The sequence below is a fragment of the Dama dama genome, chromosome 10 (genome assembly GCF_033118175.1).
Source record: "Dama dama isolate Ldn47 chromosome 10, ASM3311817v1, whole genome shotgun sequence".
NCBI lineage: Eukaryota > Metazoa > Chordata > Mammalia > Artiodactyla > Cervidae > Dama > Dama dama.
Window position 1 is genome coordinate 9,333,136 of NC_083690.1, and position 71,346 is coordinate 9,404,481.

General features: G+C 50.6%; 1 protein-coding gene across 2 annotated transcripts; it reads right to left on the reverse strand.

Moving 5' to 3' along the window:
- Positions 1-2,401: 2,401 nt before the first annotated feature.
- USP7 (ubiquitin specific peptidase 7) lies at positions 2,402-55,668 on the reverse strand. 2 transcript variants are annotated; one of them, XM_061152802.1, is made up of 31 exons: positions 55,514-55,668; positions 30,956-31,060; positions 25,952-26,150; positions 24,351-24,489; positions 23,601-23,689; positions 21,644-21,752; positions 20,700-20,830; positions 20,216-20,270; positions 19,264-19,344; positions 19,074-19,164; positions 16,836-16,918; positions 15,006-15,115; positions 13,509-13,665; positions 12,656-12,800; positions 12,285-12,415; positions 11,507-11,641; positions 11,174-11,275; positions 10,909-11,014; positions 10,076-10,168; positions 9,919-9,986; positions 9,524-9,624; positions 8,494-8,647; positions 7,837-7,904; positions 7,317-7,425; positions 7,146-7,223; positions 6,112-6,212; positions 5,206-5,305; positions 4,465-4,584; positions 4,266-4,337; positions 4,046-4,136; positions 2,402-3,743 (listed from the first exon to the last, which is right to left on the reverse strand). In XM_061152802.1, exons 1-31 carry the CDS (start codon positions 55,596-55,598, stop codon positions 3,637-3,639), a joined length of 3,315 nt encoding a protein of 1,104 aa, XP_061008785.1. In that variant the 5' UTR covers positions 55,599-55,668; the 3' UTR covers positions 2,402-3,636. The 2 variants fall into 2 exon arrangements, with proteins under 2 accessions (XP_061008785.1, XP_061008786.1); XM_061152803.1 differs by lacking the exon at positions 55,514-55,668 and adding an exon at positions 30,045-30,219.
- Positions 55,669-71,346: the final 15,678 nt, after the last annotated feature.

Sequence of the window (71,346 nt, forward strand, 5' to 3'; positions counted from 1 at the left end):
ATCCCGTGTATCCACCGCCTGCCCAGCGCGGGGTGGAACGAACCAGCCCGACAGCAGCCCCAACCCGCGCGGCGCTGGGTCTGAACGGATGAGGGGCCGCCTCTCTGCCGTGGTGCCAGGCTCCACCGGGCTATGAGTGCGGGTTCCCTCCCACAACATCTCATGAACTCTGCATGCGAGCTGACTCGCTTCAGTCGTGTCTGACTCTTTGTGACCCTATGGAGCCCGCCAGGCTCCTCTGTCCACAGGATTCTCCAGGCAAGGATACTGCAGTGGGCACATGTATCAAATTGGCTCCATCTTGCTGTGAACGGGGCTTCCCAGGTGGCATTAGTGGTAAAGAATCCACCTGCCAATGCAGGAGACCTGAGATGCGGGTTCAATCCCTGGGTGGGGAAGATCCCCTGGAGGAGGGCATGGCAACCCATTCCAGTGTTCTTGCCTGGAGAACCCCACAGAGAGAGGCGCCCGGAGGGCTACAGTCCACAGTGTCAGAGTTGGACACAAATGAGAGACTTGGCACACACACACCATCCGGGATCCCTCCACTGATGGTGCCTGCCCACCCCCCTCCAACCCTGGCAGGTCAGCGGCCTCTCAGAGCTCGGCTGAGAAGGGACCCTGCCTCCGAACATGCAGACACCACTCTGATCAGCCCGCTCCCCAAGGTGCCCGGGACCTGGCTTCCCAGAGGGCACGAGGCGCTGAAGGAGGACCTTGGGGAATTGGGCCCTTATTTCTCTTGGTTCCTGCCCTGCCCATGGATGCCCCCATGGCTTCCTCTAATGAGGTCAAGAAAACGCACGCACTAACGAGGGCTTTAATGTACTAACTCAAGACGGCTCGAGGGAACTCATCACTTTACCACCACACAAAGCGAGGACAATCTGGTCGGGACACCTCAAGTCACATGTGGCCATTTATAACTAAACCAGGGACTTCCCTGGTGGTCCAGAGGTCAAGAAACCGCTTTGCAGTACCAGAGACTCCGGCTTGATCGTTCCCTGGTGGCTCAGTGGGTAAAATATCTGCCTGCAATGCAGAAAACCAAGGTTCTATCTCTGGGTCAGGAAGATTCCCTGGAGAATGAAATGGCAACCCACTCCAGCATTCTTGCCTGGAGAATCCCATGCACAGAGGAGCCTGGTGGGCTACCGTCCATGGGGTTGGAAGAGTTGGACACCACTTACTGACTAAACCACCACCACCACCGGGGAAATAAGCCTGCACCACATTGAAAGATCCTGCGTGTCACAGCTAATACCTGACTCAGCCAAATAAATTAAAAAAAAAAAAAAAATCAGTGATGAAAACTCACTCTCTGCTACTTCAGCCACATGTCAGATACTCAGTGGACACCTGGGGTGCATGGCTTTCTTCCTGGGCAGGGACACGGAGCATCCCTCCCCCCGCCCCCTGACATCACTTAGGTCGTTCTATTGAGCAGTGAGTGAGTGGTCAGAACACCAAGGCCTAACCTGGCAGAAATGACAACATGCTCAGTTGCTCAAGTCCTGTCTGACTCTTTGCGACCTCATGGACTGTGGCCCACCAGGCTCCTCTGTCCATAGAATTTTGCAGGCAAGAATCCTGGAGTAGGTTGCCGTTTCCTACTCCAAGAAATGCCAGTATCACCCACCCCACAACAGGGATCTATAGTTCAACCTTGACATTTGAAATGGATGTTTGCAAACAGTCTGCTCCTCTAACCAAGGAGACCCTTTCTCCCATGGTACAGCTTCTGGTAGCAACAGGAACCTCCAGCCTCTCGAGAACGTTACACTGTGGTCCTGGGGTCCCCAGGCGAGGGGTTATTTTCGGGTTCAGCCCCATCCCGGCGGCCCCCATCAGTTTTATGAACTTGGACTCAAGGCTGTGACGGGGAGGGAATGGAAGAGAATCGCATGAAGTATGTGCTGACTGCCCAAACTGTGAAATGGCCTTTGATATAAGCCTTTTAAGAACTTGGGAGTTTCAGTGACCCAAGCCTATAATCTATTGTTGGCCAAAACCTAAAAAAACAAAAAAAACCCAATACTTTAATAAACGTTCAAAGTAGGGCACCCGGGGAGTGACTTTCTGCAGAAAGACAGCGCTGTCTATGGTCACTATGGGGACCCAGGCAGGATGGCCCTGCTCTCCAGGTGGAGAGCAGCCCGCGGACACGCTGCGTCAGGGGGGGACGCAAGGCCACCTCCCCCAGACCACGCCTTCGGCCATTCCCGTATTATGGTCATCTTAATGTACTCGACTCCAGCCTGGAAAACGTTCATCTCTGACGCTTCAACAGGAGGAGAAGGCAAGAACCTCCAAAACCTTGCCATGGAGTGATAAAGGTTCCCCAGGCCTACCTGCAGGGAGAGCTGAATGGCTCCCTCAACTTCCACGTCAACTCACTGAATTATCATTTTTATAGAAAATTTTATTCAACATACAACATTTTCCAGCAAAAAGGCAATATACAGGAAGAGTTGGTGTACACTGCTGCTACAGAAACAAACAAAAAAATACTGGAAAAGGATGAAAACTAAGTGTGATCTGCTGATTCTATTTTACTGCACTCAAAACTAGACACGCGGCTGGCGTCAGCTCCAAAGGAAACGGCCGGACTGAAAGAAAACCACACACGATGAACGTCGACATCAGCGGGGGCCACTCAGTCACCCGACAAAAGCCACCACCTCCTCCCCGTGGTCAATTGTACATGTTCATTCATTAAATATACAATCTCATTTTTCCTTTTTTTTTCTTTGCTCTTTTTTTATTTAACTTTTTTTTTTTTTTTTTTTTTACTTTTTTTTATACAAAGTCAACAGCTTGCAAACACCAGTGGGCATACCCTCTTAGCTAAAAGGCCCTCCTTTCTTGGTTCCGTCTGTCCCATTTGAAGGAGACGAGTCTATTTATAATTTTTTCACCTGCTCGAATGAACTCTTGAGATCATTAGGTTTGCCCAGAGGCAGCATAGTACACCTTAATTGGATTTGAACAGTGTTTTGTTTTTTTTTTTTCAATTGAATAAAAAGACCCCAAAGTGTCTGGTCAAGCCTGTATTCGGTGCATCCGCTCTGCAAACGGGCTGTGGGACGCGGGGGCTGACGGAAGGGAGGCGAGTTTATTGGAAAGACCCAGGCAGCTGGGGAGACCCAGGAAGGGGCGACAGGACACCAGTGAAGGAAAGAGCGCTATTTATTAGGTTGTGAGTTTCTGTTTCGCCTTTACAGATGCACAAAAGGTCATTGAAAGTATAACTGAGGGAAAGACGTCAGACGAGCCTAACAGAAGACTTCCTAGCTGCGGGCTGGCGGCTGGGCCCCGGGGAGGGGGTCAGCCGCGCCCGCCCAGCGCCGCGCCCGCCGGCCGCTCCCCGACACGCTGACAGCGCCTGGCATCGTGGTCACCGTAAAATAACTCTCATTGGCATCCAAGCTTTATAAAAACACCTTCATTTTTCTCAAAAAGGGCAATCAATAGATACAGAGAAGCCAAATTGAACAGCCTCAACAAAATAAAATTAACACCAGCAGCAAATCCTCTTGCTGAAGACGTGGGGTGGTGCTTGTGCACCAGAGTTCTCGGCTGTTGGTAAGGGGCACACCCACCGCGGTCCGCCTCGCCCGCCCGCCGGGGAGGAAGTCAGTTATGGATTTTGATGGCCTTTTCAAGGTATGTGTAGCGACTCCTCTTCGGGGCTTTGTTGAAGTGGTCGAGCCCGAGCCACGGCCGAGGGTGAGACATGTTACCTGGTGGGGAGAGCAGATGGTCAGACCACGGAGCCAGCGCTCGGGCCCTGTGGTCAGGAGAGGCCAAGGGGCCTCCTGGGCAGCCGGGACCCCACACCCCACCAAGGTCACGGACCCCGCGTGGCACCGTCAAGAGCCCCCGCCATCCCTCTCGCCATCGTGTGATGCCCGCCAAGGTCACCGGAGGCAGGCTGCTCTCCCTCCCTGCTCTGCAGAGGACGAGAACGAGACTCACTCCTCGAACCCGGGGCCACCTGCCTCCTGGACCCTGATGACCTGCGTCTCTGCGGGAGGGCTCTTACCAGGCTGAGGTTCAAAGTCTTTCAAGTTTACTTCATACTCATCTTCGTTTATGTACTGATGTCGGCCCATCATCACAATTGCAAATTTAAACTGACAGACAAAAACCGAAAACTCCGTTATTGCGAACAGTGGGGAAACTCACACCTCTGGCAAAAAGCAGTCGGGACTTTAGCCTTCCACCCGACGAACGACTCGCCGACACCCAAGAGGCATATGTACCTTTTCAAACTCCTTTTCCTGGATGTCCAGCAGACTCTGAATCCGCTTCATCACTTCTCTGAAATGCTCGCCCTGCGGGTGACAAGGGGTGCGTGTGCTCACACGGCTCGTGCCCGCCTGCGCGGCCGCCCGGGCCGGAGTCCCTGGCTGAGTGGGGCTGACCCGGAGCACCCGGCTGGCCAGCAGAAGGACGCCTCACCTGGTGTATCCTCAGCAAGAACGGGATCCCGAACGTCCCAAACACCTCCTTGTGGAAATGAGCCACCGTGATGAGCATCTCGTTCTCCTTGTCGATGTCTACCTGGTCCAAAGGTATTTCCTGGGGACGTACGGAGTGGACAGATCTTCAGTTAAGGCCGACACAGCACTGCACGTTTTAATTCCGAACCCTTGACTTGCTCTTCCAGCAAAGAAGTGAGGGCAGATTTTTATGCCACAAGGTCACGTTAGGGGCTTGTGAGAATGAGGATGATTTAAAGTCAGAAGAAAGACCTCAACCTCAACGAAAATGCCAGGTTTTAGGAGACCAAACGATGAACTCCAGCTACTGCGGCAGTCTAAGCCACTTTACAATTAACAGGGCCCAGGTTTCTGAATAGACGCGCTTGGTGATCCCCCTCTGAAATCAATTTCTAAGGGTGCACAAGAGAGGCATTGGGAGTCGGGCGGGGGGGGGCCTGGGGGCAGATGGCCAGCAGTGACCACTGTCCAACATGAATGCACTCCTGTCACCAAATGAAGGGGACACTTCAAACAGTAGCTTTTGGGGCAAGTCTACTGTACCAACATTTACATTTTCAAAACCTGGAAGAATTAACCCCAGGGATGGCAGCACGTTCTGGGAGTCACTGTGCTACCTGAACAAGCTGCGGCCCCCACCTCCCGTCAGGTCACAGCAACCCCGACTCCCCAACCCCGGCCCCAGTCAGAGGACACGCACCTCTATTCGAAACGTTCGACTCGTTGCAGGAGATAAACATTCTAATAGTTCATCTTCTTGATGCACACCAATAATTTTGTAGCTTACAATTTCTAGCAGCCTGTGCAAAGCAAGGAAGAAAATAAACTATACAAACTCATGGGGAAAAAACCAACAAATGGTTTTCTACAAGGGTTTTATTACAAAGTTATGCAGATCTCCTTGTCCTTATGAAGATCTGAAGTGGCAAAAGCAGGTATCCGTGGGGAGCAGACAGAACACTGGCCAGGGGGGTCCCTCGGAAAGCGTGGTAAGGACAGTCTGAAGCGGACCCTCGGGTCAGGGTCGGGGCCAGGGCCGGGGAGGGGCCTGTGCAGACCTTTCCCGCAATGGTTCCAGAATAAGCAGGGTTTGTGACATTCTTCTCACTCATTAGATAATAAAGGCCTCATTCTTCAGTTAATTTTGCAAAGAAAACATTGTGGAGACCAACAGCCTGAAGGACTATTTCATCCTCCATGCTGCCCGGAAGACAAGGTGGTAAGAACAGCACCCAACTCTCGGAAATAAAAAGTGATCATCAAATCTGGTCTTCCTCCTCGGCCCGAACACAAGACAAACGGAGGAAGAGCGACCCGATTTCTCAGACACAAGCGAAGCCCGAGTTTTCCCGTTTCAACTGATCTTTCTGCTTGAGTTCACTCCTCCTCTGCTTGGCTTTTTCTGCCTGAATCTCCCTTTGCATTGCTGCTAATTAGTGTCAAGAGTCAGGGAGGGAAGACGGGCGAAAAGCTGTGAAATATTTTAAAAAACTGCTGCCAAGGACAGACAGCAAAGCTGAGGGAGGGGAGTGGGGGGGTGGCGGGCGGGTAGCGACGGTGGGATCGGGCTGGGGCCGCCCCACCTCCACCTGCGGGAAATACTCGCCTAAGTTTCCCTGATGCCTTCTCGCCGAGCTCCACAGCCTTTTTACATTCCTCTAACAGGTCCCGGACACACCCGTGCTTGTCTGGATATAGTGTTATTTCCTAAGAAATGACAAGATCACGGCTTTAGGGGAACCATAACACAAGCGGGGCCTGTGCACTCAGCGTTGGCACCTCCCCACCGACCTTCACGCAGACCGTCTGCCCAGCCTGGACCCGCCCCGCGCTGCCGTGCGTCCATCAAAGGCCATGCTGAGGCAAAAAGCTCGCGGTTCCCAGAGCAGCTCCTCAGGAATCTCTCCCCTGGAACGGTCACTACGAGCCTGTCCAGCTCTCAACACTGAGACAGAGGACAAGGCCCAGGGTGGACGTTGTCTCCTCCACCCGGCCGCGGCGCACGGGTGACAACTCTGATGGCGTGTGGTCCAGGCTCCTCTCCACCCGGTGGGGACAGAGAGGTGGACAGCTAGGGGTCTGACCTTCCAGAAGAGCCACCTAACACGGGGCGGGGCGCCTGCGAGGTGCCAGAGGAGAGGCTGCCGGCCCCAAGGCCGAGCATCCGAGCCCCCGACGGTGACCACAGTCCCCAACACCGGCACACCATCACTCTGCTGCAGCCCCGGGGTGGGGAGGGCAGAGCTCACCCCAGCTCCCATCCAGTTCTCAGACTCTGGGGCAGGGGCTCTAACACACGCTGCGGCTTATGATCTTTCTTTGGCTGTTTTAGTTGTCAAGGGCTTGTTGTTCAGCCGCTTCAGTCCTGTCCAACTCTCTGTGACCCCACGGACTGTAACCCACCAGGCTTCTCTGTCCATGGGATTCTCCAGGCAAGAAGACTGGAGTGGGTTGCCATTCCCTTCTCCAGGGTATCTTCCCAACCCAGGGATCGAAACCCACGTCTCCTGCTCTGCAGGCAGATTCTTTTCCTGCTGAGCCACCAGGGAAGCCCTTTGACCCTGTTACCAGGAGTTTTTCAAGGCCTGAGAAACAATAAGCCACAATAAAAATAAAATCTCATACCATGAAAATACCTACCTCTTCCCTAAACTGGCTGTTTAACCATATACACTTAAAACTTCGCCTGTTCTCAAAGTCTGTGATTTTCATCTTAAGCTGTTAAAAAAAGAGAAAGGCATTTTAGACCCATCCCAACAGAAACTCAAGTCTTCTCTTTATGACCCACGGTACGTTAACTTGGGCTCATACCTGCTGATAGTACAGTTTCTTAGGTTGTCTAGGCTTGAAGAACTGTAGCAGATCTCTTAAAGTACCTTCATAATTATGTCTAAGAGGATTACCTGGGCCATCCCTGTAACTACACAAGAAAGCAGTACATCAATACAAGGCTTGTTTATTTGCCTAAAACAAACACCCGTGAGTGAGCATCAAAGCAAACCTCTGCCCTGCCCCCTCGCCCTGACATGCGACCCCCATCCCCGAGTCCTGTCCCTGAGCCTGTCATTCATGAATGTCTCTGCACGGTACATGGAGGCCCGGCTGGGACGGACCCAGCCGGACACACGGGAGGGGAGGCGTGTGGTCTCTAGAGTAAGGCAGGCTTTAGACGAGGCTGCCAGCTATCCTGAGCTTGCAGCAGCATGGTCTGAAACCAGGCAAGGCGAGGCGGCCGGCGGTGGGCCACGTCAGTCGGGGTCTCTGACTAACAGACGCGCCAGGGAGAGCACGCGGCCAAGACCCGGCGGCGGCGTCTGCGCGTGCGGCTCACCCTTGAGACTTGAAGAACTGCAGCAGCATCGGGTCGGTGTTGAGCCTCTGAGCGACCGTCTTGGCTACCTGGGGGGAGCAAAGAGTGGGGCTTCCATCCGCGGAGCAGACTGAGCCCGGCCCATGCACTTGGCGCTGACTAACTGTTCAACGTCCTTAAGCAACAGGGCACAAGCTGCCGGAAGTTAAATGCCCCAGAAACTATTAACAGGAATAAACTAGACTTCTTAGTATGTCTCCATGAGAACAGCATATCTGAAGAAGAAAACCTTTAAAAGCACTTTTCACTTTTAATGGGGAGGTCTATAGATTTGTTTTCTTTAAACTATTATTTTAATAGCTCACACTTGGCGTATTATAACTGAAGCAAAGTTGTTGTTAAAATTGTGATCTCTGAAAACACCTTATGCCGGGGGTACAGAGGATCTGGAGGAGGCCGTGGCCCTGGCTGGGGGCGGGGGAGTCAGGGGGAAACTACTCCTGGTCCCCGGCACCTTCAGCACCAACCAGCTGGGAGCAGGAGCTTCCTCAGACGGCGGACGGTAGCCCCTCCCCCAGAACCACACACACCACACAGCCTCACTGGCAAGAGAGTTTTAACTTAAGAACCTGGTCTTCCTGGTGTGGAATCTGAAGGGAAGAGTGTTTGAGCCAATACCTGGAAATAATTCATCCTATTTGACAGTGTCACCACAAATCCAGGATCGTTGGGGATCGTTTTATCACAGAAAATCACATCGACACGGTGGTAGAGGTCCCGGAAGTATTCCTTTGCAGTGGGCAATTCACTATTATCATTTTCGGGGTCATCCCTGGGGAAGGGGAGAAACAGACGATCGAAGTCCAGCCCGAGATTCACTGCTCATTTGTTTTAAAAAGGCATCGTCTCCCACGCCACAGCGGCACGGAGCGCTGCGGATCTGAACTCAGGCCAGCGTTTCCCGAAGCTGGGAGCCTGCCTGGCCACCAGGAAAAAGGGACCGCGGACAGAAGGTGCGCCCTGAGCGGCACAGGGCAGCTGCTTTCCGCTCCTGATCTCACTCCCGAGACAGAACGGTGCCCTCTGGACAAGGGAGAGGACTCGGGCGCACGCTGGGGCCCACCCTGCCGGGTGTGTAGGATCTCCTCCCCCTGACCAGGGCTTGGTGGGCTGGCACTTTCCTTCAAAGGGAGCGGGTCACCACTAAACCTACAATCCTCACTGCCTGGCCCCTAAGGAGAAGTCTGCTGCCCCACTCTTGCCCCCATGTTCGGCGGCCTCCCCGTGGCCAGGGTCCAGTACTGTCCCACCCCACCAGAAGGCCTCAGGAGCCCGGCCGTGTCACCAGGCTGCCTTCAGACCGCACACCTGCTGGGTCTCATGCAGACAGACCCAAGTGATTACCCGAGTAGGTGCAGGCTAAGGGATGTCATGTTTTCAGGAAAAGACAACATTTTTGCTATTCCATAAAGACCTCTGTCCCCCTGCAAATAGTTATCATGCTGTCGCCATCTTTAGAAACTAAAAGCATCCAGTGAGGAAAAAGCTCACCACCCCTGACTCCCAAACTCAAGAAGAGGCCAGCTGTGGTCAACACGCTGCCACCATCAAACAAAACGTGACTCAGGGTCTGGAGGTGATCTGTTTTCTGGTTCCAGGACTTCGGATCTTTGTGCAAAGAGAGAAAAACCCTTCAAAGGGTACGTACTTCTGAAACACTATGATGTCACCATCCATTAGCTCATCGAGGGCTTTGTCAAGAGACACATCATAGTCCTGAATTCTCTCTGTTAAATTCGGTTTAACTTCCTGCAGTGAAAGAAACAGTACGGTTATAACGCAACACCTGTCCAATGTTTAATATGGCCACACACTGTATGTCCTTTCTCTACACCCAATTCCATTAGCTCTACATTTTTAATAATAATCATCATGGACCCCACAGAAGGGAAAATCAGATGAGGACAGAGAGAATCCTGACTTGACACCACCCCACTTGGCTGTGGTCTTCACAATGCAAATTCAGGGGGAGCCACACAGACAGGAGCCGTCCTTCCCAAACCAACACCGACGTGAGGATTACAGAAAAATAAGGATCCAAACCTCATAGAGGATAAGGCTAGTATCCTGGATAAATCCTGCTCTGTCACACATAACCGGGAGCAAGTCACCTGGGTTCAAGAAAAATGAAGAATCCAAGGCTGCGACATGTGGCGACTTGAGCAAAACCCGCTCAGAAGGCGATCGCAGCCGGACTTACGTATTTTACAGGATATTGGTGTGTAGATATGCCCACAGTAATTCAAACTCCGTGTTTTGGGATCGTACATCTTCAAAAATAACATCACATCATCTGCAAGGTTAACAAACAGGCTTTGCTGGGATCTTCCAGTCAGTGCAATGCTAACAAACATCTGCAGTCAGCTTTAGTGACAACCAAAGCGACAGCGTGTAGCACTGACAGTTACTGCGTGCCAGGAGGGTTCTTAGGGCTGAGCCCAGGACTGCAGCGTCATTTCAAACATCAAACCCGCGGAAGCGCTGCATTTGAAGCAGCGAAGACGAGAGTAAGTGCAGAGAACGTAGGAAACCTAGTTTCGAGACCAGATACTCACTAGCTACCAGGGGATACCTGCTCAGGGCTGTGTCTGCGTTTTTGCCAGACAAGTGACCACTTGAAGCAATATAGAAGAGCATGCTCAGACCCACCTGTCTGCAAATAAAGCTGTGCTGCAGCGGGGTTCCCGTGCCCAACCTCTGAGGCCACCTGGCCGCTTCAGTGGCAGGCAGAGGGTCACGGCCCACAAAGAGCCAAGTATTTACTGCTGGCCCTTGACAGCGACCCTGCTCCATCCCGTCTGTCACGTGCAGAGCAGGGAACACGACCCACAGCACGCGGCTGCCACCTTCTCCTCACCCGCCAGCTACAGCCCCGTCAGTCTCACCTGACCTGACCACAGAGATGTTAGCCAGCATTCTGGGGACCAGTGAGATTTCTTTGCGAGAAAACGCTTAGCCCTGTGTTTTAAACAATGGTCCAGGACTCCTAATTCCGCCCCTGGGGGTGCCAGGCTGGGCGAGGGGGGCACTTACGATCTTTATCAAACTTGGGTAGCGTGGCTCCACTAGCAGCTAGCTCCGGATCAACTGTTTCCAGGAATATCGTCCAGGGGTTTTCATTATCACTGAGCTCAATCATCTAATAACAAGAGAGAGGCTGGGTTTAGGAGACTTAAATGGCTGAGGGTGAGAGACTCGAGTAACTGACAAGTCCAACCCCATGCCACCGGACCACAGGCGACACGGCAGGGCACGCGGCGGGCACTGCGCATGCCCAGCCCGGCCTGGTCGCGCTCACCGTCTTGCTGCCGTCGGCCTCATTGTCCAGCATGGCCGGCCGCTTGGTGCCGTTGCTCCTCGCCTGCATGGGCCACAACCGAATCTGATCTTGCGGGAAGCCCTGGAAGTATTCACAGTTCAATTAATCGAAGCACAATCACTTTGTGGTTTAATTTGGGATCGAGGTGACGGTTCTGTGATTAGAAGGGGGAGTGATGCTGACCCCTCTCCCCGTGGGTGTGGGCGGCGGTGCGCAGGTGGCAGGGAGCCGCTGAGGGCAGGAGCGGAAGGGAAGGGGCCCAGCAGCACCTGGCCCACGCCGGGGGTGGAGGAGGGAGAGGACCGCGCTCACCATGGTCTGAGACAGGTTCTGGACAAACTCCGAAAGCGAGGAGTTTTTCAGCACTTTGAACACAGTGTATCTCACTTTTTCTTCGTCATACATATCGTTCCCTTGATGGCCACAAAACTGGTCCTCTGCGACGATCTGCCAAGAGGCGTGGGAACACAGGGCACGGTTTACACCCAAAAGGCAGAACAGAACCAGGCCACGCAGACAGAAGCCAAGGTTCCAACGCTAAGAGCAAGAGCGACTCGTCCTTTGCCTTCTTCAGAAGACCCACACAGAGAAACCCCCAGTGACCAAGCATGAAATCAGATATTCATTTATTTAGGAAAGACCAAACCCTATACTTCCAATGCAGCCATTCTAAACTCATCCACAAGCTTCAACTGCAAGCTCGCCTGGGTGAGAGAATTCCCAATTATAAAGCCAGATGCACATGTACCTTTCAACTTGATACAATTTCCTGTTTTCTAATGGCAACTAAATCAGGAACCAAAATCAGCCCTCGCCCTCCCCTGACAGCACTCTCCCGGCCTGGCCCTCATCCAGGCCCCACTCACCCGCTGTTCTCCAGTCCCCTGCCCGTTTCATGAACGCTCGCACACGGCTGCCCTCTCTGGCAGCTTGAGTACCTCTCCCATCTAAGCTGCGCCCTGAACTGGAAAGAATACTCCCAACGGTCAGGGGACTGGCCCGAGCATCCCCTCGACTGCGTGCTCACGGGGCACCGTGCTCAGGAGGGAGCCCCAGGTCCGCGGAGCGGCCGTGCCAGCTGGGGGCTGACCTGCACTTGCATGTAGAGATGGGCCTCCTGCCGCTCCTTCCGCTTCTGCGCCTCAATCCTCTTCTCCTCCTGCAATCGTTCCACCAACTGCTGAGGGATGTCCTGGTCGGTGACAGCTTGTAAAACCTCACCTGGGGGACAAAGGCACCTGCCTTCACCTCTGGGCGTTACGCCGGCACAAACAAAGCCATCCTTCAGGGCAATGCCGCTCGCCCCCCTTGGTCCACATGCAGACCCACGGGCGCACGCCGGCTGCTCCCAGGGCATGCCGGGAGGGAGGCGGGGCAAGCCGCAGTCTGGACGGGCGGCTGCAGCTCAGGCGCGCGGCTGGGAGGGGAGAGCCCAGTGAGGGCAGGCGCCCGCACACTCACTGAGCTTGGACTCGCGGATGTAGACCAGCATGTAGGCGTTGGTGCAGTGCCGCACGGACAGGTCGTCGTCGTGGCCCCCGTAGTTGTGCTCGATGGCTTCCTCCTTCGTGCATCGGGACACCACGTCGTCGTCAAACTTACACCACTGTGACGGGAACGACAGGGGTAAGGCGCACGGAGGAGGAGGCAGCGTTTCCCTGAAACCTCCTCTGCCGCGGGCGACCCACGGAATCCTGCCAGCGCTCTCGCCTTCCTCGTCCCAAACTCTGGGGGAACTGCCGACATCCAGCCACAGGCAGTTTGTACAAGGCGCTCAGATACCAGCCCGGCTTCAGCTCAGGCTCCATCTCAGTCCACCGGGCAATAATGCCTACGCTGCAGGTTCTGCACCTGGCCATGGGGGCCCCTCCATCAAATCCCCTCCTGCGTGAACTAGCAGGGCTCGACCTGCTCTGTTCCTCGCTGGGCCTGGACACAGACCCCCAGACCCTCATCTGCTCCGCCTGATGAAGGTCACGTGATGGGATCCACGTGAACGAGGCAAAGCCAGAGCATTCATTATGCATGGCACTTGCGGGAACAGGCATCGGTCGCAGCCCCACCCTCGAGGGCCACAGATGATAACGGTCAGACGGAAAGGGATCCTGTCAGGTCCAACGTCCAATACTAAGATGTATATAAAAAGGACGATCACAACTTAAATCCACTTGAAAGCATCAGCAGTTACCACAGATCAGAACGTGCAGACACGTCAGAAGCCAAGAAGGAATCCTTGGCCGCCAAGGCCAAGTCTGAAGCATCACTGAATTCCCACACAGCCTCCCGACCACCCGACCCCCTGACCCATACTTACTTTGCCATCCCCTTTGGGGTTGAGATAAACCACATAATGTCCACCATGATTATCTCCACTATGAACCAGGACTGCATGAAGAATGTAATTTGCAGGGTCTTTAGGATCAGTTTTTTGCAAAAATTCATCAAGTGGTAACTGTTCAGGAAATTCAAACCTATTTAAAAACAAAACAAAACATTTAACGAGAAATCTAGGTTTCACTTCTGGTGAGACACTTCACCTTAAGGTTTTATTTGCTACCAGGCCCTCTTAATTCCCTAGCCCCTTGTTCTGTGGAGAGGGCAGGGCATTTTACATGCAAGGTCCCCAGAACTCCTTCAGGTGACTTGCACATCGACAAAAATCTGAGGCTTGATTTGAGAAAAATGCCTGCAGAGTACTGATACACCTATCGGAGTTCCCCAATTCCAGGGTGTTACAGCAAAATACGCTGCCTTTTCTAGGAGGCGGGTATCTCCGAGAAGACTGTGGTGGGAGGCAGAGCCGGCCCCACACTGCCCTCAGGGACCCAGGGCCGGCACCACACAACGTCCTGCCCGTCAGAGGCCAAGAAGCAGGACTTCCACGTGACAGCTCACGGCGTGAAAAAATGTCGGCAACTGATTCCAATAAAACTAGGACGAAAACCGAGGTGAGGGCCCAACAAAGCTCAGCAGGTTGGATGGGCCTGCAGGCCGCTGGTCTGCGAGCTCCGCCGTCTCAGGGCTCACGGTGAGGGGCAAGGACAGGCTAGCAGGCCCGGCTGCTGCAGGCAATGTGGTCGAGCCGCGCCCTCCCCCGAGTCTGGGGGTGACTGGCCAACGTCCAGGAGGCCGGTTACTGTCAGGCTGTACCCTCTGACCAAGGGGTACAAAGTCACCGCTCCAAGTTCTGTCTGCTGAACCAGACAAAGCAGTGTGGGGTACCAATCTCTTACAGGTGCTTGAAGGGTCTAGAAAACACATGGAGCAGTGGGGGGAGCACACCCACCTACACCAGCACCCCTGACCAGTCTGGCACATTCTGCAAGTCGATACGAACCCAGAGGTAACAAACCACTGGAGAATCCTAGGTAAAGCAATAGAGGGATATCAAGCCCCACTTCTAGAGCAAGCAGAGCACCTGGGCAGCAGAAAGCACCCTCCCCGGGGCGTCATCTGCCTGAGGGTGGACAAAGGGGCTCCCTGAGCAGGAGACAGGGGTTTGCAGCCCCTGAAGCCATCCCTTCAAGAGGGCAGATCAGACTTCCCTGGCGGCCCAGTGGCTGGGACTCCGCACTCCTAATGCAGGGCGCACGGGTTCGCTCCCTGGTTGGGCAAGATCCCACAGGCTGTAAGGCTCGGCCTCCCAGTGCACCGCCCCCCACCCCCCCAGAAAAGTTCTCGGGACACCTCGGTAGAGCAGGAACCTAACAAGAGAGGAGACCGAGGACAGACAGACTTTAACAAGGCACCAAGACTAGCCCCCGCCTGAGGACGCTGGGCACACCCTACGTCTCACAGCCCTCTACATTACCTATCATTGATCTTGATGTTTTGGTCCGTCTGAGGATCATACATAAATCGCATCAGTTGCAGATGTAACACTGGTGGCAATGTCAGGAATTTCACTCCTTTTTCTGCCTCCTAAACGTTGAAAAAGAAATGCAGGTTTAGTTCGCCTCCGGTTACTTCTCCCAGCCACCAAAGCGATAGCATTTCACATCAGGATGGGAACACAGTGGGGACGTCTGCTGGGGAGACAGGTACACGGGCCTTTAAATGCCCTACATGGGAGATCTCCTCTCAGACTGCATCACACTATCTTACTGCCCAGGGACGGGGACGGGGAAGGCAACCGAGGCTCAGTCACTTGCTGCCCTAGCAACACAGTCAGTAGACACTGAAATTCTGGAGAAGTGTGAGAAAATCAAATGGAAGAGAAGGGCGTGGTCGGGGCTCAGGAGAACAGCCTGCGAGCGCCGCCCTTCCTCAGGGTGGTCAGTGCCGACCGGTTCACTCCCACTTCTGAACACACCCCCTCTTGCTAACAAGCAAGGTCCCCTGCCTGCTGGCATGGCCTCTGCCCAGCCCCCGCCTCACTCCCCCGTCTCCGCTCCGCCTTAGCCAGCTCTTTCCTCACTCAAAGCAGCCTTGGCCAAATCCAGCCGCCACCAGGCCATCAGGCCTTCCTTCTGAGCTGTGAACCTTACTTCCAAGACCGGTGAGGAAATGCCCACCTGGAGGAATGGGTGTCCACGAGCAGCCACACCTATGTGGCAATGTTCTCTGATGTACATTCTTGTATTCAGAGAACAGGGCAATTCTGGGAAGAAAACCAAAAACCCAGGAACCTACTGCCACACAAAGGAATGGCATGGTTTTAGTGCCACTCAGGAGAATAATAGAAGGATCCTGTTTCTTGGCCACTGTCTCCAGAGACTCTGATTCTAATATACATATTGCTCACCCAGACCCCAAAACATTCAGCGTGGATTAGGGCGGTTCTTGTGACTCATGTTTCCTAAGCATGTCTAGCAGCATGTTCCCTAAGAGACTTACTGATCTACACCCCAGCACCCCGAGTGGCCTGACCTAGCAGGACAGCAGGTCTGTGACCCACTGCAACACGGGTTCACTCGCGCACACACTGAATTAGCAAGCTTGGTAAACACAGGACAGTCTGAAACACTCAGGAATTAGCTGAGTCAGTCAGTGGAGATTACGAGGCTGGGTGGCTGGACCCACGTGGGCGCCGCTGATCCACCGAGCAGCCTGACCCGCAGCCTGCACAGGCCACAGGCCACGCCCTGTGACCGCAGACCGTGGTTGGGTCACACCCTCAGTGCTCCGCAGAGTTCCTGCAAGGCCGTGTGGCAAAGAGGCAGGGACAGGAGCGCTGGTGCAACAAACAAGAGAAATGCGCTCCTCGTGCTGGAAGTCAGGGTTCTCAGAAAACCAGCAAAGAAAGGCAAAGCACCATCGCCAGCAGCCGCCAAAACAGGAGTCTCGGTGACTGAGCGGCTCTCCTTGTGCCCGGGAGACAGCAGTGTTCCGAGTCGGAGGATGCGGTGAGGTCAGGGGCGGCGTTGGATGGAGTGGGAGGGGCAGGGGAGGCGGGTGATGGTCCCGCCTCCGATCCACAGGAGGCTCGGCCATCTCCTGCCCACGGCATCCCCAGCCCTGCACCAGCGACACGACCAGCTCTCTGCTGTCTCGTCCGGACTGAGAAACACGACCCTTCCGCGCGCTCCACACCAGCAGCGTGTGGACAGACCCTTAGTGGGTCTCCAGCTGGCGGGAAAGTGAGGGGTCTGAACACGGAGCGCAAGGACCGGAGGGGACACCAGCCCACAGTCTCAGTTACCTGCAGGCCGTGCTCCCCGGCGTCGTATTTATTGTCACCGTCCAGCTGTTCTACCGCCACATAGTCCACAAACGATTCAAATACTTTCAGGGGAGAGAGAGAGAGAGATGAAAGTCAGCCAAAGTTATCACTGAAGCTTCAATTGTAACATAACCAACCGCTCAATTCAGGTGCCAGAGAGGAACGAAAATATCAAGCACCGCAGCCGTGAACATGAACTCCCAGCTCTGCGCCTGCACTGACCCAGGAAGAAGTGTATACTCTTAAGCAAACTGAGGGTGCTGCTGAGTTGGCCAGAAAGTTTGTTTGGGTTTTTCATAGGATCTTACAATATCATCTTGTCTTACGATCACATGGAGCGGATATTTGACTAATAACAACATCAGCAACATTAGAAACAGCCAAGAATGCGGCCACCTGTAACTCTCAACAGTAGAACCTAAGTGTGCTCACCCCTAAGTTTTAAACACAGATGCTGGTGAAATAATGGGCGAGTTCACTGACTAGATGGGGCAGTAATTCTCTCACAATATCCATGCACATCCAATCAGACGGATACTCGCTAACCCTTTATGACTGCGTCAGTTATACCACTATAACGCTGAAAAGGAAGAACGCAGAATTCATCCAAGGATGGCAGCCAGTGGACCAGCAGAGGAGTCTAGAAACAGGCCTACACAGATACGCAGGGCTCACCGCTGACAAGGGCAGGCAGAGCACCTCGGGTCCACACTGACCCCAGGGAGAAAGGAACTGCTCTGGGTGGGTTGGAGATCGACAAAAAAGATAGAAGAATTGTCTGATGACTTCAGGGACAGCACAAAAAGCAAAGAGCGAAACATTGGATTTCACAATTATGAAATTCTGTTAAACGGCTAGACGGCAAGAGCAAACAAAGTGAGCCCCCAATGCGGGAAGAGCCCCAAAACCCAGCCCAGCATCCAGAGCCCACGAGGAACCAGCCACACGGACTGGTCTTTACTACACAGGCAACCACCACCTTCACACACTGGGTGATGGCAGTGTGGGACCCCCGCGAGCCCGCCAAGGCCCGGCTCACTGCCTGGACCTTCCAGGCGGCAGCGATGGGGAGGGAAACCCCAGAATCTGAGAGAGTGTGAGGATTACAGGGGCCCCAGGCAGCTGGCCTCTGCAGGATGGAGGAGCCGGGAGAGCTGAGGCTTCTCTGAGAGCCTTGCTGAGCACTGACCAGGGAGGGACAGTCCCCACAGCTCACCCCGGCATGCAACAGCCTGCTCCCTGCAGCCACAGTGAGAAAGCCCCAAAGAGACGGGACCTTGGGCAGAAAACCTGCCAGACGCTGCCTCGGCTGTGGGGACAATCGAACACCACGGCTGCAGCAAGAGACCACACTTAAATAGGCCTCGAAAGCATCAACTATCTCCATACAACTGAAATGTGCCCCAGAGGAGAGGTGAAGAACAGCCAACACCTGACAAAATAAAAATCATGACAGCTGGCATCTGATGAAAGATGACTGGACAGGCAATGGGGCTGGAACTCACAGCCCGTGATGAAAGACAAGTTGACGGAGACAGATCCAGAAATCACAGGATTAGCAGACGTGGACATCAAGTAACCGTGAACTACATTCCGCACGTTCCGGAAGATACCCAAATCACCAAGGAGCTTTTGAAAAGGTGAACTCTCCCTGACTTCCAGGCAAATGAAAATCAAACCCAAGATAGCACCATCTTCCACCATCCTGATGACTAACTGCTCTGGAGTGGATGTGGAACAAGGGCTCGCAGCTTGCTGGGGAGTGGCAGGGATAAATGGCTGCATTTGCTAAGCTCAAAAAGAATGGTTTCCAAAGACCTGTGTTATATCCCCAGAGTGGAATACTACACAGCAATGAAAATGATCAGATAACTGCTGCCACAAGTGTATGGAGGGAACACTGAGAAAAAGCAAATCGAGAATTAGAAGACTATGTTCTACGTGCTCCCGTCCTTCTAAAATCATCCAGCAAAGGATGTTAGAAGCCCAACGCTTCCCAGGAGGAGAGGTGGGCAATGACAGCAAAGGGCCAGCGTCTCACTTAATCAGCAAACGTTTTAAGTTTCTTGACCTGAGTGGGGTTACCTGCGTGTGTTCATGAGGTATGTTCATCATTTGGGCCATTTTCTCTATAGTGTATTTCAGTAGAAACTGCATGATCAATGAAGCATTGTAACAAACCATGAAAAGGCCGTGCTCTATGCACACAGAACTCACTGTTTTTCTTCCCTTTTATGCTTAGCTGGATGTCATAATAATCTTCTCTTCTATCGGACCGGTAGTCTACCTCTTTACACTGGATGTAAGACTGCAAGCAAAGAAAATAAGGTGGCTTAGGCACTCAGCGTCAGAACACGAGCACTGAAAAGTTTCTACAAGTCATTCTTCAGAACTGGTAATCACATACCACCATCTTGCCTCTGAATAATTTAGGTATGGTGCCTTCTACACACGTGCCTTTCATCTTGTTTTCCACATTATCAAGCAACTGGAAGAGAAAGTTTTGGCTTTCAGAAAATGTTACGCATTATGCAGTAATTTGAAACATGACTAGGAAATTTCAATGGTCAAAAAAATTCTAGACTATAAATATTATGACCTTTAGCATGCAATTATCAAAAACATACAAAATCTTCCTTCTTGGTTGGATATTTACAAAAATAACTACATGCAACAGTTGAGATTAACCCTCTATACAGCCTTTGGAATGAATTAGTAATTTGTAGTGCCTTTAGAAGCATTTTTTTTATATTCATTTTTACCTCTGTGGAAAAGCATGTAAATTGAGCACTAAACTTAACTCGTATTGGTCCACACCAAGAGATTAATGAGGTTGAGCCTGTCAACAGGATTGACTGGTTTGTCCATGGATATTTAATGAACTGGATTCAATCCAGCTAGTGCTGCAAAAAAGAAAACACACCTTGCCCAGCCAATCACCTTGAATTGCCATTTCACGTGTGTGTGTGTGAGTGTCTTGCATCACGACTGGAAGAGTGGGTACCTGCTAGTGACTAGAGGCGGTTTGGGGGAGAGTCACCCACACAGAGGTCTGCCTCAACCAGGACTTGTTTCTTGGGTTACTAACTGGTAGATTACGCCAATTTAACACATTAACAGTCCACTGCCTATACTGCTTCCCCTCACACTTTCCTACCAAATCACTTTTCAGTCTTTCTGGCCTTTAAATGAGATACGTGCCATCTTTTCTTTCTAGCATAGTCCTGGTCCTGAACAAAGATGGGCATAACTGGAATTACAGTGACTAAAGTAGGTCTGAGGTTTTGTTTGGTAACAACTTCTGACAGTGCTTCGAAATATGAAATGTAAGAGGAAAAAAATTACAGGAGGAAACTCACCACTCGACAGAGCTCTTGAACATCGTGTTGCATGAAGCTATCTAACGTTTCCCACCTTAGAAAGATAAAATGAATGTACATTGAAACTTCTAAATTTTACAGGAGAGTTAAGAAACTAAACCGTATCACCAGTCATCATTCTTAAACTAATTTAGAGGATTATTTTGGAGGGTTATAATTCAAAGCCAAGTTGAATTTTATCTCACTACCAAAACGCTCACAACCTTCTCTTGTTCTGAAAGTCTTACTGCATGGGGAGGTCATGTTTGCAAGTAAACGCACAGAAGCTTGAAGACCATACCTATCCTTTTCCTGACAGGTAAACCTAAGTGGTGCATTAGTTCTCAAGCAAAATTCTAAAAGCCTCCATTGACAAAGAGGTCAAACAAAGAACACTGGTAAGATGCGCTGACGCGACTGCGTGCCTGTTCTCCACTCTCAAGCCCTCTGCGTCCACTAGCTGGAAAGGTCTCCCCACACGCACCCGAATGACTTGGTCAGCTTCTTTGTTCCTACGGGCTTATCGCTGTGCTGTAACTCGTAGAACACTCTCTGCAATGCTAAAGGGACACTTTTGGATGAATCGTCGCCCTCTGTTGGCATCATGTACACAGCCTAAAGAGAAGCAATTCAGAAGTAAAAATGGAATCTTATGTGAAAGTATCATTTCTAACACCACAACAACTAAGGTAGATGGGTAGGGCTTCTCACTATCCCCCCAAAGAGCCAGAACATTCTTTGGACAATCATGGACATCTTTAAAGACAATCTAGAAGTTACAAGAAACTGCAAAAAGAATTTTAAAGATTACTCATAGCTTACCATCCAATGAGAATCACTTCTATTTCATACTTCTTAGAGCAAGATTTTTAACTTGACATGTGAACAAAAAAGTTGATGAAACCTTCAATGCTACTGAAATTATCCATACTCAGCTAGCCTCTAATCTAATCCTATCAAGGTAATTAATGCTTCCTGGAAGACTAGTGTGATGCAGATAGTAAGTGACAGCAGACCCAGCAATGGGTCTGTGCTATTCTCACGACCTTCCTAAAGTACAAATAACTATCCTGTTAGATTTTACGTTTTATCTATAAAAAGTGAAAAATCAGATTCCTGGCCAGTAGTCTTTCAACTCATCAACTTCCATATAAAGCTTTTCATATCTTGCTACTACCGACTTTCATATTTTAAAAAAAAGCTTGATTACTTCTAGCCCAATGAAGTTGGGTTTGCTGGCTGTACTAAGCTTTTCATCACACTACTTGGCTTCACAAGTATCTGGACAATGAGGAATGAAGCTACGTGTAACCGTGAGGCAGGGCCCTCCCTGGAGACAAGCCTGGGGCCGGGCTGTTCTTGCCCCAGAATCCTGCAGAGAGAAGGCAGGCTGGGGAAGGTTGAGGGAGAGAAACACCATCCATTTACCTTGCGTAGCTGGTTTGTGAAAAATAAAGTCTGCAGCAGGCTGTTCATATAGCAAGTCGCTCCCTGATTCTTTAAGCCGACGTAGCCCGTGTGCTTCTTTGAGTCCCACCTATGAGACCAGTTTGAGGTTCAGGGAAGGCTGCGCCCCCACGCTTCTGCCACGTGTGTGGGCAGTGTGGCTGGGGCTGGCTGCTCTGTGCAACCACCTCCGCCCCACTCCTGACACGGGGTGATGTCCGAGCACCCGCCTCCAAGCGAGTAACTCGTCGCCAAGCCAGGAGTCCTGCTCACCCGGCTCCCTCCAATATCACGTGTGTGGTCCACTCAAGTGCGGGGACTAGTGGGAACTCGGTCTGAATGGAGCGGCTGCATGGCCATCATACACCCAGAGCAGTGCTCCCACACACGAGCTAAAGTCTACTGCTCTCAGACTGGTTCCCTCGCACACGCATGACACACACGTGTAGTCGGTGCAAGGTGGGAACTGCCGAAACCCTCTTTTCTGTAGTGTCACATACATGGGCGAGGACGGGTATGCCGACAGGGTCAGACCTCAACTCCCGGAGCCTCTTCTCTTGAGTACGTTGTATCGCTGGCTGCTTAGGACAGTCAACAGTCTGCAGCACCCCCACAACCCCCCGCAGTAACAGGAAGCAGAGGAGCCCTCCCTCTCTGCACACATTATGCAAACACGTGGCCAATGCTAGATGTTTTCTGTGAGGTCAGCATCGGCAAAGACTCTGACGCTGCGGGTATTAGGTTTTCTTGAGTAAGACAGTTTTGATTGCTAAGTCTGAAAAACCCAATCTGCTTTGTTTTATTAAGTTAAAAGACATATCATTAAGTATAGGGGAACACGTTTTTAAAACGAGGGCAAAAAAAAAAAAAAACCCCACAAAAAACTTAACTAGAAATACCACCTTGTTGCTCACCCTTGACCCCGGATATCTGAATATGATTCAAGTGTACAGTTTAAGTGTGTGTTTCAAAAAGGGGAGTCTGATTTCTCTGCAAGTAGCCCAATTAATATGAAAATCAACAAATCTCATTTGTTTTTTAAAACTCCCAGTGCCACCAAGCACCCCCCTTCCCAGGTCAGCCTACACACTCGTGCCAGAGGAGGGCCACACGGGGAGAGAAACACTGTGGGCAGACAGGGTACCTGCACCTGCCTCGCTCCTAGACCACGCTGCGCTTCTTCAGTTCCTGGCCTGAGGACACCCGTTCAGCTCCAACCTGATCCCAAGGCGCCAGCTCGGCCTCTGGAGCCCCTGGCACACTCCCCCGATGCCCCGCCCATCCTTCTCCCTTCCCACTTAACAAGGGCCCAAAGCTATATGTTCTTCAAGGCCAAAACCCTGCCTCTGCCCACAGCGCTCCCAGACCCGGGACAGGAGCCCACCCTCCCAGCTCCCCACCCCTCCCCACCACCACACTCGTCATGGAGCTGCCCATCCCTCCAACAGAATGACAAGTGCATGTGCTGCCAGAGTCACTGTTACTAACTCCTCTGCCTGACCGGTCCCAGAGTTCTCTGAGGATGTAACACCGTGGCCGCCTCGTCCACCACAGTTACAGTCCTACAGCCCAGCAGTGTGCCGGGCTCACAGAACTGTGTTACTCGCTCAGTCATGCCCGACTCTGTGACCCCATGGACTGTAGCCCACCAGATTCCTCTGTCCGTGGGATTCTCCAGAAAAGAATACTGGAGTGGGTTGCCCTGCCCTCCTCCAGGGGAGCTTCCTGACCCAGGGATCGAACCCAGCTCTCCTGTTATAGGTGTATTCTTTACCATCTGAACCACCAGGAAAGCCCAGGCTCATAGAAACTGCTCGATAAATGTGCCAAACAAAGGCACCGCCGTGCGCGAGGGCCGAGCACCGGGAGGGCGTCTCTGCTGCCACAGGCACCTCGGCTGGCTCCTCTCACCACAGCACCCAATCAACGGAGAACTTACGCAACTCCATGGGGGGCGTCCGCCTGCACAAAGACTTCAAACGTAACTTTGTCATCATCGATAAATCCTTTCTCAGGATCAGTCACTTCCTATAAAAAAGAAAGAATATCCAACTTGCATGAGAACACATGAATACTCACTTCATTTCAAACAATTGCCCTGGGGCCCTGTACTTGACAGATTAAAATACTACTTATTCAAAACACCCAAGTTGTGCTTTCTAGTTCTGCAGCGCTCTGGCCTGTTTTCAACAATGTTGTCCTCTCAATGAAATCAGCCAAAGTGTGGATGCCTCCTGGAGAAGTGGGGGGAGACCACATCTCAGACCCAAGACCTCCATGTCCACTTAGCAGGCAAGGTCCAGGGAGGCCACCGAGAACACTCCAGAGAGCTGAGCAGAGCATTCCTACGTCCTACTGGCTTCTGCGCCTGCAAAAGCAGCCCCAAAGCGCTGACGTAAGAATTCACTGGTTACTGGAATCTCCCCGCACCGTGCCTGCGGTATTATTTTTCTTAAAGGAAATCTAGCCTATCCAAAAAGCGCTAGACTACCTTACAACATCGAATCAAAACACTGGCTGCTGAAAACCTCGGCAAGGAATCAGGAAGAAACCCATTTTCAGTTACCTATCCAACTCGCAGAGCAAATGTTTCTGATTCTGAAACAAATGGATAGAAGAGCTGAAGAATTAAGAATCAGGGAACGAGGACTGAGGCTCGGATGATTCAGTCTGAGTAACTGCTACTTACACTCCAGGCCATGAAATTGGAAAATCCCCAGTCGTTCTCTTTGTGGAAGAACAAGTGACTGATGCGCCGGCTGAAGGACTTCTCGTCGTCTCTGTAGTTGATGATCTTCAGCACCGCCTGTGCGTGACAGGACCAAGACCTGTGCGAGGAGGGCGACCCGAGCCTCAGTCCACAGCCTGACCCACACCTGACCCCGCTTTAAGAGCACACAAAATTGCCCCATCATTTCCTTCTATGTTTTTTAGATGGAATCAAGGGCACACATGTAGATCTTTAATGAAGAAAGAAGTGAAGAGGGTCCCGGGGTGCCCCTGTGTAGTCTGGAGGGATTTCAGTCTACGTTTTATGTCTTTTTGATTTCTAAAAGGTTTCAAGTTTTTTTATTGATACCTATAAAACACAAGCATTTGAACTTCAAATAGTGTCCTGAGATTTGACAAGAGACGATAGCTTTTTGGTCAGATAGTAGTTCTAGTATCAAATGTGGTGAGACTGCTTGAAAAGCACTGAAGAATGATGATAAAGCTGTTTGGTTGTTAGGTAACAGACCGAAAGCTCCAGGTTCTACAGGTGTCACTCCTGCCCCTCCCCCCGGGGCTGCGAGGCTCCTGGGTCGGGCTGTTCGGGGCTCTGAGAAGGACCCCGCCACCTGGGAACAACTGCAAGTGCAGACGTCCGGGGCAGACTGCACGTTAAATGCTTGAGGCCCAATTCAGAGCTCACAGAAGGACTGCTTCAAACGACCTCTGACACGGCCGCAGACTCGTGCGCACAGGGGCGGCGGCTGCTGCCCGCTCGGGCCCCCTGCTCTCCAGGCTCAGGCCGTCTGCCGGACTAAACAAGCCCAGTCCAAAGGCTCGTCCGATCAGGCCAGGTCGTAATGTCAACTGAACACAGAAGTAAAAACACAGCCGAGGCCCTGACTGCTCCTGAAAACTGGCTTCTGAAACACTCAGGTAAAGAGGAAAAATGAAAGCAGCTGGGTCCTCCGGGGCCTCGGCAGCCCGCTGGAGCCAGTTCAGGAACATCTGCATCGAGGTGCCAAGGGCCACGATCTGGGGGCAGCAGGGAGACGTGGGCCAGGGAGGCGGCATCTCCTGGGCTGGTCAATGTGCAATCAGGTGAGGAGGCAGAGGGAGCTGGGACCCCCCAAACAATCGCTCAGCTGTGCTGCTGGGAAACACCCGGCAGCAGGAGTTTGGTCTTTAACTTTCCGAATAACCCACAGAATCAGTTAACATACAGTGCGGATGTCTGCCTGGAGAGTTTTCCTTAACTGTCGTCTTCCCCTCTGGCAGTTATTGGCAGAATAAGAATCAGGGTAGTCCAGAGAGGCCCTAATTCCATGTTCCACGGGCAGGTAGATTCTCACATACACAAAGTTTAGTATTTTATTTGCAGGAAAAATATACACCTTTTCTAGTTTGGAGATAATACCTACCAGTGAGTTTTTAAAGAGGGAAATGTATTCAATCTAATTGAAAATCAAATTGCTATGTAGAGGCAGCAAGGAAATTCACAGAGAAATCCAAAATTCAAAGAGGCCAATCTGGCTTATAACTAATTGTGGATTTGTAATTGCATCATTTAAACTGTCTTACGTGGAATCAGATTCAGCATTGCACTGGAGAAAGAATCCTACGCTTTTTTGGTGTGGTCTGTCTGGATAAAAGCGTGGCATCACCATAATCTTCCACGGCAGATTTCGCACAAAACACGGAGGGCTAAGGACCGACTCACTCAGTCTGCTGAAGCGCTCGACAGTGAACTGAAAGGTTGCCTCGGAGCGCCAACTCGTGTCTGCAAGAGAACACTTTGTCAATCATAGGGCCCGGGGACTGTCAGACAACACTGAAAGCAGGACAAACCTGGGATAAACATTCTCTACAATCGCAATTCAACCGCTAAAGCCTAACCCTCTGGGGAAAGGAGAGCATCATCTCCAATTTAGTAGCAATCTAAACTGTGAGATGACATACAGTTTGTGTGAATGAAACCCCAGACTCAGAGGGCCAGCAACACACACCTGCCTTCCCATCAAACTGGCTCAGTGTGATTAAGAACGTCTACTCTGCTCTGTCTTAATTCCCAAGTAATCCGCAGTGAGTGGAAAGGCTGGAGGAAAGGAATAAACTTCTCCTGTCACATCTGTTCAAGGACAGGGCTTCAGGAGGGAAAGAAAAGGGCTTGAGACCGGGGCTGAATGTAGAGAAGAGACATGGATTTGCAGGCAAACAGGGCCTTCCGAGGAGTGAGGACAGCCATTCCTGGGAAGTGCAGCACTACTTAGAGATAAGACCGTTCCTAAGAAGTTAGCTAAAAATAAACGTTAACTTCATCAGTTCACTATTTTGGTGAAATCGCCCTAGATTCTCTAAGGGGAAATATCTGGGGGGGGAGAATGAAGAAACTGGTATTTCTTTGGACACGAACAGAATGAACTGTTAAATTTACTCAGCAAGACCAAAGGCCAACTTAAGAAATCAAGGTTTCCTCCAATAAAAAGCAAAGCATTGATAAGAATTAAACTAAAAAGTCATTTTTGAATTCTAGCCTTTTCTGCTGGTGACTACTCATTTCAAGAAACCCCAGGTAGCGATAATTAGCGCCAACAACCCATCAGCGTTCTCCAGCTGTCCAACCCTCCCAAAAAAACCTGTTACCGGCCAGCACATAAGAAAACTGCAGCGGGGAGGACAAACTGCTATGCAACTTTCCAGGCACTTCCCTGCTCTTCATGAGCCTGTCCCGTGGCAGGAGGGGACAGCTCACAGGCGCAGGGGCCGAGGGCCACATGTGACCTAGAGTAACAGGAGGGCCTTTTCTGGCTGAGCAGCAGGGGCTGTTTTGTCATCCCCGAGCCCCGGCACTAGTGGGGTTCTCAGGCCTAGGAAGAGCGTGCCGAGAACACACCCAGGCCCTCCACGCTTCACTTCTCTGCACACAGAACTGCCTCCATTGTGGCTGAGTTTGTTCTTAAGAAAACATGTCCATCAGTCCTCATGAGAGGGTAGTATTCTTTACCAAAGAAAGAAAACCCCATAGGATGTGCTAACAGCGCTTTTCCCTCTGTTTAAAGGCTCTGTCCCCACTTGTTTGACTACCCGTAACCCAGCTCTTGGCAGAGGCCCTCAAAGGAAGAGCAGCTGCATGGCGTGTGATGCATTTGAGCCTCTGCAGGGGTCACCCTCATCCCTTCCCGAGATAAGAGTCCACAGAAAGGCAAGACGCCTGTTGCAGAGAATGCTGTCTAGGGTGCTGGGGAAAGAAGCGGGCTGCTCCTCCACAGCCACACACATCATATTTGAGCAGCGTCCAAACCCCGCAGCCAGGCAAGGCAGGTGTGACTCAGCTCCCAAGTCACAGGTGGGGACACCGAGGCTTGCTGAGGTCAAGCGGCTTGTCTCATCCAAGGTGACAGGGGGTCTTAGGACCCAAGATCTGTGTACACTAAACACAGTGACCAATGCCATCTTAAGAGTTTAGGGGACCAAACCCAAGAGCCTGATTAAACCAGCCGCTATCCGGTGATGACAGGACACGTTCCAGGGACCTAAAGACATGACGTCACAAGCCCCCACCTACGTGACTTTTAGTTACCATTCAGATTTGTGTAGGATGAGTTTTATACAGACCAAAAAAAATGCCTTTTTGCTCTTCGTCCCCACACTTTAGTCAAAATCCTCAATTAATCTTAAACAGGACCACAGAGCCTGGCATGGGTCCCTCGGGAGCAGGCCAGCCCTCCAGGGCTCCCAGTGCCACCCAGGCCCACCTCTTCCCCTCCCCTCCCCAAAGGCAGTTCACACTCCAGAATCACACACCAGATGTGAGTTGCTGCCTCCCGCCCAAGGCACAGGATTATCTTCCAAAATATGCTAATCAGGAGGTTTGATGTGAGATTTCATGTGAATAAAAATGTCACCACGCCCTGGCTTCAAGCCCTTCAAGCCTGTAGCATTGGTGGCCAAGACCAAAGCACGGCTGCCTGCCGAGCTCTTCCCGCTAACAGAGCAGCTGAGAACCTGCATTAAGTACCAGCAGATCCAGACAGGCAGGGGTGCAGGAGAGCAGCAGACAGGAAGCCCCTCTCTCTCTGGCGGACAGGGTTGGCCTGGCGACCATTCTCTGAGGAGCTGGGGGAGAAAATGGGTGGAAGGTACCCAGGATTCCACGGACTATTTATGCAGCTTTCTCTATCTGCAATAGCTTCAAAATGAAACCCTTTTGGGTAAAAGTGGTACACTTGGGATTACGAAGGCCACCTCCTACCCTGCTGGATTACTGCCTCATCCAAATAGACTCTGACCTGCCTGAGCACCATGGGACACTGACCGACCCACGCCAGCGTCTGGTCGTAAATGGAGGGACGGCGACCTTGTGCCGCCTGCTGCCCTCACACATCCTGGCAGAGAACCTGGTCCCCCAAAAAGCGGGCCTGAGGTTTCCCCAAAGGGCACTCTGGCAGAAGCTGTATCAAACCTCAATTATTCATTCTAATACAAGGCTTTGCACATCCCAGTTAATGCCCAGGGAAAAAACCAAAAACAACTATTGCTTCACGGGCACCAACCACCTAGATCTACAACAATCACTCTACCTCAACTGGACATTTCTCTCACCTCTGCTGTCTGCCACTCAACTGCCGTGCAAGAGCCTCCCCCACCACGAAGGCGTCTCGGTACGGACTGAGGATCCCAACCCACGGTTCCCCACACTGTGTGACCTCCCTACATTACGATGTCAAAGGAGACTCAGGGAAAAGAGGTTCTAGCATTTCAGAGGCTTGGGGAATCATCATCAACAACAAAAAGGGCTTTTGGAAAAAGATGTTAGGAGGCTAACAGCTCAGAAGCACTCAGTAAAGAAACAAACTTAATCCAGCACTCCTCTTTCTGCAGATTTCTGAACAATTTTCACACACACATATTCTGCCATTAATGGTTCAAAATAACTATCACCGTGGCCCCCCCGCCCCACAGACACCGCCTTTTCACGCTCCTGCCCCTGGGCCTTTCAGAAGACCAGGAACAAAGGGTAATGAAGACCACTGCTACTTTGTCCTGTAAAGTGCTTTTTCCAGCTGATAATTCGCAGTAGGAGCATTTCTGCTTTTAGGTTCCATAACACCATCATTGCCTACTAATAATTTAGTACAATTGGCCTCAAAAGGAAAGGGGTGTTGTGTACACTGTGATCTCCTTACACTGGTTCTCAGGTGAGGCAATCTGGGGCCCCCGGGAGACTTCTAGCCACTCTGAGAGACATTTGGAGCTGTCACGACTCAGGGCGGAGAGGAGGGGATAACACGGCATACTAAAAAGCACAGGACGGCCCTTTCTGACCAAGAAGGATCCACCAAAAGGCCTCGGAGGCCTCGGAAGCCTGCTCCTGGGTCCACATCTACGCCTCCTCCCGGGCCCCCCCACCCCAAGAACACCGGGGGCGATGCCAGGACAAGCCTGTGCCATGGGACGAGCTGGGGCGGCTCCCTGCTCTGGGAGAGGCTGCCCTCACCCCCTGCCTCGGGCCTCCCCCGCGGCGCTCTCTGAACCACTGCTGGCGTCTCCGGGGTCTGCGATGGAACCAAAGGGCCCCCGCATTCGGGGGCCGCCCCACACCGTCGCCCCCTGTCTGCGGTGGAAAGCGCACTCCACAGGTAACAAAGCAGCGGGTCAGACCACGCCTCTTTACCTTCCTCAGATATGGCCTCAGCCCGCTGCCAGGGGTAAAGCGCACTGTGAGAGAACTCTCAACTACGGCTGCAGTTTCTCATGGAGGCTGAGCTTTTGGCAGGAGGTCTGAACAGCAGTCCTTCTGGTGGTGCAGCCCGTGACTGACGGTTTCTTTCAACTGCCCCGTTACACCCCTGGGAAGGACACAACCCTCATGAGGATTGATGGACACGCTTTTGACAGAACATGGTTTCATATTACACTGCAAGACTCCTGGGGGCTGCATAAAGTGACTATTGGCTGCTACCTTCTCGTGGGGTCGACCTGGCAAACGCACAGGTCACACCCATCTGATAAGGCATAATGAAAAAATAGCCTCGAGAGAAAGTGCTTCCCTAGGCCCAAAATGCCCATGCGTGTAAAAATGTGTATACTTTGCGCAGAGAAGATAAAAGACCAAAAGTCAGTCTGGGGGATGAAGCCCAAAGCTCGATTCTGGTTTCGAACCTAACCGGAGGGGGGAGGGGTGATCAGCTACAGACAACTGATAGACTTGCTACAATAGGAATGCAATGGGAAGCCACGTTCCAGTGTCTAGAAGTATCGTGCTGCAGACGAAAAGGAAAGGACAGTAAGGTACTTGTTCTAAATACTAGGAGTGGCTGGAAAATTAACTGCAGGCCTGACCAAATACCCATCAATTACAGACTTCTGTATTTCAACCTTCTTGGCTAGGCTGGGGAGAATCAACTTACCTTGAAATTTGCAGGCAATCGTGGAATTCAAAACCAAACCAGGCTCCTAAATTTTGCTCAGATACAACCTCCTGAAAACTAGCTACTCTCAAAGAGACTCAGCAGTCCTCAGGAAGAAGTGTCTGCTTCCGACAGCTTTCTGCCCGACACCAGGAGACGAAGCCCGGGTACTCACCGTCCTCCATGTCCTCCTCTGTGTTACTGTGCCCGTCACTCATGGCCACATTCCCGTTGATAACAGGGTTTTGGGTAATTCTCGGTGGGTCATCTGTATCTCCAGCTTTAAAGGAAACAAAGAAATTCCATGAGTTTTACCTTCCTGGCTTGGATCAAGTAAACAAAACATATCTGTACTTTGGATGATTTCCAGTCACCAGTAAGTTCCAACCGTGCCAAATAATTGCACTCTAACCCAAAAGTACGGGTATGTTTACTGATATGTTTGCTAAACAAACTTTTGTTCCTTTCAAAATGCTAAGTGGGATCTGAACACACAATAATCTGCTGAATTTGCAATGAAATTTATTTTGAAAAAGGTTTCTACTCATTAAAACTCAATCCTAGAGAAAATGTTGTTTGGGGGCGGTTACTAAAACAGTGTACATTAGAATCTTCCATCATGGACACACATGCCTTGAAACAGCAAGCTCATTTTCAAACTGTTACTGGACACTTCAATTTTATAATTATATAAAGTATGAATCCATACCAAAGAACAGGAATGCCATTTTGGGGTGTGGGGAATTTGAAAAGGGGGTCCCTAGGAGGATGGGAATGGACAAAGATTCGAGAAAGGATCTCAAAACTAGCAAAATGCTTGCTGAAGGCTGGTCTGGAAAACATTTATAGAAAATCAGAAGTGAGGATTTAAAACTTTTAACCAAGGACTGGCAAATATGAAGTGTAAACTCCAACTGTTGAACACTCCCATCCCTCTTCAGTCATTGAGTACAATCTTCTTCGAGACATAGGGTCATGGTTTAAAAGAGAAAAAAAAAATTTAAACTTCTGGCAGGACTTAGGATTTAAACAGCCTGTACTGGTCAAAATGGCCATACTTCACATTTAAATCCTGTCCTGGCATATAGAACAGTTTACTGCAACTAATGATGTTCTGTGTTTCCTTGTATGGTCAGCTTTCCCTGGCAATTCAGACACTCAACAGAAATTAAGAATATCAGCTACAAGCAGGAGATGTGGTTTTTAAAGTGGCGACATAGCTGTGTCCTTGGACTCCAGTATTTCAGAGCCTTTATACCACTCCAACAAGCAGTGGGTCTGATTCAGCACCACGGACAGCACCTTTCCCCTCTAGGCAAGTTCCAACCCCCAACTGTCAGGTTACATTTCTCAAATAATTCCTAAATAAACTGCCCTTTTTTTCTTAAGTATCTCAAAACACACCTTAGAGTTCCTTGGAAGCCAAGAAACAGGTATTACCACCCAAATTGAGACCACTGCCAATCTTGATGTTTTTGTTCTATTAAATTTCAATAAACCAGTGAAGCTGCTCAGTCGTGTCCAGCTCTTTGCAACCCCATGGACTGGAGCCCACCAGCCTCCTTCATCCACGGAATTTTCCAGGCAAGAATACTGGAGTGGGTTGCCAAGAAGGATCTCCAGGGGATCTTCCCAACCCAGGGATCAAACCCAGGTCTCCTGCATTACAGGCAGATGCTTTACCATCTAAGCCACCAGGGAAGCCCAAAGTGAATGTTGCTTAGTCATGTCCGACTCTGCGACCCATGTAAATTCCATGGAATTCTCCAAGCCAGAATACTGGAGTGGGTAGCCTTTCCCTTCCCCAGGAGATCTTCCTAACCCAGGGATCAAACCCAGGTCTCCCACATTGCAGGCAGACTCTTTACCAGCTGAGCCACTAAATATCAATATATACATTTAATTAATTTTTTGTCAGGGTGTCAATAAAAGCTGTTTATGAAAACACAATTTTTAAACTGGCTCCCTCAATCATGACACCCTGACAAAAAAACTGGGGAAAGAAGTAAGGAAAAGTAGAAATTCCCTTTCCTGTTGCTTATCTAGCTTGAACCATATATGCTAAAAAAGTACATTGACTGAAATTTCCACATTTACCCTCCTAAATTAATTAACCATCAAAAAATATTTTGAGGAAAAATTCTACAAAGGCCCATGAAATAAACAGCACACTCCACCAATGGAGTATTATACAGCAGTTTTTAAAAAAGATTCTCAGGGAATCCCCTGGCAGCCCAGTGGTTAGCACTCACACTTTCGCTGCCCAGGGCCCAGGTTCAATCCCTGATAAGGTTGTCAGTGTACCTGTATGAGGTTCTGAGTTAACAGTATTAAGTTTTTAAAAATGAAGATGCCATATCTATCATCATAGCTATAAAAGAGATAAGAGTTTTGTTGGAGTAAGACTATATGAATTCTTATTGCCCTTTACAACAACAAACAAACATGGACTAGAACACAAACTAGCACGTGGTTCTGAAGCAGCAGTGATTCTTCACTGCAGACACACACACATGTCACATGAATGCACTAGAAATCTTGAAGTCATTTGCTTGACATGTGCCTGGTACTTTGACTTTAGTTTCTCAGGTCTTTAGAAGAGCTTTAAAGTATGGTTGATATTGCACACATGCAAAACTGACAAAAGTGTCTCTGAAGTTGGCTCCTAAAGGCAAGGCGGGTAGGGTATGGTTCCACAGTTAGAATGAGATTCTCCTGAGCACCGTCCCATCTTTTACACAGTACACATTCCTGCTGGGCTGACCAATTTTCCACCCTTCACAGGCATGGCGACAGTGGTCCAGGCCGGTAGCTGTGGAACTGCAGAAAAGCCCCCTGGCTGGCCCATGACGCATATGCGGAAAGTGCCAGCAGCAGGCCCTCCCCATCAACTGGCACAGGACCCTTGGAGAAAAGGTCGGCAACTCAAGTCTAGCTCCTAAGGGACTGAGTATCCAGTTAAAATAAGCTCCTCTTAAATGAGTTAGTTCAACAAAAGGATTAAAAATTTAATTAAGACACAGTAAATCCCTGGACCAGAATTAAATGATGGAAGTGCCTGATATCACAATCTGAACTAGGCTTCCAGAAATATCCTAAACGATAAGGCTGTCTTTATCATCAAGGAAGAAGTGCAAGATTGGCATTTATGTTTGTTTATCACCATATAAACTGATCCTGTTCTGAATTTCATGTCTTGCCCAACTGGAATTTTCCCAGACATGTTAACTCTCATTCGGCCAGATATGAATGACGACACAATGATTACAAACACCAGTGACAATACAGAATGCCTCAAATATACAGACCAAGTCTCTGGTACACTTAAATGTCAGGGAGGGGAAGGGGGTGATTATCATTCTGAAATATACACAAGACGCCCAGAAATACAACATATCATTTCCATTACTCATGATTAGTAGGCCTTTTCACAACAGCATTGTGATAGTATCAGTGACAAATTTTAATATACACACATGGCACAAAATACCTTTTTAAAAGAGTGACTTAGAAACACAAGAGCCTCCCCTGTTTAGTTACAAAGCCTGCATTTCCTGCTTTTTTACAGGGACCCCCTGTGCCTATATCCAGCTTTACTCTTCCCAGACCTCTGTGATGTCACAACCCGGAGGCACTGACCGAAAGAACACTGGCCAATTGCTATGGAAATGAGGTGGCCCCGATTTAGTGCCCGAATCTCACTCCTGGAGGAGAAAAACAGAAAATTCCACTTTGATGGCCTTGATGTCTTCCATCACTTCACAAACTTCTCCCAAAAAAGGTTGGGGAGAGGGGACCAAACGACTCCAATAAAACCTCACGGCCTTCCAACTAAGTCTGTATGCCGCCCCCAGGAGGCAGCTGGGTCACAAGGGCCCAGCCCCGCCTCAGAGTCGCTCTCCACTCAGAACCACCCCGCTTCAAACTCCTCAAAATCCCAACTAGTGATACAACCCGATGAGCTAAACCCACAACTTGGTTTAAAAGGGCAGACAGGGTAAGTGGAGTGCCACAGACACCACGGCGACCTTGCATGAGTGGGTCCTTGGATGGGTCAAGCAGAGCCTCACCAGCCCAGCTTAAGCCCCACCCCGCACCCCACCAGTCCACCCTGACTTCCAGGTCAGAGCCCCCGGGCTTCTGCCTGGGCCCCCTCCTCTCCTCTCGGCGTCATGAGGCCCCACTGGGCTCGCGAGTCACCTCCTGGTCCAAGCGCGCAGTTCCCCGCCATGTCTGCATGGCTCTGCAGCAGAATCTGCTGGGGGTGGGGGAGGGGAGGGCAGGGTTCTCTCAGCCACATCAGAGTGACTGCATAGAAGCTCCAGGAGCTCTCACTCAGCATTCTCTTTTTAAAGCTGCCCACAGTTCTCAGGCCCAGACACATCATCAAGCAACCATCAATGGAGATGATCACCTTCAAAAGGCAAAGTGGTTCAGAAACAGAGTTTTGTACAGGTCCAAACGGAGATGTGCATATATATCCTGTTTCAGCTCCATCACTTCCTCTCAAGAATTCAGATACACTTGATTTCCCAAGGTTCTGATCCACAAAACCCCTGGCTCTGAGCTCAAAGAAGCAACTGATAACTCAATGGTGAGAGACAGAAGATGTACCACTCCTGCTGAGCTGGGCTGAGAGGCTGGGCTGGTTATAGGAAGGCGTGGTGGGGAGTGGGGGTGACGTGGGGTTGGGGGCGGGGGGCAGGCAGCAGCTGGGGCCCCGCCCCCAGCAGAGGACAGGGAGGAGGGGGTCCGAGAAGGCTTCCACAAAAGCAGGGACCCACAGGTGTCGGCTGTCACACTCCCCAAGGAGCCAGAACATCCTGGGTGTTGGGAAACAATTCCGGACGCCCCTACAAAACCTACAATTCTGTGGGAGAACTTTGTGCTTGGTGTCAACCCCGGTCCCCCTGGGGGAGTCTCAGGGCGAGCCAGGCCTCCACAGACAGAGAAGACAGAGGACGCATCCTCGGGCAGAATGTGGAGGTCACCGAGGACACAGACATGGAGCGGAAGGGCCAGTCTGAGCTGTCTGCTCTCACGCAGGTCAACCACCCCAGCAGCCGCCGGGCGGGAAGGAGCCGGTGCCGACCAGGCCGCAGAGCCCACGGGCTCTGCCAACAAGCTCAGTCCCATCCCGGCCCAGTCGGACAAGGACCACAGCGCCAGTGGACTGTGAGGAAACGCCCTCCCTCCCTCTGTGAAACCTCCCAGAACTGGAAAACTTCGACTATGCTTCAAAAGAGTCATTTCAAATCCATTATCACATTACCAGGCTCTCCATCCCCTCAAGGGGTGGACTCCCTTCCCGACACTGGTCTTCTGCACACACGACCCACCTGGGAGGCGGAGGCGGGCAGCCCTCCTCTCACAGAGTTTAGTCCCCCTTCTTAGCAAGCATCAAGATGTGTCAAGAGCAGGCTGGGCCGGGCGGTGGGGAGAACTGATGAGCAGCCCCTGGACACAAGGGCTAAGGCGACAGAAGGGCAGAGGGACACACAGGCCCAGACAGCAGTCCCGAGAAGCACCTGCCAGGCTCCACAGGGAACAGGAACCAGCAGCAGGTGGGCACAGGGGTGGGCGGGGCCTTGAAAACCCCCGATGCACACAAGCACCCGTCCGTCCCAAGAGGAACCACCTGTGGCCCGGAAGCACGTGCCACTCGGAACAGGGGGTCTGGACCTGGCTGCCAGCCCCAGGCAGCCATCTGACCGAGCCTGTCCACCCACCATGGGCCCAGGCGTCCGTCCGAAGCTGGTCCTGGGAGGAAGTGGGGAGTGTGTGTGTGTGTGTGTGTGTGTGTGTGTGTGTGTGTGTGTGTGTGTGTGTGTGTGTGTGTGTGTGTGTGTGTGTGTGTGTGTGTGTGTGTGTGTGTGTGTGTGTGTGTGTGTATGCGCGGGCGCGTGCGTGAGAGAGAGAGCGCGCGCGAGTGAGTTTTCTGTGCTCTTGTGCCCCTGGCCCCTGGGCAAGGCGGCCTCCAGTGATTCTAGACTTCCTCTGGTCACGTTAACAATGAGACCGTGACTTAATCAACACTGACTTGTGTTAACACATTTTAACGTGTGTGTTCTGGGTTTCATTTTTATATGCTCTGGCTCCATGTAGGGAGCTGGAAGCCCACTTGCGGGTGGTGTCCGCCCTGCTAAACCAGGGCTTCTCGGCTCCTGCCTTGCAGAGAGCCTGAAAGTTCCAAGCAGACGCAGTGTGCGGAAGCCCGACGGTGGGCTCCATACTCTTAAACAATTCAGATTTACATCAGTTATAGGAAAATAAAGCCCCAAGGAAGGCCACGGATAAACTTGTGTGCCTTAAATAAGACTATTTGTTTGGGGCTCTCCGTTTGGCTTCATTATGCAAAACTCGTCTGTTCTCTGGAGGACCATGCTAAACCGCCATCACATCTGCCCCACAGACCACGACCGCGGACTAGTGTGGACACTGGCCGGGCTTGGAGAGGGGCGTGCACCCAGCCCAACTGAGGAACTTATAATCACGTCCCAGCTGCTTTCTCACATGTCCGGTCTCATCTGCTCTACTGCGTAGGGCTGTCCGGTTGCCGAGGAGGAAACCGAGCCCCAACAAGCCCAGCAGAGGGGGGACGACGTGGACGCTCCAGGACGGAGGACGAGCAGCCCGCAGCAGCCCGAGGATTCACGAGATGCTGAAGTCAAGACGGCACAAGCCAACTGCAGCCAAGGAGAGGTCCCGAAGAAACACAAGTAACGAGTATGCCCAACTCCCCTAATCAACAGGACACCCCTCTTCGTCTACCACATCAACAGTGAAAAATACTAGAGATGCCCACAGATGCGGAGGGTCTCATATCACAGAATGGGTGCCAAGTGGCTGGAGTCTAAACTTACAGTTAAATCATTCTCCCCAAAGGCAATATTTATGAAAGCCAAAGTCATAACTCAGAATGCCATTTCTAAATATCTATTCTCAGAAAACTAGCATACATGCCCCAAATTGTACACAAGCATGTTTCCTACACCTAAGCACGTTTCACAGAGAAAAACTTTATAAACACAAGTGCTCATCAATTCTAAGGGCCATCCGTGGTATGGCTCCATTCATTCATATCAGGTGTCCAGAAGAGTGATTTCCACAGAGTTAGAAGGCAGACCAGTGGTCGCCCAGAGCTGGGAGGGAGACGGGAAGGGTGATGGCTGAGGTACACAGGGGTTTCTTTTAGGTACCATAAACCGACTGCAGTGATGGGTGAATTATGTTTATTAAAAAGTGCTGAATTGCAGGGTATATGGAATATCTCAATAAAGCTGCACTGTTGGGGCGGGGGGGACAAGAACTGAATAAAACAGGCCGTTCTGCGTGGGGACAAACCAGTTTTAGAGCAGAGCCGTCCCGAGGGCTCTGCACGGAACTGCTGTGTGCCCTGAACACCTGAAAGCCAAAGTGAAGGTTGCGTCCGACTCTTTGTGACCCCATGGACTATGCAGTCCATGGACTTCTCCAGGCCAGAACATGGGAGTGGGTAGCCCATCCCTCCTCCAGTGGACCTTCCCAACCCGGGACTCGATCTGGGGTCTCCTGCACTGCAGGCGGGCTCTTCACCAACTGAAGCTGAGCACTGGGGCAGGTGTAAACGCTCTCCTTTCTGCACTGTTTCTCTAGAAATAAACATTCTGGGGCTTCCCTGGTGGTTCAGTGGTGAAGAACCCACCTGCCAATGCAGGAGACCAGTTCCATCTCTGGTCGGGGAAAACCCCACATGCTGGGGAGTAGCTAAGCCCATGCGCCTCAACTACTGAGCCCACGAGCCTGGGAGCTCTGCAACGAGAGGCCGCCACAGTGAGAAGCCCACGGCCACAGCTATCGAGCAGCCCCTGTCCACCACCGCTGGAGAAAAGCCCATGCAGCAACAAAGACCCAGCACAGCCAAAAATAAATAAATTAAAAAAAACCACAAATCCATTGTGGTGTTTGGAAAACCCATTTATCTATAAAATTTGTGTGTATGAATTCACCCCACATTCGCGTAGTTTTAAAGAAAGCAAGACCATGAAGGGAGAAGGCCCACCCAGAGAGGACTCAGTGAGCAGGCAGTCCTTAGGGAACAGAGCGGTGCGTGTGGGCAGGACAACACCCCTCAAGCATTAAGTACGCAGTGTGCACCCCTTGGATGGAGTCTTGCTTGCCCTCCTGTTGCCTCAGCAAGTACACATGCCTTTAGAGAAAAGGTAACACCACCCATCAGCTCAGTTTGGTCACTCAGTCTTGTCCAAGACTCTTTGCAACCCCACAGCGCAGAGAAAAGGGACAAGCAGAACACAGCCGGAGGCCTGAGAGCACCCAGCCAGGCTGCAGCAGGAAGGGAAAGGGGGCAGGAGGCAGCGGGACTCCTCCAGCAGACCTCACACAGAGGGACTGCCTCAATGATCTGTGACCGCGACGGTCATCCTTGTACACCTGGGCAGACAGCAACACCCGCCCTTAGACGCCTGCATTTTCTACTCACGGAGACAAGGAAATCCGGGGACTGAAGAATGGGGTCAGAAGCAGAGGAGAGATTTTAAAATACATACTCTGACTGTGCTAATTAAAACTTTAACAAACCAGTCAAGCACAGCCCATGTCAGGGGAGTTCCTTTATTTGTACAAAGCCACAAACTGAACAGCCTGGGACGGAGGACCAAGCCGTTTCTGGCTGGTGTCTTTTTTCTCCCCACATTGGTGCCACTGGACTATCACTCAGGCCTGACCCTCCTTTTTTGGGGGCCCACCCAGACTATCAAGGAACACTTACATCCAAGACCTTCTAAAAAAACTAGTGGCGAAAGAAAGTAGGAGGAAGACTAGTTTCCCAGGTAGAGGCACCAGAGCAGGAGACAGACCATGTTCAAGGGCTGGAAGGCGGGGCAAAGACCTCAGTTCTCCCCAAATCGATCGGTATGTTGATACACGATTATTCCAGTCAAATTCCCAGCACATAAGGGAAGCAATTCTGAAAGGAGCAGTTGAGTTGCTTCAGCAGCTGAGACGGAGCTGTGTTAGCAAAGGGGTGGACACAGAACAGAACGGGAGAGTCCACAAAAACGCCCGTGTCAACATTACTGCCTGATTCTTGACAAAGGTGCAAGTAATTCAGAGGAAAAGAGATAGTGTTTTCAACAAACAGTAAAGAAAGAGTTGGATGTTCACAGACAAAAATAAATAAACTGCAACCTCGCACCTTACACAGATACTAATTCATAATGGATCTTAGGTGAACAAACATTTAAACTTTAAAAAGTAATCATGTGATACCCAGCAAAGAATTGTTAGCCATAACACCAAAAGTCAAGATCCATAAAAGAGAATTTTGATAAAATGGACTTCTCTGTAAAGGCACCACTAAGGGAAAAAACAGACAAGCTACAGGTTGGGAGACAGTATTTTCAGATCTCCTGACAAAGGACTTACACTAAATACATAAAGAGCTCTCCAGACTTGACAGCAATAAGAATTTAAAAAGCCCGATACTTAAGCAGACACGTGAGAGAGGGTACAAGGATAGCAAATAAACAAACAGAAAGACGTGTGCCTGGGCTATTAGGTATCTGAATTAAAACGACCGCCACCTCTGAGATGACTGAGACAAAACCTCTGGTGAGGCTGAGGCGGCGGTGCAGAGGACCCAGGCACACGGACAGCAAGCAGGTGGGCAGTTCCCCACGGAGCACGCCTCACGCAACAACTCGACACCTTCCTCTAGAGAAATGAAGACTCATGTTCACACAAAAGCCTGAACATGGGTATTTATAGTGGCTTCATTTGTAACTGCCAAAAACTGGAGACAACCCAGATGTCCCTCTGTGGAATAGAGCCCAGCAATAAAAAGCAATGAACTACTGATCAGGTTACAAGCTGTACAATTCTGCAAGACGACAAGGCTGCACGGAGACACAGGAGCAGCTCAGCCCGGCGTGAGGGGCTGCTCCGGGTCCCGCTGGGCCGGGGGGCACACAGACCTGCCCCCGAGCCCAACGCCGAGCCGCTGACCACGCTGCCGACTTCACTGTGTGTAAAGGCAAAGGAGAAAAACACCTGTAGGGCAAGGAGAAGAATATGATTTACCAACTCTCTAAATAAACACCGCCTTGGATTACAAGTTCAGAACTTTATCCACATGGGCAAAGAAAACAGAGCGGAAAAGAGGCAGGCCTGAGTCCTTCTATCCTAGGAACTGCGGGCGGTCGTGTTCATGAATGACTGCAGCACAGCTCGTTTTCTCGGCGGGGAGAGGGAGTCAAGAACGTCAAGAAGTCAGGAAAATGGGAGGTCAGATACACACTCCGCTCCAGTGAACTCAGGTACATAAACAAGGTGTGCTGTTTCAAAAGCTACATTTAAACTCAGAGTTCCTCCAACTGTTCCACACAAGCCACTGGAAAATGGAGAAAGTGAGGGGAAAGACCCAAACAGAACAGGAAGATTCTGCGGCCATGATGAAGGAGCAGGAAGCAAAATAATCAAAATCACAAATTATTTCTACTTAATTGTCCTCTCCTTGAATTCTCAGAGGGTATCTGTTCATCTTAATGGAGCCTATACATTTTTAAGTGTGTGTGTGGGACCACAGGACAATTTCCCATTGCAGGGGACCACCCAACACTGCCTGAACCCATGGAATTAGCTGCTGTGGACAACTCAGCTGCCAGTCGCTAATTATCATCCAACTACATCCACTGGGCGGGCTTCCCCAGTGGCTCATCTGGGAAAGAAACCAAGTGCAATGCAGGAGACCCCGGTTCGATCCCTGGGTCAGGAAGATGCCCTGGAGAAGGGAAAGGCTACCCACTCCAGTATTCTTGGGCTTCCCTGGTGGCTCAGCTGGTAAAGAATCTGCCTGCAATGTGGGAGACCTGGGTTCGATCCCTGGGTCAGGATGATCCCCTGGAGGAGGGAACAGCTACCCACTCCCATGTTCTGGCCTGGAGAATTCCATGGACTCTACAGTCCATGGGGTCGCAAAGAGTCAGACAGGACTGAGTGACTTTCATTTTCACCTGCCAACTAGTGGCAGGTGACTCTAACATATAGATCGAAAGTCACCGCTCTCTTTGTGCCATGAGCTTTCTGGAGATTTAACTACAACCCAATTAGGTAACAGCGATAGGCTGAATGAAAATGTGATGTTTTAAGGACTTTTTAATGTAACTGTACAATGAAATACGCCAACATTTAAAAGGTCTGTAAACTGTGAATCGGAATTTTCAAATGATCAATGAATGGTATTAGAAAGGCAGCATTCAAAGTTCAAGACAAACCAATAAGTTTTCAAGTAATAGAGCGTGAAAAGTTAACTCATCGCGTTTTCAAACTGCATGTTGCAATTAGCCTAAGCTGCTATCAAATCGTGGTGGAGTATGAACGAACTGCCACAATTACCTGACAGGGCCGCACCTCTGTGAGGACGCGCCTCTGTAAGACTGGGCTGCTTTATATCTCCAGTAAAATGTACATCGCAGCTGTCAGCAAAAGCAGATATGAAAATCCAGCTGTCTCCTGTCAAGTCTGACAATAAATCTGCAAAATGTATGAACAATGCCATTCCTCATTGAACTTTTGTTTTAGAAAATATCTCCTGCACATGTGGGTATCCCCTGGCAATCCGGTGGTTAGGACTCTGCTTTCACTGCCAGGGGCTCTGGTCGGGGAACTAATATCCCACGGCTGTGGGCATGGCCGAGAAAACCCACTATATTAAATGTGCTGCCACACACAGTTTTATTACTTCTAAATGAATAACTGATTTTTAATTTCTACCTGGCAAATAATGATAGATGTGACCCACCTACCCAGCAGCTCTCCGGGGTTCTCAGCAGTGACAGTTCAGAGACCAGGCCACCTGGTGGATGGTGCCACCTGAGCGACCTGCAACCCAGGCCCCTCCCCACGGAGCTCCAGCAGGAGACGGTCTGCCAGCAGTGAGGAGGGTGAGCAAAGGAGCCCTCGCATTCCTCGATGCCTGGGGGCTTGTCTGCCTGCAGGCCCTTCGCTTTTTGAGGTCGGCAGCAGCAGGCGGGGAGAAGCCACAGGGATGCGCTCCAGCCTCGCCCACCCACCTGCCACCATCTTCCTCCGCAGCCCACGGGCCAGGTGGCCTCCCGTGCCAGCGCCAGCGGACTGTCAGCAGCTCGCAGAGCTGTGTGCGGGAGAAACCTAATAAATGCCTCCATGTGGCTCTACTGCTAACAACCCTCCGCTGACACCGATACACCCTCACCCCACACCACCCAGCCGATTAGATTTGGCGGTGAATCACATCCTCAACAAAGTTCCAAGTCCCTTTTAAAAATACTGAAGAAAACCTCTTACAGACGACAGAATCATGAGAGACTGCACATCTTTCTGATCCCATACAAATCACAGCGAGGCTCCACAGGACGGAATACTACTGAGCAATAAAAAGGGACGGCGGCGCTGATCCTTTCCTCTCTAGCTTCAGAAAGGAGCCGGCCGCGAGGCCACACGTGTGTGAGGCGGTCACAGTGTCCACAACAGGCACCGAGAGGGTGGACCGCGGGCTGCACACAGGACTCCAGGGGCAACGAAAACGTTCAAACTCCACTGCGCTGATGGTCACAACAAATCGGACGCTTTAAATGGGTGGCTCAAATTGTGACGGATGGGAATCATCAATTTAACTCGTGATTTCAGAATTGGTGGCGACTACGGACATTTTTTCAGAGACTTGCAGACACACAGATGCAAATCTAACCTTTATGATGGTTACCAACGCAGGTAAAATGAAGGTTAACAGGCATTGCGAATGGCCGCCTGTTCCCAGCCCACTGAAAGTAAAATGTAAAAATGTAGTGCCTTCAGTTATCTGGTAGAAACGGCTATTCACAGTGGAGAGAACGGAATGCCGCTGGCCTCAGAGACTAACGGAGGGAGAGTAGAGAAACACAGCTCAGATTTGACTGCGATCCATGCACCTGGGCAGGAAGCAAAGAGGGCTCTGCCTCCATCCATCCAAAGCCAGACCTCTGCCACTCTCGCCTCGAGTCCCCAGAACTCACATCCTAGCCCCCCAGCTTGGCCCAGCTCACGCAAGTCAGTGACCTCCCTGTGCCCTGCAGCCGAACGCACCGGCTCTCCCCGCCTCAGAGCCCGGGATCTGCCCCTCTGTGGCCATCATCCCTTTCTCTTCGCATTAGCAGTGTGTTCCCGGGGCCCGTCTAGATCCCGCGGACTCCCCTCCGGCTGACACCTGATCCTCTCTTCCTGTGTCAAGCACCCGGGTCAGAGCCTGAAGCAGAGATCTGAGGCGAAGGGTGAGCAGGCGCTCTGGGGAGTCAGTCTGCGGATCCCTCTTCCTGGGTTTTCTACAGAAGAAAATGCTTGGTTTTCTGTTACTCTGAGCAATACGCTCCAAGGCAGTTTCCCAAAACCAGTTCACAGGCTGGATCTGAAGCAGCAACTGGCCACTGGAACTGTCCGCGACGATGGAGACCATCCACCGCTGCGAAGCGGTGAGCCACAGGTGCTACGTGCCCCTGAACAGATCTGGTGAGACTGGGGAGCTGAGTATTTATTTGACTTCAATCACTTCACCCTCCCGGAGACTTGGGTCTCTTGGCCTCTAGAGTAGGGTGTGTAATAATCACAAACAAAGTCTAAATCACAAGTCTAATCACAAACAAAGCTCTAAAACAAAGTCACATGACCACAAGCCCTCCAACAACACAGCCACAATGAAAGCAATATTTTAAGAACAACAGCCCTTAAAAAGTATAAGACTGAACTTCATCAAAAGAGAAATTAACATTTTAAATAATAACCTCTGATTCCCAAGAAAATACTGGCTATCACAGAATTCTCCCTCCTTCCCCGAGCCCTCGGGGTAATCAGTGACCACCTGGAGGAGAATTCTGAGGACTGTTAACAGCTCCTGGGGACCCTGCTTGTAACATCACCATGCCCACGACCTGAGCGTCCAGCAGGAGCCCACGGCCACCACCAGTCCAGACCCCGAGAGGCAGTGTCTGGGTCATTGCCCGCCGCACGCCTTGAGGAGGAACGAGTCACCTCTAGGGATCATTTGCATTCTGGGTCCTAATGAGGATGCCCATGAGCTACCTCACTTATCTGCATCTTCTCCAGACACCTTCAAACCACGTGCTTGGAGGCTGCAATTTGGACAACCCAGTGGTGAACGTCTTAGCGGTGTGTATATATCTATCTTGTGTTTTAAACCTTTAAAACTGTCAGGAAAAGAGGCCCAGGAGGACGACATTCAGGATACGCCCCCACGCTGCTAGCTTGATGTCAGAAGTGAGGGGACTGGCTGGCCTCTCAGCCCCTGCCCCACCGACCCTGTCTTCTACCTGGTGAAAGCTGCTGTCTTAAGAAACAGATGGTTCAGGCGGCACCGAGGAGACAAATGCAGGTGGCTGGCGCTTGGGGACAGAGGAGGGGACAGCCGGGCTGGTGCCATCTGCGTGGCTGGAGGAGCCTCAGTCTGCTCACAAGTGGATGCAGGGCTGTGTGGGTGAGCTGACCGGAGGACCGGGGTGGACGTGCAGCCTCGGGGTTTCCAACCTGGGGTTTGCACCCTGAGCCCTGGCGGACAAGGCTCCCTGCCTTCTCAAGTTTAAATTTCTCCAGACGCCCAGAGCCCTGAATGGTTTGCTCAGAGTGATTCACTTTGGCTCAGGCTCACAGTACTAAGGGCCTGATTCAGTGAAGCAGGCAGATATCTACCTCCAGAAACACCTTGAGTCTCCCTCTGCCACACTCCACGTGCTGAAGGGAAGGCGGCCCCGGCTGACTCTGCAGTGAGCCGCCTTCTACATTCAAAGCATGTGGTGAACCACACAGAAACCTTCCGCCTGAGGAGCCCACCTGCAGCCGGCCACTTCGGGAGGGGGGGAGACGGGAACCGTTGGAGAGGGCAGCAGAGGGGTGACCACGACGTCATGACCTAGTGTCTGCTGAATGTGACGAGACACAAATTTCTGTGCCGCCGGCTGGCTTGACTCAAAGCCCGCCGCTGCCGCCAAGCCCTGGTAGGCTGTGGAGTGTGCTCAGCACCTCTGTTTTGCTCAGGGGTGAAATGGGGATGCTGCTGCCTCTACATCAGAGCTGTGGGAAGGAGCCAACAAGTGGACACAGCACAGCCCTGGCATCCAGCGGCCTGGCCCCGGGAGGGCCGGCCGCGCTCTCCCAGCCTCTGTGCACCTTCCCAGACGCCCATCTGCCGCTTCTCATCCACTTCCTGGACCCTGACCCATCTCCCAGTGGGGTTCAACACATCACCGCAGACTCACTGGCTTAATTAAACAACACACACTTATCCTTTCAGCTTTGGAGGTCAGAAGTTCAAAATGGGCCTCCCCGGGCTCAAATCAGTGTATCTGCAGGCAGGGCTCCTTCTGGAGGCGGGATCTGCTTCCTGGCCTTTTCCTGCTTCTCCTGGGTTCCTCGTCCATCCTCGAAGCCAGCAGTGGCCTCTCACATCACGTCACATCTCTTTCTCAGGGGAAGGAGGGCCCTGTGATTATGCTGGGCCCACCTGGATAACACGGGATCACCTCCCCATCCAGTCAACGCTAAAGGAAACCAACCCTGAATATTCATCGGAAGGACTGATCCTGAAGCTCCAATACTTTGGTCACCTGATGCGAAGAACTGACTCACTGGAAAACACCCTGATGCTGGGAAAGATTGAGGGCAGGAAGAGAAGGGGGCGACAGAGGATGAGATGGTTGGATGGCCTCACCAACTCAATGGACATGAGCCTGCGCAAACTCCAGGAGATGGTCATGGACAGGCAGGCCTGGCGTGCTGTAGTCCATGGGGTCACAAAGAGTCAGACACGACTCAGTGACTGAGCAACATCTCCCCATGCAGGGATCCTGAACTTAACCACAGCTGCAAAGCACCCCGTCAGGCAGTAGCGGTCACAGGTCCCAGGGGATCAGGACAGACCTCTGTGGGCCACAGATGCTCTCCCGCTAGGTCCCAAGGCCACGGTGCTGTTCGGTACCTCCCGCCTCTGAGCACAACACCCTCACTCTTCCACTGACTCTTCAGGCCAGTCCTCCCTGCACACGTTCACCAGGAGCCCTCACTCAAGCGCAGGGGCAGCCAGCACGGCCCCCGCCAGTCGGGAGGGCCCTCTATCTGAGAACAGAAGCCCTGCACCAGGCTCAGGGTGCGGGGGAGTCAGGAGCAGGCCTGGTGGGTGCTCGGAGAGACCCAACAAAAAAGCTTAGTGGAGAGGACCAAGGGTGACTTTGCAGGACCCTGCGGGCTGGTGCCGTCTTCTGGCCTCACCGAAACAAGGAACAAGGGAGGAGACTTCTCAGCGACCTGACTTCCCCACCACATCCAAGCGCAGGCCAGTTTACCCACCATAAACTGGAGCATGGCGTCATGTGTCCCACATAGCTCCCAACCTACACCTCTGCAGCCCTGGACTCACGTGCATACGATTTACTATCGGTAAAACAGACATGGAGATGGTCTGAATCAACATGTTCCATGGGGAGCAAGGATGTCCCCCAAGCAAGCAGGAGCAAGATTACTTGTTACTTTGAAAACTACTCAGTGGGCTTGCCTGGTGGTTCAGCGTTCACCTGCCAATGCAGGAGACACAGGTTCGATCCCTGGTCTGAGAAGATCCTGCATGTGGAGAAGCGACGAAGCCCGCGCGTCACAGCTAATGAGCCTGTGCTCTAGAGCCGGCAAGTCCCAACTGCTGAGCCCACGTGTTGCAACTGCTTAAGTCCAATGCCCTGGATCTGGGCTCCCCAAGAGAAGCCACCGCAGTGAGAAGCCCAAAAACTCGCAACTAGAGACTAGGCCCCACATGCCAGAACCAGAGAAAAGCCTGTACACCAAGGAAAATGAAGACCCGCCACAGCCAAAAATGATCAAAAACAAAACAAATAAACAAAAAAGACTCGTCGTATACGTGGCATTCCTTCCAAGTGTGCAAGCAAGCTTTTTACACGGGGAACTGCTATTTCACACAAAACTGTTTAGTTACCATGGGGCCGGAGCACATTTCCTCAAACCAAGGGCCTCTCTGCACTTTCAGTGAACACATGTAACTTCTGCCAATTTCTTCCTATGCGTTTGTTCTAAGTGATAACTGTTGAAATGTGACTTTAATGTAATAATAACGTAGGGTGTGCATTCTGTATGTGCATTTTTATTTCATTTCTTAAATAATTTGTTTACCCTGTATTGCTTACAAAACACAGAAAGAAACTGTCCACAAGCGAACTGGAAAATAAAAAAAGACAAACAAACGGCATCTTCACCACAAATAACCCGAGAAAGCCTGCTCTGCAGCATCTGCCCAGGCACTATTCATTCACTCATTTTAACTTAGCTTTTCCAGGACACACTGTATCTTTCCAACACGCAACATGACACTAACGCTACCAGAAAACGCCTGCTAGCTGAGGCTCCAACCAGACTGTTTAGGTGAACTCTGGCCATCAACACTTTCTGCACGACCGACACGTGCTGCATCTGCTCGTTCCGGGTGGCGACGTTGGCCACGGGCGGCGACTGAACCCCTGCGGCGTGGCTGGTCAGTTAAGGACTGCAATTGCCACCGTGTGGCCGGTGGCCACCTTACTACACAGTACAGGTTACACCCTAAGCATCCTCTCTCCTGCTCCCAAGACCCGAGTGGCCTTCTCCAGCAGTACGGGTCCCGGGAGGAAACCAGGCTTAATCTGTTCTTATCAGTAGCAGTAGGAGGCTTGGAGTGCTTCAGAAAGAGGAGAAGCCCCCTGGCTAGTGCGGGCTGGACATCACACAGAGCTGGAGGAGGGGGACTGCCCAAAGCGTGGGGCTCAGCTCAGCAACCTCACCCACCAGCTTCTTGGGGGACATCCTGCGGGCCAGGCACGCCAGCCCCATCTGCTCTGCCTCTGCCCTCACACGCTAAAGACAGGAGGGAAAGGCTGAGATTCGTGGGGAAACACTCTGACTGGTCCATCTATGATGGCTATAAAAGAGAAACTGAGGTTAGGGATTGAGGAATGTCTTTAACCAATTCACACTCAATTTGTTTGACTGAATAATTTCTCCTCCAAACTGACAAACTACCAACTCTAAGAAGCTAGCACTTCCAAATTACCTACTACCAACTATATTTCAATTAGGAAAAAAAAACTACCTGCCCTTCACTATTTCAGAGGAGCGGCTGAATATCTAACCATGTAAACAGGTTAAAGAGTATTACAGGTGCTTGTTTGAAAACTGCAATTGCACCGGGTCAATTAAGAGCCTTGAAATGTAATTTATTCCCCAAAGTCATATTGATGAAATGTACTTGCAATTCTAGATGCATAAGCCTAGTTTGCTCAGCCTGTAGAGAAAAGCGCCCCCAAGTCCTTCTGAAAGCGTCATAAAGGGGGTGGTGGGAGGGAGCCAAGAGGTCAGACTGCCGCCCAGACACCTGGGGTCACGCCCTGCATGTGATCGCGCTCTGCATCACACATCACCCCAACAATCTCACACAACCCCTCTCCAAAGCACAGGCCAGTTTACCAACTTACTGCACCAGTCAGACCTTCTCCTGGTCGATATTCCTGGGCTGGTACCTCACACGGGACGCTGCCCTCCCAGTAGCAGGATGTCAGGGAAACCAGTCACTGGCCTCCCTTGCCCAGGGCAGGCGGGCAGGCAGGCGGGCCTGGGTTTCGAATATCCTATGCCAGGCGGGAGAAGCTCGTGGAACTGTTGTGGCTGCACAAGGACGGGAACTTCCCTCCCTTTATCGTTTAGGTTCCCAAATGACACAGAGCCACCCACCGCCCCAAGACTTTGACATGGTGCTCCCTCACATTTGGAAAGGTAAAGCCCCGGTCGGTCGACTGGATGACCTGCACCCCCTGGAAGGTCACCTGGGCATCTCTGCGAATATTAACATAACAGTGGTCCCAGCCAAGGGGGCGGCAATGCAGCACCAGCTCTGACCAGCGCACCCAGGCGGTGCGCCTTCCAGTCCCGGCCTTCTCTGCCCAACACCAATAACAACGACACTCCTCCTCCTCAAGGCGTGACCCCGCGGAGGCCCCTCCCCCCCATCCCCACACCCTGGCTCTTCCTAGCTCACAGCAGCATCTTTAAGTTCTGGAAGCACTCACTCTTATCCAGGTCCGTGTATTTCCCTACCCAACAAACTTTCCAGTTACCTCCGGCTGCCAACTTCCAAGTCTACACCACCAACGCTCAGAAGTAGGCCTGCTTCTCTTCAAGAGGGTTTCAACACATGTGACTTCTCATTAGCCGAGTCGTGTGTTAACTTACTACCAAAATGGCATAACTGACTTTCTTGCCTACGCCTGACACTTAAAAATCCTGCTTCCTCCAACTTTCCTAAGTCCAAATTAGTTCAAAACAAGAAGTTTGTGAAGCAGGTGACATTTTAACATTTAACTGTCATAGTACATCTCAAGAAACACCTTGTTACAACTCCAGTCTCCAAAGTTCCTTTGCCTTGGAAATCAAGGAGAAGCACCCAGGCTATGAACTATTCAGGCAAAAAACCAGAAACAATAACAAACTCAAAAATACTCAAAAGGAAACATCATTAAGGTCCATTGATGCCCTGTGTGTGGGAAAAGACCTTTTCCTGGCAAAAGGATCAAAAATGCCAATCGAAGCAACTGAACGTTAAAAGCAATAAAACTGAATTAGCAGCTATCAAAGCGAAATTGGTTTATGGCTTCGGCATTCTCTTTCACACCAACTTGGCCAGCCAGCCACCTCCGGTACTACTGTTTTGCCTTAGGGTTGCCGTTTCCTGAATGAGTGTCTCCCACAGAAACACTTAACAGAAAAGGAACAGTCCCGGGGTGAGGAAGGTGAGGATACAGCGGCAATCCCACAGGTCAAAGACACGGCTCTTATGCAAGGCTAGTGCCTGAGACCACCAGATAAGTTTGGGAAGATGAATGAACGGCTGCTGGGCCTCTTTCCTGGGGTCTCTGTGCTGTGTGCAGCCAAGGAGAGGCAGACACTACCCACGCAAGAACAGGGCCTGAAAGCCACGGCTGCCCCCGTGCAGTGCAGGTGTGTGCGCGCGGTCGGAGCCTGAAGCACAAAGTGGGCCAGGCATCCCAGCGGGCAGGCCTGGGCAACTAGCCATGCACCTGGATGAGGAAGGCAGCCCACCTGAGTCCTTTAAGCAGGGTGGGGACCAGGCAGCCTGCGGGGAAGAGAGGAAGCCGGGAACAGTAAGAGTCCTATTGCAAAGTCCCCCCGGCATGAGGCAACAGGGGCCTGGCGGGTGGAACACCGAAAGGGCTTGGTTAACAGGATGTGGGATTTAGAGACAAGAACTCAGGGCCAACTTCCAGGTTGGGACACTCCTGTGACCTGGCCTCCCTGCGACAAACGTGATTGGCAACCACGTCAAGATTCTGGATACTGGATAATCGTCAAATAATACCCTCAGCAGAAGGCCCCCAAGCTGACCAGGTGTCCCAACAGTGTCCCACCGCACCAAATCCACCATCCTCTCCTCCTGAGCCCATGGCATTTTTCTTAAAATATTCTATCATTAACCTTAAATATCTGCTTAGGCACATCAAGCCCAGGGTTTCATAAACAATGCTGCTTGGTCAGTTTGCTTCCTAATCCATGTTAGGATATAATTACTGCAGAAACACGAATGTCAGCCAGCCCCGCCTGCGCGCGGCACGCCTGATTAACCTGCGCCTGTCCCCGCCCCAACTGCGACCCTGTGACCATCACAACACGGTGACTGAACACCACAGCGCCCCACTCCGTGCCCAGCACTGCACACACCTGCCTCCACCCTCACGGCCACCCTGCAGGGTCCCACCGACCTCCCTTTCCGGGATGCAACAACTGAGGGCTTAAGCAACGTGCTGAGGTCACACAACAATTAAATGGCAAAGTCCAAGCTCAGACTCACGCCTGGCGCTAAGCCTGTACTCGTTCTCCTGCCACTTGCGTTCCTTGAGTCCACGCAACGGCTTCTTTCTCCCTTTCCACAAAACTGACTGCGCCCCCACCCCCAAAAAAGCCAAGATGAAAGTATACATTTTTTCCCCCAGTATGTGTTATAAAACTTGATCAATCTTTTGTTAATAGATAAGGTCAGCAGTCTGGAAGAATCAGGAGGGTAAATGCCTGTGGAGAGTAACTTTCAAACCCATCAAAACTTGACAGGCTCACATAAGAGTCAGATGTTTTTAGGTTTGGCCTAAATTCTTCAAAAAAAATTTTTTTTTTCCTGGATTCTCCAAGTTGATGCTCACTTCGTAGGGTTCTTTTACCAACCGAAGCTACTGTGAGAGGATAAACTATATTCTCACATTATTTGACTTTTGCCTTGTTATGGTGCTATTTGAAAAGGAAACATGCTTTAGATGGACTAAAATGCCCAGGTGTAGTCTATTTGGATGCACGTGTACAAGACAACTCACTTTCTATTCCTAAACCTGCTTTAGCAGAAAGGTAACTTGAAACTCTGTGAAATCTACCCACACAGGTTTGAAAGAAAAAGAAATCCACCATTGGGGCACCCCAAACAAAAAGACACAGAAGTCAGTGACGAATTCTTTTCAGAAACGGTGGACCACACTCATTGATTTGCTCCCAGCTTGGGGTCCTGGTAGCAACAGTCTGAGCGTTGTACAAAAGTTTTGTACAAAAGTACAAAATGAAACTGTCTGTCCCCATTAGTCTCAAAGATGACACTCAGACTGCTCACGCGGGCAGCAGAATCACACCAGGGAACACACACCGAGGTACTGACGCTGGTGCCAGCCAGCCCTGAGCAGCAGAAGGGAGGCCTCGGGAAAACTTCCTGTTGACTCCAAGGGGGCATGAACAGCCCTGATTATCACCTCTCAAGTACCCCAGAGGGCAGAGGCCAGTGCGGGTCCCTCCCGCAGCCCCCTGGCCTGCACTGCCTCGTAGTTGGAGGGTAAATAAACTGCCGAGCAAATTCATTCCTGGCCAGGCCCCGATGGAGGCCACACCTCAACGCTGCTATTTGCCTCCCAACCTGAAAACGTGCACAGGCCTCACAGGAAGGAAGCATGTGGTCGCGACCCCAGTGAACTGCCACCATACCCGCCCCCCCATCTTTTCAAACCTCTCTGCCCTTCCGAACTTTCCCAACTGCTCAAAACAAGACATTTTTAAAATAACTTGGCCTGAGCAGTTATTCTCCAGCAGACATACAAAGGTTGTGCAGAGTCAGTCAAGAAAAAAATAAATAAATGCGACCCCTTTTACAGCAGAGCAGGAGAGCCAATTAACCTGTTGACAGGGGAAAAGCGCCAATCTAACCAGCCTCTCCGGCTCCTCTGAAACCAGCCTGCCTAGGAGCAGTGGGCAAGCGATGCTCCTCAAGGGCAGAGCTCCTCAAGCTGATCAGAGCCCTGACAGCTTTCAGCTGCTGAGTCTGAGGTGAACACCAAACAGGTGCGAGTCATTTGCAGAGCCTGGCTTATGAAGCCAGGCACAGTGGATCACCACAACCCCACCCTTCTCACTTTTTAATAGGAAGGATTCTTTTAAACCGAGCACCACATTTGAGGAGTGGGAAGGCTAAGAAAGGCTGACAGAGATTGCCTGAGACACGAGCGGCTTTTTAGACGGCACACCTGTAGGAGCTCACAGAGTGTCGACAGCCGTAAGCCTACAAGGAGAAGGTGACGACCGTAAGCCCTACAAAGACAAGGTACCTTCTGAAAAATAAATCCAGGACAGAGACCCACTTGAAAGAAACAAGGGTTGTAAGTTTATGGAATCAGTAGTAGTAAACTACAACCTCTGTGATCCAGTTTGAAAAGGCAATAAATTTGCAGGTTAGTGATTTTATGGGTGACTTTTCCAACGCAAACTTGGATATGAGAACCAAAAACTCCTTGAGAAAATAAAGTAGTCTTAACAACAGGCATGACTTCTGAAAATTCTTCCCCCACTCAACACTCTCTGGTCTTTGAGAAAAGCCCTTGAAACTTGTGGACATGACTACTTCCCCAGAGACGCAGCTCTACCCCAGAAATCCGCTCTGCATTGGGGGTCATGCTGATCAGCTATTGCTTGTGTTCAAAACACTTGAAAAAGTGCTAAGACAACCTAACTATTGGGTTTTTGTCTCGACTGGATGATACTTAAAAAGGACACTGAAAAGCAACCCCTTTTTTAATATTCAAAATCCTCCCGGGCAACGTAATCCTCTGGCTAGTTGGCTTAACGACACATGACAAAAGCTCTATGAAGTTGTTGCCTTGCTGGGGTCAGAAGACACAGCCCCAGCCTGGCCGTGGATGGGCTGCCCTGTCCCCCATCAGTGGCCACTGAAATCCCAGTGGGAAGTGCTTTCTGCCGGCATCTCCACCACTTTGCCTTTTGCCATACTGCAGGCCAATTTTTTTCAGGGCACATTCAATTGCTGGCCGCCCCTTGTTATTCACAGGGGAGTACCAGTCACGGTGAGAGTTTCCACCAACCAGGGTGCAGCACCCCACGGCAGGAACGCTGCCTTAGCGCCCCTGTTCATTTCCGCAGCCCAAAATCTCCGGCTGAAAGCAACTTAAGTACAGCTCATTCAATATCCCCTTCATTCAGAAGCCCTCTTTTTGACTCCTGCCTGTCTGTCCCCCTCTCGAAATAGCTAAGGACCCTCTCTGAAGACTTCTTACACTTTGCCCTTTCAAGCACTTGGGCCACGAGCCTTCGAACCACCAGCTCTGATTGTGCTATGTAAGCCCAAGCAAGACCCTTTCCTGTCCAGACCCTCTACATCAAACCTCTATTACCAAGCCCTTGTTATTATCTCAAAGCTGAGTAGTCTGAAAAACTGCCGGCATCTAGACAGAAAATTAAGTTACCTCTGAAGTCAGGCTGAATTCGGAGGTAAGGAGTCGTAGGCTGGTGGGGGTGGGGGGTGGGGGTGGGAAGCGGTTCACGTAGTTTCAAACGCATACCTGGCCTGAGGCACCGCACACAGCCAGGTTACCTAACTCCCCGCAAAACGACTTAACTCGGAAACGAAGAGCGCGCCCGGTTCCGAATCCTGGGCCCGTCCAGAGGCTGCGAACCTCTGCGCCCCTTGCAGGTGTTTCCAAACCAAGCCGGAGGCCAGCAAGTGTTGCTACGGAGCGATCGGGGAGGTGGGGGGGGGGGGGGGGGGGGTCGGGGGGAGCCCCGCTTCGAAGCCCCCGGTGGGCTCTCGGGGGGGGGGGGGGGGGAGAGTGCGCGCGAGCAGGTGCGGGCCGAGCTCCAGAGCCCACGGAGGTCTCCGGTTTCCCAAGCGTAAGCGGGGAAACCACGCGACGCCCCACCGGGGCCGTGGGGGACACAGCTCCCCGGAGCCCGGCTTCCCCACCCGAGGCGCACGGCAGAGCCCGCAAGCGCCCGCGTCCCTCCGCGGCCGGGCCCGGAGCGCCCTCCTTTACAACTCGGGGGGCTCCGGGCGCTTTGTGCCGGCCAGGAAGGCCGCCGGGGGACCCCATGTGCCGGACAATGCAGCGGGCGGGGAGGCGTGGGGGGGACGGTGCGCAAGCCGCCCGCCCCCCACCCGCCGGGCCCCCGGCATGACGGTGCAGCCTCGGTCGGGCCGGGACGGCCCGGCCGAGGCCCGCGGGCCGCCCGGAGCCTGCGTAAAGATGGCGAGCCCCTCGCGTGGCTCCCGCGGCTCTCCGCCCCCCCCGCCCCGGCCACAATGGAAGGCGCCCCCGGCCCCCGCCGCGGCCGGCCCGCGGGGCCTCACCTTCCATCTCCATGTCCTCGGGCTCGCTGAGCTGCTGCTCGCCCGCTTTCTGCTGCTGCTGCTGCTGCTGCTGCTGGTGGTTCATGTCGGCCGCGGCCTGGACCTCGCCTGCGGCCGGGGGCCGGGGCTGCGGGCCCGGCGGGCGGGCGGCGGCGGCGAGCCGGGGCGGCGGCGGCGGCGGCGGCGGCGGCGGGGCGGCCTCCTCCTCCTCCTCGCGCGCGTCGTCGGCGGCGGCGGCCCCGGGGCGGCCCACGGCGGGCGGCGGCGGAGGCAGGGAGACGCGCACGTACTTGCTCGCGATTCGCCCAATCTCGGCGCCGAGGCGGGCGGGCGGGCGGCGGGTCGGGCCGGGCGGCCTCGTCGCTCGCTGCTGCGGCCGCCGCCGCCTCAGCCGCCGCTCCCGCCGCCGCCGCCGCCGCCGCCGCGGGGCCCGCCTCCCGCCGCCGGGGCCGGGGCTGCGGGGCCGCGGGCCGGCCGGGGGCGGTGGGCGGCCGGGCGGGGGCCGCGGAGTCAGCCCCGCCTCGGGCCGGGCGCGGCGGGCGGGAGGCCTGGCCGGCCGCGGCGGGCCTGCGGGGCTGGGGGCCGGCGGGAGCGGCGGCGGCGGCGGCGGCGCGGGCGGGCGACGGGCCGGCCGCGCTCGGGGCGCTGCGGCCTCCGCCTCCTCGGCGTCGTCGTCGGGGCTCCGGCAGCGGACGCGGCGCCCGGCGGCTCGGCTCGGCTCGCTCTCAAAATGGCGGCGGCGTGAAATGTCACATCCGCATGGGGGGCCCGAGAGCGAGCTTGCGAGCGACGAGAGCGGGCGGGCGGGCGGCGCAGCGAGCGGGCGGGCGGGCGCCGCGCCGGAGGGCGGAGCGGGAGCGGGGAGGCGGAGCGGGGAGGCGGAGCGGGGCGCGGCCAGCCCGCCGCCGCCGCCGCCGCCGCCTGGGTCCGCCCGCCCGCCCGCCCGCCCGCTCGCGGCCCTCAGCGCAGCGGCCCCGCGCCGCCCGCCTCGGCCTCTCCCGACCCGGGGGGCCCGCCCCGGAGCCTCGCGGCCCAGCCCCGGCGTGCGCGCCCGGGGGCCCCAGTCCTAGCGGGGAGAGTGGCCCCGGCAGGTGCCCCGTCCCCGGGCGTGTGGTCAACCCAGGAAGCCCCAGGGCCGTCCGGGGAGGGGGGCGGGGGGTGCAGTGGCCGAAACCCTGCCCGGACCCAGTGACCGCGGGAGGGTTGGCTGATGTCGCCCGGGGACTCGGCAGAAGACGGCCCGGATCGGAGCGAGCGGCCGGCGCCGGTCAGCCCTTGCTGGCCCTGGTGATGATTGTTTTACCTCTTTGAAAACAGATGTGTAATCCATTCATCCCAGTGCCGCGCTTTGCGAGAACTTTTCTCACTGTAGCCCAAACCAGACACCAGGTTTTGGTCCCCTCAGAACCAGCCCAAGTACCTCTTGATCTGGCATTAATTGATTCCCTTCACATCAACCCAATCTGGCTAAGATCATTTAGGGCCTGCCTCCTTCCCATTCCTTGGGAGACCGGCGACTGGGGTCTCAACTTTCTGATGAAAACCAAGGCAGTGTGGATGAAGAAGAGAGTGGAGAAGGATACATACATCTCTGCGTCTCTACTGTATCTCTTAGTGACCGTCTCCAGGGAGAATATAATTTTGCCCTCAAATGACCAGGAAGATTTTCTATCTGCTCATCTCCTGTCCCTGCATTTCTCTCCGGTTTTCTCTGCTTGATTCACTGTCCGTCTCCCTACCGGGAAAAGAATGTTTTGTTCTCTGTGGTATCCCAAGCGCCCTGGGACAGAGCAAGTACTCAGATACATATTTGTTGAATGAATGTATGATTCAAATGTGATGAGATCCCGCCCGCCCCCTCAAGCATTTCCCACCAGTGAATTTCTTGCTGGACCCAAGCAGTGACATTCAAGAGGGAAGGAGCCACTTCTCGAGGAATCAGTCCAGCCCCAGCATCTCCCCCCAGATTAGGAAGAGGTGTTGTTATTCACACAAATGCTAACGAACGGTTCTCAGATGCAAATGAACCCTTCTCACTTGGGGGAGGGCAGACAGGACCGCTCTGGCGGAAGGGGTGTCAGGCAATGATAGTGGTGCCTATCGGGTTCCACACTGGCCAACCTTATCTTCATCACTGGGTTCAGAACCAATCCGGGAATTAAAAAAGGATGAGAGTAAGGAATACCTTGCATGATGGTTAAACTAAATGTGGTACACCCAATACAGTAAAATACTATTTGGCAATGAAGAATGGATTAATATAAATTAATTAAATGTAAGTCTATTATATTTAAATTATTAATGACATCATTCAAGATGCTCCTATTCTTACTTTTTCTACACTTGATAAAATATTCTCAGAGAAATGTTACTATGTCTCACTATAATTATATATTTTTTCTTTTCCCTTGTATTTATTCTGATTTTTTGCTTTATCTTTGTTTGTTGTTAAGGTGTCTAATGATTTATGATGTCTATCTTTGTGAATTATACCTTTTATCTTTAAAAATATTCATCATTTCATTTAAAATAAATTTAATTTTTTAAAAAAGCTGGATGAGGCTTGAAAACACTGTGCTTAGTTAAAGAAGCCAGACAGAAAGGATCTTATAGCTCATGATGATTCCAGTGACACGGAATGTCCAGAGCAGGAAAATCAACCTATAGAGATGAAAGATAGATTAAGGACAGTTAAGGGTTTGGGGAGTGACTGCTAGGAAGTCCAGGGTTTCTTTGAGGGGTGATGAAAATATCCAAAATCTAATTTTGGTGATTGTCCAACTATGAACATACTGAAAATACTGCATTGGCAGGTGGATTTTTTTTTTCTTAATCACTGAGTCACCTGGGAAACCCCAGACATTATCCATATGGAGGTGCGAAGAAATTAGTTCAACAGGATTCTGGACTGAGGGGTAGAAATGTGTGGAGATGGTATGAGAGCCTAGAGGTCACTTAGGGAGGTGGGGACATATTCTATATAGCAGATGTGGGCCATAGTCATACGCTGATACAAAGAGGGACCCACAGGGGAGATGATAATTCTGGGAACCGGTTTACTTTTTCATAGTACTTACCAGCATTCTCTTTTATTCCCTACAGCCTTCATCCTAGATGGCTTCCCTGGTAGCTCAGGTGGTAAAGAATCTGCCTGCAATGCAGGAGACCTGGGTTTCATCCCTGGGTCAGGAAGATCCCCTGGAGAAGGAAATGGCAACCCACTCCAGTATTCTTGCTTGGGAAATCCCATGGACAGAGGAGCCTGGTGGGCTACAGTCCATGGGGTCACAAAGAGTCTGACAACTGAAACGACTTAGCATGCACACACAGCACAGCAAAAAAGAGAAAAACAAACAAAACGAACACGTGTAAATCATCTGTCCACTCCTAGAAGCATCTTTCTCACAGCTCTGTCCACAGAACCTAGCACAGTGCCTGATATATAGCAGATGCTCAATAAAGGTTGAATCAATGCTTCCACCCCAGCTGATGCTTACTAAATGCTATTGAGGAGCTAGGAGCTGTCCGGGGTGCAAAGATGGGAAAGACAGTACCTGCTTGCTTTCAAGGCATCTCAGATGGATTTTCGTACTTCTTTGCTCTTTTCCTCCCTTGCCCATGTTTCATAGAGGAGTGGATGGCAGGTGGAGAATTTATCCCTAGGCCCCCATGACTACTAGGAAAGCAAGACCAGTGCACTTTGAGGCCTACCAAGAAGGCCCAGACTCAGTTATTCCTGAGGGCTGTGTTAGTCTGTTTTTTTCTTGACCCAGTGGAATTATTAAAGCCCTTTTACACTCAGAAGGGGTTGCTGGGGAAGAATTCTGCAGAAGAAGTAAATCAGCTGTGGAAAGTCTGCTTCCTGGGAGTCTTAATGTCAAGATGCTTCAAAGAAGCTGTTTGGAGAACTCTGTTTGGGCAAGGGGATTGGCACTGTTTCCGATCACTGCCAACTTGTTTTAAATTTCACAACCCCTACCCCGGTTCTGAGAAACCAGAGACCAGAGGAAGAGACAGAAAACCGGGGAGACAGGAACCTCTGGACCAGCTGCCTTGTCAGTAGGTACAGCCAAGGAGGGAGGGGCCACCCTATCACTACTGTCTGAGCAAAACATATTTTGCCGCTCCCAGGGCCCCAGCCATGACTTGGCATAAACAGCTGGTCAGCTTTTTTTTTCTTGAGACCCACCCAAACTATTTACCTACCTGGAAGGTAGGTTCTCATCAGGGTCTAAAATAAATTAATGGACATGTCAAAGAAGAAATGGGAGTACCAAGCACATTTTTTCTTTTTCTTTTTTTTTTCAGTGTAAGTGTTATAATCCATAGTTGGAAAGACACAACCTAAACCCCTAACCACAAGGTTAGTGAGGATGTGGGCAGAGAGAGAAGGCATTCGGTAAAGGTCGTGCAGCTGTAAGCAGTTCAGGAGGGTAAGAGGCTTTAGGGTGTGGAACCAAGTGGTCCAAGGGGGTTCCACAAACTTGAACTTGGGAGACTGACTCAACCTCTTAGAACTTAAGGTTCTTATCAAGGAAATGGGGAGGCCAGTTTCTATCTAAAGGGGCTGTTATGGAAACCAAGTGAAAAGATAAGACTTTTCTCAGTTTCCCATCCAGAGATTGTGAGATGGTTCTTGTAAGAGAGTGAATGAGATCCCAGCCATTCCCGATTCCTGACACGTCATCCTTTCACTCAAAACTATTCATAGGCTGAGTACCCACTATGTGAAAAGGACAGGGCTGCCTAAGGTAAACACATGGCAAAAATGACCATGGGGTGGCTAATGAAGTCACTTTGCCAACATGCTTCTAGGCTGTGAAACAACAAAACCTTATTTATTTTATTATTATTATTTTTTAAGATTCCTTTGGATGTGGACCATTTTTTTAAAAGTCTTTTTTGAATTTGTTACAATATTCCTTCTGTGTTATGTTTTGGTTTTTTGGCTTCTAGGCATCTTAGCTTCCTGACTAGGGATCCAACCTGCACCTCCTGCGTTGGAGGGCAAAGTCCTACTTAACCAGTGGACCACCGGGGAAGTCGCAAAACCTTAATACCCTTAAAGCAAACTCTTTTCTAGAATGAATGTTCACAGTTGGCTGGTGTGCTATAGATATTGGGGTATCGTTTACTCAAAAAAAAAAAAAGAAAGAAACAGCTCACAAAAAGATGCTTTGGTAATATGAATGGGTTGCCTCCAAGTTTAAAGACAAAGATGCCCTAATGAGAGGCAGTGAGACTGTGGGTGCCTTCTTTTCCTGTTTCTGTTTGTTTGCGTTTTAGGAAAATTTGTCAGACTACTACCACCCATCTTGGTCAGATCTTCTTAAAAGGGTAAGACTGTGGAAAGGAAAGGGAAGTCGCTCAGTTGTGTCCGACTCTTTACAACCCCGTGGACTGTAGCCTACCAGGCTCCTCCATCCATGGAATTTTCCAGGCAAGAGTGCTGGAGTGGGTGGCCATTTCCTTCTCCAGGGGATCTTCCTGACCCGGGGATCGAACCTGGGTCTTCTGCATTGCCGGCAGGCTCTTTACCATCTGAGCCACCAGGGAAGCCCAAGACCATGGAACAATGGGGTAATTTAAAAAGAAAAAAACAATTGAAGTGCTCTTTTAAATAGCCCTTACTGTGAGGCAGGAACTCGTTGGAGCACTTCACGTGTTACCCAGTTCATTTCATCCTCACTGCAACCCTGTGAGGTGGGCGCTCTGATGCCCATTTTACAGAGGAAGTCACTGAGGCTCCTGGTTAAGTCAGAGGCTCAAGGTCACACAGCTGGTAATGGAGCAATCCAAGCAGTCTGGCTCCAAATTGCCACCAAAAAAAAAAAAAAATACTAAGCAACTCATTTGGCACCCGCAATGTGAAATCCCCCCTCCCCCACTGGAATCAGGACCCTCATAATTTGGGGGACGGTGTTTACACTATCTTCTCATAATGAAAAGAGATACAGGCCACCTTTCAGTGGCACTGCTTATGCTAAATCTTCAGGAACCTTCCTTTCCGTGGAGTCATAAATTTTATTTATAATTTTATTTATTTTTTGGCTGTGCTGGGTCTTTGTTGCTGTGTGGCCTCTTCTCAAGTGACAGGGAGCGGGGGCTGCTCTCCAGTTGCCGGGCTCAGGTTTCTCAACGCAGTGGATTCTCTTGTTGTGGAGCATGGGTTGTAGGATGTGAGAACTTCAGCAGCTGCAGCATGTGGGATCTTCCCAGAGCAAGGATCGAACTCGAGAAGCCTGAGCACTCACTCGCCGTAAGTAGAGAAAGCCTGCGTGCTACAACAAAAACCCAGGGCAGCCAAAACAAGACCAGACTAAATTCAGTCTCTGCCATTTACCAATCAAGTATCACTGGCTCAGTCGTGTCCAATTCTGTATGGCCCCATGGACTGTAGCCCGCCAGGCTCCTCTATCCATGAGATTTCCCTGGCAAAAATACTGGAACCACTCGCTTCTCCAGGGGATCTTCCCAACTTAGGGATTGAACCTGGGTCTCCTGCACTGGCAGGCGGATTCTTTACCACTGAGCCACCAGGGAAGCCCTGTTTTGTTTTAGTCTTATCATTTATTTATATTTTTGGCCTCACAGCACGTGGGATATCTTAGTTCCCTGACCAGGGATTGAACCCACGCCCCTTGCATTGGAAGCATGCAGTCTTAACCACTGGGCCACCAGTGAAGTCCCACCATCCTTTGCTTTAAAAGGCAATTGATTCGTGTTTGACCAGTATCAGCCTAGAAGTTAGTCACATCACACATGTTCTTGAAAGAATTTTCTTAGCACGAATTGTAAACCAAATAATAAGTAACTCCTCAAAGAGCCAGGTAGCACGCCTTGTGTTTGAGCATCTTAATCCCCACGATCAGGTAAGAGCAATAGTAACTGCTCATGTTTATTGAGTGCTTCCCCGTGCCAGGCACTGGGCCAAGGGCTTACAGCAACTCACTCGTTTAATCCTCTCAACTGCCCTTTGAAATAAAACCGCGCACCCCTCTTTACAGGAGAGGAAACCAAGATGCAAAGAAGGAAAGGACTAAGAGGTAATAAAAAAAATAAGGGAAGGGATTCTTAGTACAGGTTAAACATAGACTTAGCACGGGATGACCCAGCTATGCCACTCATGGGGATGTACCCAAAAGAGTGGAAAACAGGGTCTCAAACAAAAACTTGTACACAGATGTTCATTGCAGCAGGAGGCATGATAGTTTCCTATCAAAAGATTGTTTCCATCTTTCCAAACGGTGGAAACAACCAAATTTCCATGGACAGATGAATAGATTGACAAAAGGCAATGTAGCCTACAGTGGAATATTGCTCAGCCCTTAAAAAGGAAGCATGTATACCTGTTTCAATAAACTTTGAAAGCATTACATTGAGTAAAAAGCCAGCCACAAAAGACCACATACTGTGTGTTTCCATTTATATGAAATATCCAGAATGGCCAAATCCAGAGACAGAAAACAGATTAATGGCTGCTAGAGGCTGGGTATGGGGGTGGAGGGCATGACTACTTAATGGATATGGGGTTTCTGGGAGCAAGGCAATGAAAATGTTCCAGAAATACTGGTGATGATTGCATAACATGGTGAATGGATGAAATGTCATTAACGGTAAATTTTATATTATGTACTTTACTATAATAAAAACAAATAAGGTAAAGATTTGAACCAGGGTGGCTCAGTGGTAAAGAATCCATCTGCCAGTGCAGGAGACAAGGGTTCCATTCCTGGGTCCAGAAGATCCCCTGGAGAAGGAAATGGCAACCCACTCCAGTATTCCTGCCTGGAGAATCCCATGGACAGAGGAGCCTGGAGGGCTGCAGTGCATGGGGTCGCAAAGGGTCAGACACGACTGAGCAACTAACACTTCACTTTTTCCCTGTGCACTGTAGGATGTTTACCCAAATCCTCGGTCCACCCACGGAATGCCGGTAGCAGCTGTGACAAACACAAATGCCTCCAGACTTGGCATTAGCTTGTTCAATGATTCAACTTACTCTTCTCCTAATTAGCCTAAAAATAAACTGCAGACCTGGAAAATTAGTTTCAAAGACATTTGAAAATGAGGGTGGAGAACATCCATGCGTTCAAAGTAAAATGTATTTAACCTCACATACAAGCATTCACTCATGCAACAAATGCAGAATGCTTGTCCAGCACCCCGATACTCAAGGTCTGGATAGAGGCAGAAAAAAAGGAACCTTGCTTGAAGGCCGTGATTTGGGTCCCCTGGCCAGTGAGGTTGTCACATCCTTGGATCCCCTCTCTCCCATCTCTTGGGACACTTGGACACCGGGCACAACTAAGCTATTAATACTAGGCTCTATGACTGGTCAGGAAATAGGTCTTTCCTTCCATAGTTCTTGTTCAGGAAATTTTTTTTTTTAGTGTTTATTTATTTGGTTGCCCTGGGTCATAGTGTGGCATGTGAAGTGAAAGTCTTAGTCACTCAGTTGTGTTCAACTCTTTGCACTCCCACAGACTGTAACCCTCCAGGCTCTTCTGTCCATGGAACTCTGCAGGCAAGAATCCTGGAGTGGATAGCCATTCCCTTCTCCAGGCGATCTTCCCTACAAAAGGATGAAACCCCAGCCTCCTGCATTGGAGCCAGATTCTTTACCGTCTGAGCCACCAGGGAAGCTCTAGTTGTGGCATGTGGGAATCTAATGCCCTGCCCAGGGATTGAACCCCCTGCATTGGGAATGTGGAGTTTTAGCCACTGGACCACCAGGGAAGTCACGCGGAGTAATGTTTTGATTGATTCAATGAATACACATGCTGGCAACGAGCAGATTTTTTGCACCACTATTTGGAGTACAGTGACTACTGCAAGCAGCAACTGGATTTTATCTGCCAGATGGGATCTCAGGGAATTTAAATTAATTAAAATAATAGCATTTGATATCAAGGTTGATAGGGAAAGAGTCTCAGGTTCTGAGGCAACCAACTTGAGAACACGGAGGTCCCTTTTAAAGAAAATTACATACAAAATGGACAACTTTTATTAAGCAGTTACTATGTGCCAGGCACCCTGGGGATTGTTCTGTTGTTTTGTTGTCTTTTTTTTAGATAATATCCCATATTAATAATTACTTGTTTAGAGTAGTTTATGTTCATAAATAATCTCTGCTCCTGCTCAGCACATCAACCAAAGGAAAGTAGAAAGGAAATTCTTGTTAATACTTTAAGCATCTACATTTTGAGAGAGCCTTTTGGATTTCTTTTTTTTTTAAAACAACTATAGTATCTTTAAATGGCAAGGAACAATGTGTTTCACCATTTGGTGTTATCGAGATATTTTTTCTTACAATAGAAATATTCAAGGCCTAGAGAAAGACTGTCCTTGTTATCTGAGTCCTAAAAAACTTGTTTTTTCCTGGATTAATTCTGCTATTGACTTGAACTAATGTCCCAAGAAAACAAATACAAGCAGGCAGTGGTAAACTAATACAGAATTCAGTTCTCAGATACTCTAAGAGTAGAAATTCAAAAGCAGAGGACAAAGATAAGTCTGCAATTAATAAATCTACTTGGAGCTCAAATGTTGGGTTTAATTAACTGGGCCGAATTTAACTTGAATTGCCCTGATTTTCTAGGAGAATGCTTATCATTCTGGAGTATTTTTTTTAAATCAAATGATGCAAACATTTCTGGAACACCTACTAAGTTACCCTAAAGATAGGAGCCATTTATGTTAGATCGTTTCCACTGTTATTTATCAACTCTAACTTGCTTTATCAATTAAAAAAAAACATGGGGGGCTTCCGTGGTGGCTCAGTGGTAAAGAATCTGCCTGTCAGTGTATGAGGCACATGTTCAATCCCTGATCGGGGAGGATCCCAGATGCTTCGGCATAACTAAGCCCCTGCACCACATCTATTGAGCCTGGTCTCTGGAGCTCAGGAGCCACAAGGGCTGAGCCCACGTGCCCTAGAGCCCGTGCTCAACAACAAGAGAGGCCACCACAATGAGAAGCCCTCACACCGCAACTAGAGAGTAGCTCCAGTCCCTGCAACTAGAGGAAGCTCTCACAGCAACGAAGACCCAGCACAGCCAAAAATAAATAAAATAAACAAGTAAAATTATGAAACAAACAAATGAACAAAAAGTCGGACTTCCCTGGTGGTCCTGTGGCTAAGACTTTGTGTTCCCTGGGCAAGGGGCCTGGGTTCGATCCCTGGTCAGGGAACTAGATCCTGCATACCACAACTAAGACCCAGCACAGCCAAATAAAAATATATTTTTAAAAAGTATGTTTTTAATCTCTGTTACATTCAAGGTATTTAAGGGAGTAAAAAAAATGGTTTGGGCTTTTTGAATTTCACTCGAAATTATGATGCCACCTGGCTTGTTTTATTTTGCCTTTATATAAAAACTTGACTTTTGTGCTTTTAGCCACAATACTATACGCAAGAAAATTAACAAGGGTTTCCTTGGAGGGATTTGGGGAGAGGAGGAGATTCTTTTTTTTTTTTTTTTTTAACTTTTACTTTTCCACAGGAATTAGTAAACTAAGGCCCACTGGCCAAAAATGCAAGTACTTGTTATTAAAAATAAGGTTTGTTGCAAGGAGTAAGAGATAAATTGGGAGACTGGGCTTGACATATATACATTGTGCTGTACTTAATCATTCAGTCATGTCCACTTACTGGACTGTGGCCCACCAGGCTCCTCTGTCCATGGGATTTTTAGGCAAGAATACTGGAGTGGGTTGCAATTTCTTCCTCCAGGGCATCTTCCTGACCCAAGAATCGAACCAGAGTCTCGATCTACTAAGTTACTGGGAAAGCCCCATATACACAATACTATATATAAAGTAGATAATTGCTATATACCTGAACTAACACAAATTCTTAAAGAGATGGGAATACCAGACCACATTATCTCACCCCTGAGAAATCTGTATGCAGGTCAAGAAACAACAGTTAGAACCAGACATGGAACAACAGACTGGTTCCAAATCGGGAAAGGAGTACATCAAGGCTGTATATTGTCACCCTGCTTATTTAACTTATATGCAGAGTACATCATTCGAAATGCCGGGCTGGATGAAGCACAAGCTGGAATCAAGATTGCTGGGAGAAATGTCAACAACCTCAGATATGCAGATGACACCACCTTTACGGCAGAAAGCAAAGAAGAATTGAAGAGCCTCTTGATGAAAGTGAAAGAGGAAAGTGAAAAAGTTGGCTGAAAACTTAGCATTCAAAAAACTAAGATCATGGCATCCAGTCCCATCACCATACGGCGAATAGATGGGGAAACAGTGGAAACAGTGGAAACAGTGAGAGACTATTTTCTTGGGCTCCAAAATCACTGCAGATGGTGACTGCAGCCATGAAATCAAAAGACACTTGCTCCTTGAAAGAAAAGTTATGACCAACTTAGACAGCATATTAAAAAGCAGAGACATTACTTTGCCAACAAAGGTCCGTCTAATCAAGGCTATGGTTTTTCCAGTGGTCATGTATGGATGTGAGAGTTGGACTATAAAGAAAGCTGAGCGCCGAAGAATTGATGCTTTTGAACTGTGGTGTTGGAGAAGACTCTTTCGAGTCCCTTGGACTGCAAGGAGATCCAACCAGTCCATCCTAAAGGAGATCAGTCCTAGATGTTGGTTGGAAGGACTGATGTTAAAGCTGACTCCAATATTTTGGCCATCTGATGCGAAGAACTGACTCATTGGAAAAGACCTGATGCTGGGAAGGATTGACGGCGGGAGGAGAAGGGGACAACAGAGGATGAGATGGTTGGATGGCATCACCGACTTAATGGACATGAGTTTGAGCAAGCTCCAGGAGTTGGTGATGGACAGAGAAAAGCTTGGCGTGCTGCAGTCCATGGGGTCGCAAAGAGTTGGACATGACTGAGTGGCTGAAGTGAACAGAACACAAATTGTAAATGAACTAAGCTCCAGTAAATTTTTTTAAATTTCCATATTAAAAAATTAAATTTTGGCCTCCCTGGTGGCTCAGTGGTAAAGAATCCGCCTGCCATTGCAGGAGACATGGGTCTGATCCCCGATTCGGGAAGATCCCACTCACCTCAGAACAATTGGACCCTTGTAGCAAAACTATTGAGGCTGCGCTCTAGAGCCCGTGCTCTGAAACAAGAGCATCTACCGCAATGAGAAGCTCAAGAGGCCTGCGCACGGCAACTGAAGATAGCCCCTGCTCGCCAAAACTAGAGAAAAGCCCTGGCAGCAATGTAGACCCAACATGGCCAAAGAGGAATATAAATAAATTTAAAAAATTATTTTAAAAAATTAAATTTTATTTGGAACAGAGCATTCATTCATGTGTGTATTATCTATGTCTACTTTCATCAGATGAAGGTAAAATAGTTGCAATAATAGTTGCAATAGAGACCAGAGGTCACATACAGGGCCTGCAAAGCCAGAAGTACTTAACAAGTACTTACTTGGCCCTTAATGGAAAGTGTGTCAATTCCTGCTATACTGTTTGAATTTTTTCTGTGCATTTAATACTTTTATCATGTGCATATAATACTGTAATAATAACATCTGGAGGAAACACATATCAAAACTATATAGTATTGGAGCAGAGTTCCAGGGAACCTGAGATGAGAAGGCTGAGAACCCAGGGCTCTCGAGTCTTGGTTGGTGGTGGGGGGTTCAAGGGGCCCTTATCTGAGACTTCCACCCTAGTACCATTTTTCTTGGTTGCCTCCTCCAGGCTACAATGGACTCCCACGTTCAGCCAGGGCTGGCACTATGGAAAACTTCTTTTGCCCTTTTCCCCCAGGGTCACCAGAACTTCTCTAGCACTTTCTAATCCACATTATACAAGTCACCCCAAAGCAAGTTCTCAGAGCATGGTCCCAGGGCCTTCAGCATCACCATCCCAGGAAAGACTGTTGAAGAACTCCCCTCTTGGAGACGCAGCTCTGCATAAATCTTTTATGTATTTTTTGCTGCACTGGGTCTTTGTTTCTGCACACGGGCGCTCTCTAGTTGTGGTGAGTCGTGGCTACTCTTCATCCTGGTGCTCAGGCTTCTTGCTGCAGGGCACAGGCTCTGGGCTCATGGGCATAGGCTTAGTTGCCCACAGCATGTGCAATCTTCCTGGGCCAGGGATGGAAGCCATATCCACTGCATTGGCAGGTGGATTCCTAACCATTGGAGGAAGTCCTCCTAGGTGTGTCATTAATTCAGGGGTTTATAGTGTATTCAGAGATTTGTACAACCATCACCATGGCCAATTTTGAATATTTTCACTTCTCCTCCCCCAAATCCTCTACCCACTGGGGCTTCCCAGGTGGCACTAGTGGTAAAGAACCTGTCTGCGAATGCAGGAGACATAAACGACACAGGTTCGGTCTCTCCTTCTTGGAGGCGGGCATGGCAACCCACTCCAGTATTCTTGCCTGGAGAATCCCATGGACAGAGGAGCCTGGTGGGCTATGGTCCATAGGGTCACAAAGGGTTGGACACAATTTTAATGACTTAGCACGCATGCACTAAGTCCATATTTCCTGTCCCCACAGCCTATGGCAACCACTAATCTGCTTTCTGTCTCTATGGACTTACTTATTCTGAACAATTTGCAGAAATGGAATCAGAGGATATGTGGCCTTTTGTGTCTGGCTTATTTCCCTCAGCATATTATCTTCAAGGTTATTATCAAGATAGTGTGTGTCAGTGGGTAGGTCCTTTTCCTGGTTGAATAATATTCCATGGTAGGATATACAACTCTTATTTCTCTATTCATCTGTTCATAGGTATTTTGAGTTACTTCCAGAGGCTAAACCTTGACCCTTTATTGGGTCAGTTCTTGGACCAGTTAACCTCCTCTTCTGTCTTGGCTTGCTCATCTGTAAAATGGGGTAATGGCTCTAGGTCACAGGCAGGGCCAGGACTCGCCTACACAGTCCCTTTGTTTGAAATGAAGTGCCCCTCTTGGCAGACACTTCTCTCATCATAGGGCAGCGTGCACAGACAGAGCCTTTGTTACCAGAAGCAAGATTGGCCAGAGGTTCTTGGGCTGGTTTTTATACCCTCCCCCACCTTTTTCAAAAATGTCCAGTGCTTTGATTTTAGCTTTATAATTTCCATTAAAAATGCCATTGTCCAAAGTCATTTAAGTCAGCTTCGATTTTCTCCCACCCGCTTCAGTGAGCTTTTGTCAAATACTTGCAGTATAGTTGGATTCATTTGTTACTGTCTGCATTTTGTCTTGGGACCCCCCAATATCCCTCTTGACTTTTAACACAATTTGTTTGCATTAAAAGTTCACTCTTGATACTTCCCTGGTGGGCCAGTGGCTAAGACTCCGTGCTTCCACTGCTGGGGGGGGGCCCAGATTCCACCCCTGGTCAGGAAATTAGATCCCACATGCCACAATTAAGACCCAGCGCAGCCATGAGCCAAATAGATGAAGTTCATTCTTTGTATGGTTCTATCGGTTTTACAAATGCATAGGATCGAGTATCCCCCTCCCCCACTATCAAAAGGAACATCTTAAAAATTCCTCTGCCTCCCCCGCCCCACTGCCCCACAGTCGACTTTCTCCCTGACCCTCCCTTCTCCCTTCCACCTTCTCCCTTCTCTCTGACCCTGCCCAGCTCTGATCCGTTGCCCCACACTTTGTACTCTGCACACATTGGACAACTGCAAGCACAGCTCTGCTCACGGGATTGTTAGGACACGTAGATGAATTCGTGGGAGGCACTCAGGACAGGCTGGACGATCCCCGTGGCTCAGCAGTAAAGAATTCACCTACAATGCAGGAGACGCAGGAGATGCGGGTTCAATGGAACAACTAAGGCCTGGTTCCAGAACGCCCTAGAGCCTGTGCTCTGCAAGAGAGAAGCCACCGCAGCAAGGGAAGCCAGTGCAGGGAGGAGACAGCCACAACCAGAACCCACCTGCCGCAGTGAAGACCCTGCGCAGCCCGAAAATAAATGTTAATTATATACCTAGGAGAGGTGTGCAGTATGTAGACTATATCTCACTAAAGCTGTCATCTCAAACAAAACAAGACACAAAAGATTTCCACTGTTGCAGCCTTAATAGGAGGTCACACCAGCTTGCTCTAACCCAGGCAGGCCTGTCAAATTTCAAAACCCACATCCAAGAAATTCCTGGATTAATACTCTGCCACTGAACTAATACAAACAGCCATTATTTAGCCTGGCCCACCCCATGCCAGCTACTTTCCTTACTTTTTTTTTAACTTATTTTTCAAATTTTACTTTTTGATTGCACACATGTGGGATCTTAGTTCCCAGACCAGGGATCCAACCTGTTAAACCCAGGTCCTTTGCATTGGCCACTGGACCATCAGGGAAGTCCTGCTACTTTTTTTTACTTTTAACTCCACTTTTCACACTAGCTGGGTAGGATGGATTACAGGCTCCCATATTTTCTGGGCAGGTTGTGTTCCTGAAGACTTGGCAACATTTATAAAGCTTATTGTCAAGATTACCCTTGACAATAGAAGGCAGATATTTCTGTTTACCTGCTCAGGTGGGGTCAGAGCATAGACATTCTAAGGGTTCTTCAGACCTCTTGGTCTTATGTGCCTTGAGGTGATTGGAGCCTTAAATAAATGTGGGGGTCCTAAGGAATTTGGGCTTCCCTACTGGCTCAGCGTTAAAGAATCCACCTGCCAATGCAGGAGATTTGGGTTCAATTCCTGGTCTTGAAAGATCCCCTGGAGAAGGAAATGGCAACCCACTCCAGTATTCTTGCCTGGAAAATCTCAGGGACAGAGGAAACTGGCCAGCTACTGTCCACGGGGGTTGCACAAGATTTGGACACAATTTAGCGACTAAACAACAACAAGCAATGTGTATTATTTCACATGA

Excerpts from the sequence above, each read along its gene's own strand:
- USP7 (XM_061152802.1), bottom strand. The coding sequence starts at position 55,598 with ATGAACCACCAGCAGCAGCAGCAGCAGCAGCAGCAGAAAGCGGGCGAG. Across the intron at positions 20,271-20,699 it reads AAGCTGACCAAGTCATTCGG|GTGGGAAACGTTAGATAGCT; the intron begins GTGCGTGTGGGG and ends TATCTTTCTAAG. Across the intron at positions 19,345-20,215 it reads TTCAAGAGCTCTGTCGAGTG|TTGCTTGATAATGTGGAAAA; the intron begins GTGAGTTTCCTC and ends TTTCTCTTCCAG.